This window comes from Nelumbo lutea, chromosome 1 (assembly GCF_056320005.1).
Source record: "Nelumbo lutea isolate HS-2025 chromosome 1, American lotus-T2T, whole genome shotgun sequence".
In the NCBI taxonomy this organism is placed as follows: Eukaryota; Viridiplantae; Streptophyta; class Magnoliopsida; order Proteales; family Nelumbonaceae; genus Nelumbo; species Nelumbo lutea.
The window spans coordinates 127,129,542-127,201,630 of NC_142684.1; the positions used below are offsets into that span (position 1 = coordinate 127,129,542).

General features: G+C 37.0%; 1 protein-coding gene and 2 pseudogenes across 3 annotated transcripts; 2 read left to right on the forward strand and 1 right to left on the reverse strand.

Moving 5' to 3' along the window:
- Nucleotides 1-18,849: 18,849 nt before the first annotated feature.
- Nucleotides 18,850-27,462, reverse strand: LOC148877429 (uncharacterized; annotated as a pseudogene).
- LOC148877430 (heptahelical transmembrane protein 4-like) lies at nucleotides 27,229-30,581 on the forward strand. Of its 2 annotated transcripts, none has more exons than XM_088941085.1 (4): nucleotides 27,229-27,759; nucleotides 27,835-28,114; nucleotides 29,155-29,464; nucleotides 29,819-30,581. In XM_088941085.1, the coding sequence occupies exons 2-4, from the start codon at nucleotides 27,837-27,839 to the stop codon at nucleotides 30,470-30,472; spliced, it is 1,242 nt and encodes a 413-aa protein (XP_088797211.1). In that variant the 5' UTR covers nucleotides 27,229-27,759; nucleotides 27,835-27,836; the 3' UTR covers nucleotides 30,473-30,581. The 2 variants fall into 2 exon arrangements, with proteins under 2 accessions (XP_088797211.1, XP_088797204.1); XM_088941078.1 differs by having other exon boundaries at nucleotides 27,249-27,726.
- Nucleotides 30,582-36,337: 5,756 nt separating this feature from the next.
- Nucleotides 36,338-38,528, forward strand: LOC148877431 (galactomannan galactosyltransferase 1 pseudogene; annotated as a pseudogene). Its single transcript, XR_016105170.1, has one exon. The product of XR_016105170.1 is annotated as a galactomannan galactosyltransferase 1 pseudogene (transcript).
- The last annotated feature ends 33,561 nt before the right edge of the window (nucleotides 38,529-72,089 follow it).

A 72,089-nucleotide genomic window follows, 5' to 3' on the forward strand; every position in this document is an offset into this window, starting at 1 on the left:
GGGCCCGAGTGTTTTTAGGAATTTTGGAAGAAATTAGGGCATAACACTCCAATAATTTTTTCTTTCCAAGTAGCATTTACGCTAGTGCATTATTATACAACAAAATACTCGTAATTCAATAGGAAAAAGAGGCATTGTTTGATTTCAAGTAGTCGAGCTGAGCCGAGCTGAATACTTGGCAATTTGAGCTCAACTCATTGACACTGTATTAGGCTCGAGCTCGACCTTGGGTAGGTTCAAAACTCGCAAAATTGAGCTTGACTCGGCTCGAGCTCGATTTTAAGCCGTCATTTCTAAAACATAAAAATTATACGTATAAAAATATTTTTTATTTTACATACAAAAAATTAAGAATAATAAAATTATTTATTATTATACATATAAGAAATAAAAAATATACATAAAAATGTTTTTATTTTAGATAAAAATAAGAATTATAAAAATTATTTATTATATATATTTATATGTATATATATTCATGTATGTAAATAATAAAAAATTATTTATTTATTATATTAGGCTCATGAGCCTCATGAACCAAGTTTCATTTGGCTTGAACTTGGCTCGATTAGTAAACAAGTTCATATATCACATTTGAGCTCAGCTTGAAGCTTGATTTAAACCAAACCAAACTGAATTTTTCACAAACCAAACTAGAATAACTCGTGAAAAACTCGACTCATGACCACCCATAGAAAAAGTGTGAATCAGAGAAATATTTCAATTAAAAAACCAGCCGGTTCCAAGTGCTAGACGGACAGAACCGGGCTGGAGGCTGGAGGCTGGAGGCTCCCTTGATGTCGACCACACACAGGTAAAGACGCTGATGGACCAGAAGGGTGTCAATGTCCATAGAAGTTGAACCGACAGATGGATCCCTTATCCCTTAGCTTTCAGGCTTCAGCCAACTAATTACCATTTCAATCGCATCTCCAGGGAGTCTAATGCTTTCTTTTTGCTATAAGTACAGTAGGAAATAATTTGGTGCGCAAGGGTAGGAGCGGCAACCGGGCGGTCGCGAAAATCCCCATCCCTGTCCCCGTTCCCGTCCCCTTCCCATCCCATCCCATTCCCCCTATTTTTTTATAAATATTAATAATTTTGTTTTTGTTTTTTATTTTATTTAAAAAATAAAAATAAAATAAATATAATTTCCAATCTATTAAAAAAGATTCAAACATATTCAACCATATTTTTAAAACATTAATATATAGATGTATGTATACATATATAACATATACATACATATATACATATATATTTATGGGGATTCCACTTGCGAGGATCGGGGTCTCCATGAGGCAGGGAGTGCTCTCCCCGTTCTCGTTAATGGGGATGAAATTTTTTCATCTCCGTCCCCACGAGGAAAAAATCATCCCCATCCCCGGTCCATTCGGGATGGATCCCCACAAAAATCAGGAAAATAAAAAGAATTAATATCCCTAACAAGAGGAGAGAGTTTGGCAACGTGGCATTGTTTCTAGTGGTATGAAATAGGTAACATTGTGGATCCCACGGTCACCATGCTATAGTGGTAAGAAATAGGACCCAGTTTCGTACACTCAGGTCCAAGAGAGGAAAATATTGAAAAAAATAAACGGTGGGACAGACAGAAGTGGGGGAGTCTGTGGACATGTGAAACCTGGGGTGGTGGGACAGACAGGAGGCCAGTGGCCAGAGAAATAAAGGCAAAGGCCAAGGGGTAGTAAGGACTAAGGACACCCAGAATGCAAAATGCAGAGTGAGGAGGAGGCAAGAGGGGAAGGGAACAAATCATGAGGGAGCTGGGAGCCCCTAACTCCGCTCATCCCTTCCACACCCGCAGGACAAACAAAAGGCGATCGATGTGTAGAAACAAGACATGAAATGAGACAAAACTGCATCACCATCTAAACAAACCGTCAAATCCTTACCACCTTCTCTTCTCAAATCTATATATCTGTGAAAAGTGAAAACACATGCGCCCTCTGTCCCTCACCCACCCACTTCTGCACTTCACTGACGTGCTCTTCACTTGTCTCCATCCGCACCCGTGTCCTCCTTTCCCCTTCTTTTCACCATTTGCTTTTTCATATATCATCTATTATGTATGGTTGAATTTTTCTTTTGTATTTATATAAATATAAATATGTACAGTGTATATATATATACAAAATAATAAAGAAAGAATTTAGGGTCAGTTTGATTTAAAATTGGCATCGAAATATTTCAAAATCAGAATTAGAATGGCCTATTTCCATAGTCTCTTTACTTCAGACAAGAATAGAAATGGGAATTAGAATCAGTAGAAATGGGATTTCATTCCCAAGGGAAAGGTAAGGAATGGCCATTCCCTCAAATGGGATAATACCATTCTAGCAGGAACGGGAATGAAATTCCGAACACTCAACTAAACAGTTGGAATCAGATTAGCCCATTCCTATTCCGATTCCAGACCCCTATTCCCACAAACCAAACGGGGCCTTGAGGTTTTGCACTCTAAATATTTGTGTTCTGTACTCTTTCAAAATCAAGTCTTAGGCTCAGTTTAGAAGGATATATAAAATCTTGTATTTTATATTATTTTGTATGTATTTATACTGTACATATTTATATTTGTACTCTTCTCGAACTGAGAGGGTGAAATTTGGATATTTCACTCAATCAAACTACGAATTTAGTGATCTTTTCTTTAACTTCTTTCAACAAGAGGCTGAAGGCCTTTCCAATCTCAGCTCAAAGCATATCGATTTAGGCCCATCTTATCTTTGTATGTCATGCTTAGGGGTGCAAATCGGGTAGGCTGAGCCGGGTTTAAGCTTAACCCAAGTTCAACCGTAGGAATTGTGCCTAAGAACTGAGCCTAGTTCAAGACTAAGGTTAAACCCAATCTGTCCAACTTGGGCCAGACATACTTTAAAATTTAATGCATTTAGATTGATCAACCAGCCCACACTAAAATTTAAAATAAATGTATGTATGCTTTTATGTATGAAAGTATGTATATATATAAATCAGGCAAGGTGCAAGTTTGCACTAGAGAATATTCAAATGGAGATCCCCAAGGTGGTTTCTGGTGGAGAAGATGGGGTCACTGTAACTTTGGAGGAAAAGCTCTGAGGCACATCTGAAGACACTGTCTTTAGAATGTTATTTGCCCCAACTCAGTTTTACTGAGTTTGTTGTTGGGTTACAGGCAAATTCGTTCCTAGGATACAACAGAGCCTTGGACGAGAATCTGCAACCAGCAAAGTTGAAGAGTCTCCAGAAAAACCTTCTGTGAGACTGTAGCAGATCGGACTGAGATAGAGAGAGAGAGAGTGAATTTTGACATTGTGTGTTTTGGAGTCTGATTCATGCTCCTTAAATAATTTGTGAAGAGGTATGAGGAAAAGGTGGGTGCTGGTTTAGAGAAGACACCTTGAACAGTCACAATTTCAAACATTGTGACTGTTTAAAAAGTAATTAACAATTGGTGACTGTTAACTTTGAATTGTGCCCTTGATCACACCTGATCGAATCATGACCGTTGATCTCATCAACGGTGATCAACGATCAGCAATGCACCAAACCAAAGCTACCCATTGCGAGCCACGCAGGTGCGAGCAAAGTGCGCCTCATTGCGCCGCACATACGCGTGCGCGCGCATTGCACGGTATCGAATCCCCATACTCTCCTCTACTAATTCTAAGGAGTGTAAATCAGCTCCTATTGAAATACTGAAAACAAAACTTATAATTTTCCAATGTGGGACAAGTTCAAAACTAGGTTTTTGTAAGAGAAAAACTGATTTTTCAACCAAGTGTGTAGGTGCAATTTTTCATGTATTGACCAATCAAACCCATTGGATTTAATCTCTTATAAGATTAAAATCCAACAATCCCCCACATTGATTGATCAATTATATAGTTCTCTCTCAATCCAAACTATTATGACAGTTATGCATACAAGAGGTGTTTATCAACTTAAAACTCTTGTTAGTATAGTTATCTTAGAGCCTTATCAAAGTTATTGGTAGTAAGACCTTAAACCAATTACTCTCAAGACAGACCGGAGACACCTCATGAGAAGCGGCACCACTTCTATGTTCACATAGGTAAAGTTCCACTATGTGCTCCGTTATTTGACACATTTCAGAACTTCATTAAGAGTTTATCTCAACCTCTCATCATAACCGACAACACTGTTTATGTTGTGATGGAAAATTTCTCAATGTCAGTGCTAACAGTCACATTGTTGTAACTTGTTATTACCCATTAAACCCAATACTAATGGTTTTTCAGTTTAGGTTAGGTTACCATTACAGGTGACTAAGTAAAGGGTTTTAATCCCATCTCTTTGGGATTAGTTGCCTAACAATGGTCAAGTTTTTACTTGACCTCACATATGTTATAGTGATGACTCCATCTTAAATTAGTTGCCTAACAAATTCATGTCTCAGACTTATATGTCTGGACTTACCATTGTAGGTACCACTGTAGGCCCTTGATAGAGTTGCCTCACTATCACAGTAAATGGAAATTGAAGGCATAGGACTCGGCCAAAGTTTTATATCCAATAATAAATTCCTAATCCATTCAGTCTTTTTTCCAATAGCCGCTAAGGCTATGAATTCGGATTCCATGGTCGAGTGAGATATACAAGTTTGTCTCTTGGATGCCCAAGATATTGCACCCCCACCAAGGACGAAAATCCATCCGAATGTGGACTTGTTATCTCCATTACCGGTAATCCAACTTGCATCAGTATACCCTTCTAGTATAGCTGGATAATCACAATAAAACAAGTCAAGTTCCAAGGTTTTCTTGAGATATCCAAGAACTCTCCCAATTGCCTTTTAGTGCTCTGCACCGGAATTACTTGTAAACCGACTGAGTTTACTTACTGCAAATGCAATATCAGGTCTGGTGCAAAGCATAGTATACATCAAGCTCCTTACTACACTAGCATACTCAACTTGTGAAATTGCTCTACCGGTATTTTCTACTAGCTTTATACTAGAATCATATGGCGTGCTACATTCTTTAAACCCTAAATGCTTAAATTTCTCAAGTACTTTCTCAATATAATGTGATTGGCTTAATGCATAGCCCCTACTATGCTTTTTAACTTTTATTCCCAAGATGGTATCTAATTCTCTTAAATCTTTCATCTTAAAGACAGTGGATAAGTAGTTTTTAGTTTCATTTATGCCAATCATATTTGTACCCACAATAAGCATATCATCAACGTAAAGACATACAATTACTCCATAATTTTCAGTGAATTTTGAGTAGATGCATCTATCAGCACTATTATGCTTAAAACCAAAAGCTAGGATGCAAGAATCAAATTTCTCATGCCACTGCTTAGGTGATTGTTTTAATCTATATAGTAATTTAACCAATTTACAGACTTTCTTCTAATTTCCAAGAAGAACAAATCCTTTTGGTTGTTCCATATAAACCTCTTCATTTAAATCACCATTTAAAAAAACGGTTTTAACATCCATTTGGTGAACAGATAAGTGATAAATGGATGCTAATGCTATGAGTATTCTAATGAAAGTTGTTCTAGCCACTAGTGCATAGGTGTCAAAGTAATCAATCCCTCATTTTGACTAAATCCTTTGACTATCAATCTAGCCTTAAAAGTTTGTACAGTTCCATCAGTGTTGTATTTTCTTCTAGACACCCATTTACATTTTATTGGTTTTGATTCTGGAGGCAGGTCTATTAGTGCCCATGTGTTATTTGACATTATTGAATCCATTTCATCATTTATGGCTTCCTTCCAAAAGGCAGCATCTCTAGAGGTCATGGCCTCACTATAGGTTTTTGGATCATTTTCAATGTTTAGGACACTATGTATCTTATTTAAAATATTCTCTCTATCAGTCTCAACAAAAAATATAATTGACTGAGTAGATATAAAATCTAAACCTAAGTGTTTCTCTATTTTTTGTCTTTGACTTCTTCTAAGTCCTATTGTAGGTGTTACAATTGTGTCATTTCTTCTTTCAGTCTCATTATTATCAATAGGTATTGAGATCTGACTTTCTCTGTCTTTTCCTGTAGATTCAGAGCACAACTTATTTTCAAAGAATTCAACATCTCTAGTTTCAATTATCATATTGGACTTCAAGTCTAGAAGCCTATAGGCCTTGCTATGTTATGCATATCCAACAAACATATTTTTCTTAGCTCTGAGTCCTAATTTTGTTCTTTTACGATCTGAAACTCTATAATATGCTAAGCACCACCACACTTTTAGATATGCTAAATTAGGCTTTCTTCCTGTCCATAATTCATATGGGCATTTGTTATTAACTCTAGAAACAATTCTGTTATGTAAATGGCAGGCTGTTAACAACATGCAGTTTATCATTTCTATAAGTGTTCGATTTTTCCTTTCAGCCAGGCCATTTTGTTGAGGGGTATAGGGAGCAGAACACTGAGGTATTATTCCAAATTCATCACAGAAAGAATTAAACTCATTTTTAAAGTATTCAGCACCCCTATCACTTTTAAGGATTTTAATTTTCTTTTCTAGTTGATTTTCAACTTCAGTCTTATATAGTTTAAACATGTCAAAGGCTTCATCCTTAGTTCTCATAAGGTAGACATAGGTGTACTTAAAAAAGTCATCTATAAATGTTATGAAGTATCTCTTACCTCCTCTACTTAATACACCATTGAGTTCACAGATGTTAGAATGAATTAGTTCTAGAAGTTGAGAATTTCTCTCAACACTATGGAAATGTTTATTAGCCACTTTAGATTTTACACATATTTCACATTTTTCAGTTGATTCATTACTATAAGCAATTATACCAAGTTTGCTCATGTTTTTATGGATTTAAAATTCAAGTGTGCTAATCTATCATGCCATAAAGAGAAAGAATCAACAATATAAGCAAAAAATTTTCTTTCATTAATACTTAATTTGAACATACCATTACAACCATATCCCTTTCCAACAAACATCCCATTCTTGGATATGATTAGTTTGTTGGATTCAAAGACAACTTTGAATCCCCTCTTACAAACAAGATTTATAAGACCAAGTTCTTTCTAATGTCAGGAACATGGAGAACATTCAAGAGAGTTAGTGTCTTTCCAAAGGTGAAGTTCAACTCTACGTTGCCTCTTCCAGCAACTTTGACACATGTTTGGTTTCCCATCTGTACCTCCTGGCCATCAGTCACTTCTTCATATGTCTTGAACAAGGACTTGTCCTTGCAAACATGAACTGTGGCGCCTGAATCAAACCACCATCCAGAAGACGATTCTGCCATGTTGACTTCAGTAGTCATGGCCACGAGATTGTCTTCTACCATGTTTGCAGACTTGGTTCCGCCTTTCCACTAACATAGCATGATCCTTTCTTATTGTTGCTCTTTTTGAAGTTCCCATCCTTCTTCTTTACTTGTAATGCAAGGTTAGTCTTCTTCGATTCATTTTCCACAAAATTGACCTTAGAGTTCAGCATACCGGTCAAGGTCTTATCCCTACTGTCTCTAACTCGAGACTCTTCTTCAATACAAAGGTGTGGCTGAATTTGCTCCAAGGTAAGTTCTTCAGCCTTGTGCAGAAGCTTCTTCCTGTAATCCTTCCAAGAGGGTGGAAGTTTGGCAATGATTGCTCCCACTTGGAAAGATTCAGGAATGATGATGTTAAGGGATCGAATTTTATTGACTATCACCTGTAGTTCATGAACTTGCTCTAGTATGGGTTTATGGTCGTTCATGGTGAAGTCAAAGTATTCTGAAATAAGATACTTATTCGTACCTGCTTCTTGCACCTTGTATTTGAATTCCAGGGCCTTCTAGATTTCTTTTGAAGATGTAAGTTCCTTGTAGAAGTTGTAGAGCCGGTCTGATAAAGCATTTAGTATGTGTCCTCAGCACAGAAGTGATTCATCTTCTCATTTTGCTCTTTCCTTTTTTAGTTTCTCTGAGTCTTTGTTAGTGGGTTCAGGAAGTGATTGCAGATTTGGGTCCAGCAGATAGTATAGCTTCAGTATGGTCAGAAAGAAGATCATCTTGTCTTGCCATCGGCTGAAATTTGCTCCATCGAACTGGTCTAGTCGAACAAGATATTGGTTCATCATCTTGATTGAAGTCATGCTTGCTCCCGTCTCCATTGCAGAATAACGTTCTAAAATTGTTGGAGAAGATGGGGTCACTATAACTTTGGAGGAGAAGCTCTGAGGCACGTCTGAAGATACTGTCTTTAGAACGTTATTTGCCTCCACTCAGTTTTACTGAGTTTGCTGTTGGGTTACAAGCAAATTCATTCCCAAGATACAACAAAGCCTTGGGCGAGAATCTGCAACTAGCAAAGTTGAAGAGTCTCTAGAGAAACCTTCTGTGAAACTGTAGCAGGCCGGACTAAAGAGAGAGAGAGAGTGAATTTCAAAATTGTGTGTTTTGGAGTCTGATTCATGCTCCTTAAATAATTTGTGAAGATGTATGAGGAAAAGGTGGGTGCTAGTTTAGAGAAGGCACCTTGAACAGTCACAATTTCAAACATTGTGACTATTTAAAAAGTAGTTAACAGTTAGTGACTGTTAACTTTGAATTGTGCCTCTTGATCACACCCGATCGAATCGTGTCATTGATCTCATCAACGGTGATCAACGGTCAGCAACGCACCAAACCAAAGTTGCCCATCGCGAGCCACGCGGGTGCGAGTAAAGTACGAGCAAAGTGCGCCTCATTGCACCGTGTGCATGCGTTGCGCGGTATTGAATCCCCATACTCTCCTCTACTAATTATAAGGAGTGTAAATCAGCTCCTATTGAAATACTGAAAACAAAACTTATAATTTTCCAATATGAGACAAGTTCAAAATTGGGTTTTTGTAAGAGAAAAACTGATTTTTCAACCAAGTGTGCAGGTGCAATTTCTCATGTAATTGACCAATCAAATGTTAGACAGTTTTGTATGCCTTTAGCTTCAATCAAAATGATATACTTTATGAATTTATTGTAAATGAATAAAAGTGCATATTTGGTTCATGTTCCCTTGGTATGTTTCTATGTAATACCCTTAAACTAGACACTTAATGAGACTCGTGTTAGTTTAGAATGTTCACAGCCAGTGGTTGGTCTGGGGAGACCTATCCTGACAAGGCTGACACTGTGGTGCCACCAAGTCGGTTGGGGTGGCCTGTCTCAGCTGCCAGGGTGAGACCCTAGGCACATACAGTGTAGGATTAATTGAATCTTTGAACTGGACTAGATTTCCAGTATTGCCCTGGACCTTGGAGATTGATGGGTAAAACTGGAAAGTTACACCTGACCCCTAGACTCGATTATGATACTGCACTGGGTGTCGGATTAGGCTGTCTTTGATGTACCAATCAGTGAGATCCTTAGCGGAGGTCAAAACCTAGGTATGTTGGGATAGTTTGAGAATTCATCTGAGTGGGTGATCATAGTGACAGGATCAGCCCCTTTGTTGGACAAAGGTAATGATCGGGGATGCATTCTCACTAATGGAAACCAAGACTGTCGGCAGCCGATTTCAATCGTTGAGATTTGTTTTGCAAAATATATTTTATATGAGAAATAAAAGTATATACATTATGGTTTCAAAATGATTTGCAAAAGGTTTTAATTCCTGGGATCCATACAAGAGAGAGTGCAACACTGTTCCTTGCAGCCGAGGGAGAGGTCCTCTCTTGTCGGGCAATGTATGATCATCATGGGCTGAGAGGTTAAGTGTAAGACCATTGAGGATAATACCTGATGGGTTAATCTTGCATCTGCCCATAGTCCCTGGGTGTTACAAGGTGGCTTGGCCCATGAACCACTTAGGGTAAGTGATGGGCCCATAGAGTCCAGTTGATGGGTTTTAGGGGGTGCATTGTCCATAACAGTGTATTCGGCCAAGCCTTATAACAAAGGCTGGGCTGAACCCATGTGGATGATGTGTAGATCAATGTTTGGGTCCCACGCCATACAAGGAAGCCCAACTGGGCAGCAGTTTGGAAGGCTAAATGAATACATAACCCTAAATGGGCCTTAAGCCCATTTCAAACAGGGCTAATTTGATTAGTCACTTAAGGGGCGAATTCTGAGATAAGATCAACTAATAGGATTGGGCCCACACCCTATCCACTTAGAGAGTCCAAGATCTGAATAAGATTTAAATATGGAAACTTCCTAATTAGATTAGGAGATGGCTGATCTAATCTACAGATAAGATAAGGGTTATCCCTTATCACTTAAAGGGACTTCTAGTCCAAATATGATTTGGGTTAGCAACTCCTAATGGGATTAGGAGCTGATCCCTTTGAGATTATAAAAGGAGGGGGCGGCAGCCTTTAGACATGCAAGCTACACACTCTTGTCTTCAGAGTTGAGATTACAAGAAGAGAGAATTCTGCACCTTGCAAATACTCTCTTGCCGCCTCCTTCCTGCAGCCGCCGCATACAGCAGTTCGATCTTCAGTTCTTGGGAGAAATCAAGATTTGATCTTGATACCAATCTTTTAGATATATTCACAAGCCATCCAGTTGATTCTTGCGAAGGGTCAAGTTCTTTTGGAAGAACACTACTGATTCTGCTCCACCCTGCACTGCACCGTCTTCAGTGGGAGTAGATTTTGGATCATTCCTTGGGCGTGAACACCTCCATTGGGAGATACTGCTTCTCTATATCAAGTATTATTCCTCCCTACTCCTTTTAGTTCAGATCTGGTTCAGTTTGTGGTTCAAGAATGATCATTGAAAATATGATTTTCCAAATAGGGAATTCGATTCCTAGTTGAAGGGAGAGAAAAATTTTTGAAATTTGCCCCCTTATTCTGCAATCTTTGGGCGTCCATGTAATGGATATTCTATCCCTTCATCAAACCTATTGGATTTAATCTCTTATGAGATTAAAATCCAACAGTTTCGAGTGTTAAGGCTCAAATTGCTGAACTAAGTAGCAAAGTTAAGCTCCCATCTGTTCATCCTCCAAACTTAGTTGCTATTGGCCTTACGGTTTCTCACTGTACACGACCCCCGTGTGGTTGACTGCGTTTGGTTGCAGTGCAAATTTTTGCTTGATAGACTTAGTTTGAAAGGAGTATAAATACAAATATGTACACTATAAGTACATAAAAAATAATATAAAATACATACATAATTTTGCAAACTACAAATTCGTATTTGTGCTCCTTCTAAACTGAGCCATAATATCATTTATCATCCTTGCAAAAACAAAATTTGTTTTCTATCGATTTTTTGCATTCCGTTCGTGCTTCCTTGGCCTTTGTAAATTTGGTTGCTTGGTTGAAGAACTCTATAGAGGCCAGAGGGTTTAACTCGACCTCCTAGTGCAAGTCAGGATGCCGGACGTCGTTGACCACTATAGTGAGCTGAACGGCTGAGTTAAGGTTGGGAACTTGAAGTTGCTCCAGGTTGAATCATTTGATGTAGTCCTGGATTTTCTTGTCCGGTCATTGGGCGACATTCAACAAGAGGTCGTTGACTTCAGGCACCGCTTGTTTGTCGTGAAGTGTATAGTAAACGGGTCGGCAAACTGGTTTTAGCTTTTAATGGAGCCCGTGGCCAGCCCCGAATACCACATCCGAGTTGTGCTCCAGAAAGTGATCGAGAAGGCGATGAATAGGTTCCATCATTTTCCTCGTGTAGCTGCATCAGGGCTTGAAAGTTGTCGAGGTGGTCGACCGGATCAGTTGTCCCGTACTCTAAGCTAGGTGCCTTGAAGTCTTTCAACCGTGGGGCCATGAAGATCTCAACATCCAGTGGTGAAGTTTGGGACATTGGTTGTGCTGACGAGGTGCCAATCTGATTCACCTCCTTCTGTTCTTTCTCTTTCCTTTCCGCCTCCTTGTTGTCATTCAGAGTGAGGCGACTCCTTCCTGTGGTGCGACGTGTGCATTTACGATGCCTTCTCTGAGACCCCTCGGTCGAGTTGGTGGCCTTAGTCTCGGTCGATGTTGTGGCTTGGTTCCTTTATCAAGACCTAGTTCTGGTCATTGGAGTGACGAGGTGGGTCGAGTACTGGTTTTTTATTCTAGTTGTTGGGCTACTAGTTCTGGTTCTGACCGGTAGTCGTTTGCCACTGGCATGATCTTGCTAATGCTTCTGTTGCTGCTAGCTACTGTTGTTGTTGCAATCCTGCTAGGGCGGCAAAGTGTCCTTCCCATGTCCTCTTTTGCATGTTTATATCGCGGACGTACTGCATTAACTCGTTGAACTGGTGCCCAACAATCCTGATAGGGACTGTTGAGGGCTCAACTGGTGGGAGAGGCATGATCATGTTGGGTAGAGGGAAGTTGGGGTTCTGCATGACATGGATACCTTGTAGGGTCAAGGGCATGGTAAACTTCTCAATAGTCATAGAGGTGATCTCGGGGTTTTAGGGTTGGCTACGAGCCGAGCTCTTCATGAGTTACTCGAGCTCGGCTCAACTCGGTTTCAACCGAGCTTCGAGCTAAGCTCAAATAGCTACATATATACATAGGTGAGCTTTCATGAGCGTAGTGGTCACTGGCTCGAATAGCTACCTAGGTAAGCTGCAATGAGCCTCAGGAATCACGTCCAAGATCTCCGACCCATCTAGTTCGGAGGTGGTTTAACACTTGGAAGTGGACTCCGTGTAAGCAGGTAATGTCTATCCAATCTCACCTAAAGTGGGCGGGGTGATAACCAGCTCTTCGTATGTGGTGTCGTGATCTCAGGGAATTCGTAGGCGATAGCCCCTTTAAGGGGGAGGTCGCTTGGCACATCAGGCAGGTTGCTAACTAAAAACATGTCAGATCAGTGGAAGAAGGACGCCTCTTATGCCAACCTGAGGTCTTGCATAGTTGTTCACAGTTCGGCCTACCGGGGTGGTGTCAAGGTTGTTGATGTAGTTGTAAAGTGTTTGAAGTGCTATTGGAGTCTGCTTACGTGGTGTCGAGGTGTCATTATGCTATCTTGTAATACCACGTGTTGTCATATCATTGGAAGACCAAATTACCCCTCATTAGTGTTATCCACTCCAGATTGCTGAGTCCATCATTGGAATAATGGCTTTTAAATTCTTTATACTCTCTAATGGTAATGCTAGAGAAATAACCAAAATATTTCACTAGAAAAAAAATAGAAATAAGAACCTCCATATATTTGAAAGCAAAGAGATACAAAAAGGACACCAACGGTCTTCTAATTAAACAAACACTTGCCTATTGTATATTATTTCTATAGCATAAGTAATCTCTGTTATTGAACTTTAAGGATATGGCTCTATTTCATGTAACTACTTTTGGGTCTGTTCAGAGATTTTGGACTTGTACATGCATCTCTCTTATATTGTTAGGCAAAAAAATAAAAAAATCTTTTATAAACCAATTATTCATATGACTTGAATCTTGTAATTGTACATACACGTATACATTAAACATCCAACATTAAGAGCAGATTTTAGGAACCTCCTTGCCTACACAAAGTGTTAGAATTCTGCACTCAATCACATAAAAACATCAAAGTCATACCCCCAGCTGAACTAGATATTTCCCAAAATCCTTCTCTCATATAAATGGGAAAGCCATCCATGCTGTAGTGCATCCTTTGCACTTAGCCGCCTCTCTGGATTAATCTCAAGCAAGTCTCTGATAAACTCAACAAACCCTGCATGACATAGGCAAAATTGAAAATGCAAATAGAAACTTAGTTTGTATGACCCAGGCAAAAATTTTTGTATCTCATAAGCTCCATTTAGAGGTTTCTTAGAGAACACAGTAACATGTCAAAAGAAGAATAATAAGTGTTGTAAAGAAGGGCGTGAAACCATACAGGGAGATGAATATCCCTTTTGCAATTGAAACATAGAAGAACCTGCTGGTGTTGTGACATTATTGAAATCATGTGTGTCTATTATAGAAGAAATTTGTAAGTACCAAAGCAACCTTTTGAATATGTACCATGTGTTATCTTCCTTTCAGTTGTCATATTCGGAATCATAATTTGGATTACCAGGAAATTTTGCAGGTGATGGAATTCGAATGTGATATAATGCCCTAAGATAAATGGAATTGCACTTATAGGATCATCATATCTAACAAACCCAACCCATAGCCTTTGCTCAAACCTATGGTATTGAATAAATAACAAGAGTATAACGGGCATGTGAAAATTTGAATATTGACTACAATTGGGATATGGAACTATTTCTTCCACATGGGTTGTATTTAATCATGTGCATTAATCCTTGCTTATATTCAATGAACTGCTTAAAACCTTTTATCATGACATGATTTTTTTTTTTTTAATGTTATGTTGGTCCAATCAATAACAGTCATGAGGTTGGGACACTCAATAGAAAGACGTAGGAAGCTGGTTGGGCTATCATAAGTATCCTCATGGTTGGATACCGAAAAATTTACTGATGTAGCACAAGCCTAGAGTGGAGTTCTGACAGAGGGAGGTTTTTAAAGCGCATTCTTAAAAGTGATAAGAAGAGTTTGGCGCAAATTAAGATGCAAAGATCTTTCTTTATGCTTATTGAGCATGGCGCTCTTCATCCAACGGTACACTTATTAGTTGAATAACAAGTAGTTATTTTTTGCACACTATTGGACATAATGTGTGTAATAGTATAATGCATGCACGGTTTGATCGATCCCAGGCGATTTTGCCCCTTCCTTGTTGCAACCTATTAGTCAACAAGTCCTTATTGAGATTCAAACTGATCCCTACTTTAGGAAATATTTTAAGTTATGTTCACCAACTAAGGTTATATTTCATTAGAGATGCTAAACTTAAGACTTCAGTGAGTCACCAACTATGTAATGGGGGCATAGGATTGCACTGGAGTGATTGATGGATTGTTAGACAGTAGCTCTAATCAGATTGATGTACATAAGCATTTATTTGTAAATGAATAAGGTACATAGTTGTTTCATGTTGATATTGGTATATTTTAGTGTATTACCCTTTAAACTGGACATTTAAAAGATTTGTTTTAATTTAGAATGTTTTCAGCCATTGGATAGATTTGGAGAGTTTATTTTGACAAGGCTAACACTGGTGTGTTGCCAAGGAGTTGGAATAGTTTGTTTCAGTTGCTAGGGGTTAGATCCTAAGCACAATCAGTAGGTGTTTATTAGAAGCACTGAACCTGAACCAGTTTTCAACTTTTCCCTGGACCTTAGAGATAAATGGGCAAAACTAAAAAGTTATACATAACCTCAGATTTGATTATGATACTACATTAGGTGTTCGATTGGGCTATCTTTGATATGCCAATTAGTGAGATCCATCAAGGGTAAAATAACTGAGTATGTTGGAGTATTCTAAGAATTCACCTAAGTGGGTGATCACAATGATAGTATAGGCCCCTTTGTTGGACAAAGTGAATATCGGGGTTTACACTCTCTTTGATAGAAACTTAAACTGTTGGCAGTGGATTTCACCTGTGTTTGAATTTTGATTTTGCAAAATATATTTATATGTTATATACTACTATTTTATGAAAAAGGTTTATAAAAGATTTTAATCTCAGGATTCATCCAAGTAGAGAGTGTGGCAGACCTTATAGCCAACCAAGATAGAGGTCCTTCCTTTTTAGGTAATGTTCGATCATTATAGGCGAGATGTTAAGTGTAAGAGACTATTACAAGGCTGATTATCTGATGAACTTTGTCTTACATGAGTCTTTTATCCTTGGGTCTTCATAAAGTGGTTGACTCCAATGATCATTTAGGCCCAAATTGAAGCAATGTTAAGTGTAAGAGACTATTACAAGGCTAATTATCTGATGAACTTTGTCTTACATGAGTCTTTTATCTTTGGGTCTTCATAAAGTGGTTGACTCCAATGATCATTTAGGCCCAAATTGAAGCAATGCTGATTGGGTCAGGGGTTCACTGCCTTGAGCAGTGAATTGGGCCTAGCCTCTTTGAGAGGTTGGGCTGAACCCATGTGGGCTTATGTGAGATCATTGTGGGGTCTCATGCCATACAATATCAAGCCTAAAGAGGCCATGCAACACCTTGCGTCATGAACCTTTGAAATAAATGGGCCTAAGGCCCATAACTAATAAGATTAAGTAAGTTGTCAAAGGACAATTTAAGAGGATATGGAGAATCCATCATTTTAAGAGGATAATGCTTATATCTTAATAGAGTCCAAATCCAAATTAGATTTGGATAACATTCTAATTTGATTTGGAGATTGTTCCATAAGGATATAAAAGAAGAAGATGGTGAATCGGACTAGAACACCACTCCCTCTTGTTCTCTCTTGTTCTCTTTTGTCTTACAAGAAACTTTATCATTGCACTGAAAAGTAAATTTAGCTTTAACTCTTTCAAAGGTTGGGCTGAACCCATATGGGATCATGTGAGATCATTGTGGGGTCCTACGCCATACAATATTAGCCCTAAAGTGGTCATGCAACACATTGGGTCGTGAATTTTTGAAGCAAATGGGCCTAAGGCCCTAAATAAATAAGATGAATTAAGCTAGCACATGACAGCTCATGTGCTTTGGGCCGAACTGGGTATGGAGCACCTATTCTCTTAAGAGGATAATGTTTATCTCTTAATAGAGTCCATATCTAAATCAAATTTGGATAATCTCCTAATTAAATTAGGAGAGTGCTTCATAAGGAGATAAAAGAGAAGAGGGCGAACTAGGCTACGAGACTTCACACTCTTACTCTTTATTCTTCTCTTTTGTCTTCCAAGAAACCCTAATTTGACATAGGTTTTCAATAACTGATTTTTGATAAGTTTTTTTTTTCTTGGTTTTGCAAGAAAAACGTTGAGGAATATCAAACTCGCTCACCTCATTCAATCCAAGCAAGTTGGATAGAAGTTTTGGAGAAAATAATGTTACTGAACTGGCTTCAACTATGCATTGCACTATCTTCAGTTGAGGTTGGTTTTAGGAATAATTTGGGTGTGAACTTCCACCTTAGAATATGCACTTGTGGTATACGTATTAGGTATAATTTTCCCTTTTGATGTGGTTTCAAATCCGGTTTGGTTCAATGTAAGATCAATTCGAAAAAATGCAATTTTTCAAAATACCAAGAAATCGGTTCTCAAAAGGGTTAGAAAATTTTTGAAAATTCGACTAGCCATCTAGCTTGGTTCAGTCATATTCCAACCCTTCCAACAAAGATTGTAAAGAATAGAACTTTCCAAGTGGTCATCGTTACGTGCTCAGATGGGATCTACTATGTACCAAGATTGGATGAGATTGAGGCGATTAAATTAGGGCATCCAAAAAGATACTCTATGTTTTGTTGGGGTTGAGTGTTTCTTGCATGAATGGCTTACTTTTTGTGATTAGTATATGCTGTTTATGGACTCTGTGTTTGTGTTCTTTGTGATTAGTGGATGATGTTTTTTTTTATTCTATGTGTTTGTATTCTTTGGGATTGGTGGATGTTGTTTTTTGACTTTGTGTTTGTGTTTTTTGTGCTTACTGGATCTAATATGCTGATTCTTTTGTCTATTTAGACAATTAAAACTTGTGGTATTTTGATATAAGATTATTTGTATAGAAATATATAACATGTGTTTGAATATAATATGGTTGATAGTAGATATGGTGTTTGGAAAAGATGTTGGAACTTTATCTATTGTTGGGGAAAGAAAGGCAAGCAAAAACCAAGGGTGGTCCTTTCTATGAATGACAACAAGTTTAAACCTGAGAGGATTCGACAACTTAGGTGGACAGATGCCATGGATAAAGCCTTGATTGGGCTCTTAATAGATCAAGTTGCGTTGGGAAATCATGTGAGCAAGTCATTTAAGCCCATAACTTATACATCTGTTTGCAAAGACATGCAAGACAAATTTGGAGTGAGTGGATTTGGTTGGAATGAGGCAAAAAATCATATTAAGGCAGATGTTGTGGTGTGGGAAGAATACATGGTGATTTATCTCTTATTCATGTTATTAATATTATCATTTCTTTTTCTTTTATATAGGCAAATCCAAGTGTTGTTGCTGTGAAGGGGCGAGTAATGGAAATGAATGACTTGATGCATGTGGTTCTGGGAAATGACCAAGCCACAAGCAACATGGCACAAACTGGAGTAGAAATGATTGAAGATGTTGAAGGGGATGATGATGAAGGTGGTGGAAGTTTCATGCACAAACAATCAACTACACAAGGTGGATCAGCATCAACATCCACTACTAAAAAGCGGGTTCATGGGACAAAGAAGAATGGACATGATGGCTTCATTGGTATTATTTCTGAAATGAATAAGACAATGCTGAAGATTGCTTCTACTCTAAACTTAGAACCGAAGAAGACTTTCTTAGTCGTTCATCGATTGAGGTGATGATAGTGGAAGGATTTACAAATGAGGCTCTTAATGCTGTCTTTGGATATTTGGAACAGAATGATAGAGAGGCAAAAATTTTCTTTATTAGAGACAATAAATTTAGAGCTGCAATGGTGAATGCGATCATCTCCAAACTACACATCACATTTCTATATTATTTTTCTTGTCCTTGCTGGTCTTGCATCATACTTATCCCTGTTATTTTTCTAAAATATGTATATGGTTTCTTGGATATACTTTCGGTCATACTTATCCCTGTTACTATATTTTGTGTCGGTGTTGTTTTTTTCCTTGTTTAGTTGGTGTATAGATTGATGTACATGTATGTAAGGATTAATTGTTTGTTTTATTACTGCTTTCTATTGTCCAAAATTTTTCTTATGCCAAGCTAATCAGATTTCATCAAAGGCATACCTTTCTTATAACAAGAAGAAAATTTATTAAACCAAAAACAGAATATAGAGAAAGATAGTTTTAGCAATAGCAAGAAGAAAATCATTGTGTTTGATGAAGTCATCTCCTTGTTCTTGCTCTGGATTCCTTCTGAACTTCTGTGCGATCAAATCATCTCCAAACCTCACCAACTCACTCTTGATTGATCATTCTGTTACTTCCAAAACTCTCATTATGATCATTATGATTCAGATGTAGATTATAGATGACCCTCTTGCAGTTATGAAGCAATGTTACACTACTTAAGCTCCCGCATCCGCTGTAGATGGAAGAATTAGTAGTACAGAAGCTATAACGAGATTTGTCTGATGCATGTGAACCTGTACTAAAGTATTCCCTTCCTCTGCCATGGAAGATATCTATTCACTGTGATCCAGTTGTATTGATTGAACTAGAAAATGCCCATGTATGGGATGAACAAGATGGTGATGCCACACAGAACCCATCTTTGCTAGGGCTTTGGAATTCAAGGAACCCACTAGAATTGAAGTGGAATTCCTTCCACTGGTTCTCTGCTTGGGGTTTTGAACACTTCCCAAGAAAGTTAAAAGAGGAAGAACTACTGGGGTTTCACAGAAGGTCTTGGAAACCTCTCTTTCTGTGGAGCTTTGAGCATTCTCTATATTTTCTATCCATAATAACATGCCAACGAGCTATTAAAGCCCATTTGTTGCCATGAATTCGATGAGCTGCAAGTAATCTTTCTTCTTCTTCTTCTTCTGAAAATGGCCTTCTGTTAATTCTTGGGACAAGTTGGTTAAACCATCTTAATCTACAACTCTTACCTGAAAATAGAGAGAAAGTATGATTTAGAAGATACAATTAAAACCCATTTGTAAGTGTTTGTGATCTTCATAATTTAGAATGGAAATCGATTAATAAAGGACAAAACAAAGAAATCTATTATGTTGTATCATGGTGCATGGGATTCAATTCTACCAGATTGATCTTCAGAGCACATATGAAAAGTTGAAATTATGTTCAAGTTGGCCCAAGAGAAACTATAATTTCTAATTTGGAATTTCAATTTAACATCAACGTTACAGCTTTCTGGAAATAGATTAGAGGGGGAGAGAAAGAGGGAGGGAGAGAGAAGGACCATCTGTATTCCATATCTTACTTGATCTCCCTTGAAGTTTCTCTGCAATAGGGTTCCAATTCTTGCGGCCATATTGCTCAACAAGCTGCTGGAGTTTCTCAACCTCAGCAGGTGATAGAATCTTACATGGGATAAACAAGTGGGTGTTCTCATAGACAAGAGTCTTAAATAACCCAACATAGCATGCTAGGATATTCTTGTGTGGATTGAATACTTAAAGTCTTAGGGTAAGGATGAACAAAATCTGAAGCGTTTTCTCAATTTCCTGCAATGCTTATTCTTCAAGTTGGTTTTTTTTTTTTTTTTGGTAACTTAGTGCCCTTTTTGGGACAGCTTAAGTGCATACTAGAGAATGGCCGAAAGAAGATTATACCTGTTCAACAGCTTAGGTGCCCTTTTTTGAATTGTTACTAATTTTCTTTTATTGATTCTGGCAAGAGGTTTTTGATTAGGTCCACCCAAGTTTCTTGCCAACAAGTGAGAGTTGCTAGTAGAGGATATTTGATTATTTTTCCTCTAAAGACAATAAATAAGGGGGTGGGATCATCTTTGTTCCCCCATTCAAAAATTTTGTATTTCAATCAATAATTGTATAAAATGAAATTCAGAGACATCCATCAAAATAATTGATTTTCCACACTAAAACCATGCTATCTATAAGTTCTTTGGATTTATAGGTGGAGCCCACATTGAAATGTTATTGTGACCCAATGCTTTGATGCCTATGTAAGTTCTAGACATGGTACATATGCATATGTAAGTTCTAGACAAAGTTAGGAATACAAGACTGGTTTTTATAAACTAAATAAATTTGTGTTATAAGTGGGACCTACAAGTAAAATGTTTTAATGGCTATACATTTGATGTCTATTTTGGTCCCACATGTGATACATATGCATATGTCAATCTATATCTTTGTAGAACAAAAATAAATAAATAAATAAGAATCTAAGTTTTGCATTTTATTTGCTACATTTATTTTTTACAGTTCAAACAAACAAATGCAAAATTGTTTTATTAATTATATCACATTCAATCAAACAAGACAAGTGCAAATGTTAATAAAATTAAACCAGATTTGCATGGTTCAGGTTTGCACTCCCATGCATTTGCATTAGTGCAAATATGATTTGCATAGCAACCAAACACAGCCAAGGGATTGTAAGTAATAATATGGAGGCAAAACATGTATCAGTCCTTGGCAAATAGTAGCGGTGGCAATTGGGCGGGTTGGGTTGGGTTTGGTTTAGGCTGAGTTTTAACCCAACCCATTTAACCTGCCAATCCATTAATGACCCAGTTATATAAAATTAAATTGGTTAGGTTCAACCCAAACTTGCTTTAACCCAATCTAATCCACCCAAACCCATTAATCTTATATTTATGTACTTAAAACAAAAAACTAAGTGGTGAAGGTTACTATTTACACAGTTGGTCATAGCTTGGTGGTAATAGTAGTTACTATTTACACAAGTGGTGAATGTTCAAATCACATTACATACATGTGATTTTTACACAAACGGCAAAGCCATTTGACTATGCTTGGGTTTTGGGTTTGATTGAACCACTTAGATTCAAACCAGTCAGACCAACTTGAACTATCTAATTGGATTGTCTTCGAACTAATCACATCAAGAGTGGTTGAACCATTTAGATATGGATCAATCCGGTCAAACTAGACCAGACATGAGAAGTAAATCGAACCGGTTTGGATTCGGGTTGTACGGATATGAGGCCAGACGATCCAAACTGAATAAAGCAAGTGGATTCGGGTTTGTCCAAATTGGCCTACCTTGGGTCGGGTCAAATTTGGTCTAGGCTGACTGACCCAAATGACCTGAATCGAGGTGATCGAGTCTATTCATATTTAGACTAAGTTGAGCTAGTCCAGACTCGGGTCAAGTTGATTTGGATTTATGCCGATTTAGGTGAAGTGTATTGATTGGAGACAAAACTAATTTTAGTCAATAATTAATAGAAATTAATGCATTCATTATAAATTATTTCATTCAAATGAAAAAATAAAAAAATTGCTAAGGAATTAATACTTATATCTTTAGTGGTTAATCCAATGGTTACCCACTTGTCTTAAATCTTATAGCAGTACTAAAGAGAATTCTCACCTAAGAGGTCCACCTCCACCATACTCTTAACGTGCCAAGACCCAAGAGGTGTTTTATGTTTTTTTTTTTTTCCTTCAAAACTCTCCCTCTCACATTTTCATATGATTATGTTTAAATCGATAAAATTATGTTTTTATGAAAATAAAATTTTAATCATTTTTTATATTTAAAATTATATAAAATGTGCATAATCTTTATATACATATTTTAATGTGTGTACAGGTCAGCAAAAATAAGCAAAATTTAGCTGCTCATACCACGGCCATACTCAAATCCTTTTTTTTTTTGGCTTTTATTTATTAGAGTTGAGTTTTCCCAAATGCCACCTTAGTCTAAAAAATGTGATTTTGGCAGGCCCAGATAGAATGGTTGGGGATCATCAAATCCCTCAACCCCTGTTTCCATTGGCATTTTCAAATACAATAATGCAAATGGGAATGGTTGCGTTAGGTTCGAGCCTAATCTAGGCCCGCCCAACCCTGTGAATTGGGTTTGGTGCCTGTGGTCTGGCTCTAGTCCAATACATTAAAGTCAAACCTTAACTTTCATACATAAACCCTACCCAAGGCCCAATATTTCAAATCCAACCTACTCAAGACCAGACCTCGAATCGGGTTGTAGTCCGTGAATACGATTAAAGAAGTTTGTCAATGTTAATGCGTAACTGCGTAAATGATGCTGGGCCAACATCCTACCGCTCTACATAGGTGGCTAGAATTAGGGGTGATTATTCAGTTTATTCGATTAAAAATTAAATTGAATAAATCAAAATTTAATAAACAGAAATAAAAAAACGAACATTGAATTAATACCAATTTACAAGAAAACCAAAATAACTGAAACCGAAATTTTCGGTTCGATTTTTTATTATTTTGATTAAAAATTAAATTGAATATATATATATAATATTATATTATATATTATAATATATATTATGAAATTGAATTTCATTATAATATATTATATATAATATATTAATATATAAATATATAACTTATTATATATTATGTATTATATATTTAATATTATATAATGAATTTCAATTAATTTAGTTTTTTCAGTTAACTGAATATTTAATTTTGAAAACCGAAACTGAAAACCAAAATTCATAAAAACCAAACTAACCGCACTGAATTACCTAAAAACCAAAAAGTCGAACCAAAAAAATGTAATGAAAATTTTTAATTCGACTTTTTGGTTTTAACCGAATAATGCTCTATAATGGCCCGAGTGACGGTTTGCCATCTTATTGAATATTTTGGTTCCGTCTTATCATTTGGAGTATTGGTAGTCAAGAAAAAAAAAAAAAAAAACAATTTTTGTACGTAGATACTACAATTATTTATTGTTGATTAACATCAAATTAGATGCCATTAGACATAGGTGAAATTCCCCTCTAAACAGGAAAACTTAAAATGGCATTTCTTCCAAAGATAACTTTATAGAGGTAAAGAATAGTATAAATAATTGTATTTCAATCAGTCCAACCAAAATAAATTTTGGTTTGGTAAAATTACAATGCCTATTTAGTGCAACCCCATGTGACCAAACAGCCTTTGGATTTACAGAAGTCCCATGCCATGATTGTAGGGTTGTCAAAACACTCCAAAAGCCTGAAACCCTATTTGACATATGATTGATTTATCTTGGATTTAGAATTTTAGATTATTCATTTACATAGTTGGGTTGGATTGGGATTCCACAAATTTTTTTTATTAATAATTAAATCGAATGTGGATTTAACTCCATTCGATCAGATTAAAATCCAAATTTGATTATTTTAATATATAATTGAGAGGTGAAAAAGTTGATTAATGGGATTTTGGTTCCAATTGACCAAGATACCCATGTGTTTTTTTTCACATTTATGTGGGGTCTACGAAAAATTTATTATCTCTAAGTATTATATTTTCCCAAGGTAAATAATACCTATCTTTTAGGTAAGTAAGTATAACTTTCCCATCTTGGGAGAAAGTTACAAACCCTTGGACAAGACAAAATTGTCTCTTTTAATAATGATGTTTCATAGCTAAAACAGTCATTACCTTGTTTACCTGAGAAATAAAAAGAACATGAGTAAATGCATCTATCCAGGTAAACATTACCCGGCCTGGATAAGTACATTTACTTGAATAAATAACTTCACATGGCCTAAAGGGATCGAATCGTTTCTATACATGTAGGTCGGACCTCACATATGAAAGGAAAGTTCCTTTGACCTTGGAGAAAGAATTATTGGTTATTACCAAAAAAATAAAGAATTATTGGTTAATGCTTGAAGGAGTCCAAAAAAAAAGTCTAATATGGGGTGTATTGTATCGAAATCGTATTAGGGCGATACAGGATACATTACAAATGGAAACGTATCTTGTAAATCGCGTGTATCGGACTAATACATAGCGTCTTTGATTTAAATCGCGTGTATCGGACTAATACATAGCGTCTTCGATTTAAATCGCGTGTATCGGACTAATACATAGCGTCTTTGATTTAATACATAGAGTGATTTGAACCCAAAACACCACATGTGTGGCACTAAAAGCCTTAAACTCTCTATCAAACCATTTGGATATGCCATGCATTGTGATATTTAATGAAATAACACAATTTTTATTAATGCCTATCCAAATAAATAATCAATATTTATGTTTAATAACCCCAATTAAAAATTAAAAAAAAAGGTAATATTTAAAATTAATATTTTATAAACAAATTGAATAATTAATCTATCAATTCTGTATTTACATCAAAAGGAGTACCAAAAAATATATTTACATCAAAAGATGATTTTAATCTCAAGAAATTTATACAAATAAAATATTAATAGTAGAATAATTACCTTACTGCTTAAAATTTATAAATATTTAGATGATATATATCTTACAAATTTTATATATTTTTATAATTATTAATTAGTATTTTAATTTACATTAAATGACAACATATTTATTATTTACAAAAAGTAAAAATCAGTTTGCAAAATATTCAAGAATATAATATTTAATTGAATTTATCAAATCTACTAATTTACACTTATATGAAAAATTGATTTTTAATTTCAAAAAATTTATACAAATAAAATTTTTAATAATGAAATAATTATTTTAATAATTAAAAATTATGAATTTGCATATGATATATATCTTAGAAATTTTAACCAATTTTATATATTTTAATTTAAAATTATATATTTTTATAAATTATTAAATTATAATTTAATTTATACTTGAGAATTTAATTTTTGGTTAACTTTTTTATTAATGTTAAAATGTAAAAATAATAAAATAGAAAATAATTGATATAATAGTTAAGATAAGTATAATAAGTCCATCTTGGACTCTTAATTAATGCATTGTATAATATCTGTGGATTCTACTATTAATTATAATATATTTTTTTGTACACCATTAAATATATATATATATATAATACATGATTTATGGGTATTTGATCATAAATTTAGCGATTAATATATTTATAAAATTTGTATCTAGTGTATCCAAGTTTTTCATATTTTTTGTCCATATCCATGTGTTTCCAAAATGTATCCATATAATATCCATATCCAAGATGTCCAATACGATATCTTAATCGAAATCTATTGTCATCAAAATTTCTTTCTAAGTGTATAAACTTCGTTACGTGATGATCATTAAAAAACAAAAAGAACGAATAAAGACAACTCTGCCTAGACTCTCACAACAATAAATTTGAATGATAGTGGCTGCAGGCTGGCAGCAAGAGCTAAGAGGAGGGGTCTCCTTATCCTTTCGTAATGTATGAAGTAATAGAAGTCGCTTGAAATGGTTGGGCAAGCAATGGATATGGCCAACAAAATTGGGGAAATTTTGGACATGGATTGTTTTGCCGGCAACGTTTGATTTGATTGTATACGGTGGAACGCATCTGCTAAGTGCTGACCACATGTTGCTAGACACGTTCATAACGTGCACGTCTTTTAACGAGAGGCTTAGGTTTCTTTTTCTGTGGATAAATTGCTAAAACCTTCACCGAAGTTTATAACTTTTGCTGAAACCTCTCTTAAATTTCGGTAATTGTATTTATCTCCCCTGCATTTTCTAACACAGACAGTTGCAAATAGATCCCTTTTTTCAAAATTCACTAACAAAAGGTACGAAAATATCCAAAATAACAATACAAAAGGAGAATTTGAAGTTGCATCTTTACTTTTGAAGCATTGATATGAAAGGCAAATTAGAAAAATAAATATTTTGCTAAAAAATAACATTATAAGTATTTTGCAGAAGTTGTAAAAAAAGTATTTTGTATATTTTCACATCTCTTTTTAAAGGATTTTGACAAAAGAATATATTTGCACCTATATCACAAATATCAGGGGAGGTGATTGCAATAATCAGAAACTTTAGGAGAAGTTTTAGCAATTTACCCTTTTTCTTATAGCGTATGACTCTCACAAACTTGGAAAAATTTTGTAAAATCGTCATAAAAGAGGGATTTGAGTAGGCAAAGGATATTTGTCACCGAAATGAACAAACATTTTCGTTTCCCATCAACATCATAAAAAAATGAAAAAAAAAAGATACAGATGTCTCACAAAAATGAAGGAGAAACTTTGTTATAACAAATTTCTTAAAATTAATGCCTTTCTTTTTGTTTTCTCCGAAATATTTTTGCTTTATTTCTTTTTCATTTTGAACAATATTTCTTAAACGTTTTAGCATAAAGGAAAATAAAAACGCATTTGTTACGCCAAATTTCTTTCTCAAACGTGCTTTCCCCCTTTTAAGCAAAGAAATGCATTACCCTCAAGCATTAAATAAGTTACTACAACATCATTTTTTAGGTGTTGTATTAAAATTACGATCTGTATCTTTACATCTCATAAATCGTGGGTCCCAGTATTATGGTGAAATATGCGGATACAGATCCGGTTGGGAGTTGGGGCAGTTTTTTGGGGAAAGAGATCTCGACTCAAGAAAATGAGAGAATCGTCCTTGCTTCGCTTTTCCGTGCAAAACTGGAAAAAGACAAATCCAAAGTCACACATCAGTGGATCATCCAAAATGCAATTCGGGGGTTCTTCGCGTACATCCATGTGGGGCCATGAGTACACGCATGATCCTCCTCTCAGTCAGTATATCCTATAGTTAAACGCATCCTCATTGCATATTCCCTTAACCATGGCCCCACTTGATAATCGGGGAAAGTTCAACTAATAGTCTAATACACCTCATGGTCATGGAATCTTTCGCCACTGTCAGTGTCAAGCAAGTTGACTATCATGATGATGATCATTAGATCATAATCAAGCTAAGATGTGGTGCTTTGGTGAAGCTTCATCATCAGCGATGGCGATGCTGAGTCGATGCATGGTTAAAACTTAAAACAATAAACATCAGCGATGGATGATGGATCGTCCTTTTCTCTAATTCCCTGCCTAACCGTGCACACCCCGTAACGAACCAAACTATCTTCTCGTTCTTCAGCGGAGGACGGGCATCTCCATCCTCCCCTCCGCATTTCATTTCCATTCAAACCCATCACTATGTTTCTCTCGATCCTCAACAGATAACAGATTTTGATGCCTCTTCTTCTCAGAATAAACAAGTAATAAGAATAAAAGAATTCGTCAGGGAGATTAAAAACTTTTCTGCTGTTCATCCTTCTAACAGAAATTTCCCCGTTTTCGCGCGCATTACCTTTCTCGCCTTCCATATAGTTTCGTGTCGCGGATTCTCCGATGGTTTCCGCCTGAGATATTCCAAACTGATCAAATAAGCAGAAATCACGAGAATTTGCTTCTGGGTCCGTTGCTCAACCGGTGTTCTGAAATTGCTGGTATGTTTTCTTTGGACATTATATTTTGCTTGCTTACTTATTTACTATTTTTTTCTTTTGCTTTCTGGTCTGAAGAAATGATGGCAAGCGGTCGTCAGAATTGCGATAATTTAACGTCTTTTTCCGAGAAATCTGAGCAAGGTTGTTTGGAAGGAGGGAATCAGGTTCGTTACAAGGAAGGGAAAGGGAAGAGATTGTGGAAGAAGGTGAAGTATCAGCTCGTTGAGTACCACTCATTGCCCGGGTATTTGAGGGACAATGAATTCATTTTGGGTCATTACAGATCTGAATGGCCGCTGAAGCAGACCTTCTTAAGCATATTCACTATTCACAACGAGACTCTCAATGTCTGGACGTAAGGATTATATCCCAAAAGTTCATCCTTTCTTTTCTATTTTACCTATTTATTATGTTGCCATCTCAGGTTTGATTTTCCCCCCCTACTACGTTCTATGGAGGTCCCCTGGTTTTCTTTCTGGTCTTGGTTGTACTTCTGATATTTAAATGGATTTTGTTTTGTTGAAGGAGAATTTTCTCTACGTATGGTAACTCATTAGTTTTATCTTTTTTTTTTCCTCATTTCCTAATCCCAATTTATTGGATTTGGTGGAATTGCAAATTGAAAAAAAAAAAAAAAAAACATTATGGGAGAATGCAAGCTTCAGGTTTTGAAATTATCTTGAATCTCTATAAAATGTAGGTTTATTAAATTTTTAGGTCCAATTCTTGGATCTCTCAAGCTTCAAACAGTGCTAACTTTTAAGGATTGGGTGGTAGTAGATCACCCAAAATATCATATTAGGAATCTGGATCATATAAATGTTAAACTGAACCTGTCACTCTGTATTCAAGGTGAAGCCTAAATAACAAAGGATATGACAGTTCTCTGCTGTCTTACCTAAAATCTTGTTGGTGATAGGAGAGAGATTATAACTGCATAAATCATCAAGGATTACTTATTGAAGATTGTCTCAAAGTTTTCCGACTTCTATGGCTCTTGCAGCCCGGGTTTTCTCCATTCCCTTTTAAGAGAAGCAGTTTCTTGATAGTTGAAGGCATAAAAAGGAATTTTCATGGTCCTATGTGGCTTGAGAGTTGAGATGGTAGTCACTGCCATATTGAAGAATGTTTCTGGCTTTCTTCTTTTACTTATGTAATTTATTATAGCTGCCAGGCTATTACTTTTCAAGTAATAAATGAAATTTGACTAACCAAAGGGGAAGTAGGAGCAATAAAATGAATATGTTAGAGAATTAGGAGAGCTGGCTTAGTGGGTTCTAATGACTTATGAGTTCATGGGTCTTTGGATGTGTTCTAGTAAAAGAAGTTTATATTTTTCAGCCTTTCTCAGTCTGGAAATGTTCTTGCTCTAAAACCTAGACATGTTTGTTTCAGGCACTTGATTGGTTTCTTCCTTTTCCTCTCTCTGACAATATACACAATGAAAGTTCCAGAAGTTGTGGATCTCCAGTCCCTGCATCACCTGCCTGAAGTGCTGAAAAAAACTGATCTGCACGAGCTCTTGACTTGCCTTCCATCCATGCCAAACATGCCCGATTTGCGAAGGCTGCAGGATGAGTATAAGCCATCCTTCCCTTCAATGGATGTGCTTCCATCACTGTCCAGTTGGTATATTCTAGAACTTCTCACAAATTGTTTGCCTGAGCGGTTCTCCCACAGCAATCACAGTGATGCTTGTGTTCTGGTAATGACCTCCTTCCTTTGTTTGTCTGTTATTGATGCTTATTTCTATAGTTTTGATCCCAACATCCTTAAAGGAAACTGTGTGTTAATTTGTTATTGTACTATGAGAAGTAATGTCATAGCCAACTTTTCTATGTTTGAATTGATTGAAGAAAAATTAATTCTTCAATTTGGGAATATGACACTGATCGAATTAGGGAAACAAATCTCCTTGACACAATCCAGTTTTACTGACTGAGGTTCCATGAGAAGATACAAAAGAATTTAGTTTACCATTCCTATTTTCTGTTTTTAAGATTTGACAATTTCTCCTTGACACAATCCAGTTAATTCATGATGGTTTGATTAAATGCAGCGTAGCATGAAAGAGGATATGGTGAACATGATAGCACCATTGATGTTTAGACCAATCACAAGATGGCCATTCTTTGCCTTCCTGGGGGGAGCAATGTTCTGTCTATTAGCCAGCAGCACATGTCATCTGCTGTCGTGCCATTCTGAGCGCCTGTCTTACATAATGCTGAGGCTTGACTACACAGGCATTGCAGCCCTCATCTCAACCTCCTTCTACCCTCCTGTGTACTACTCCTTCATGTGCAAACCCTTCTTCTGCAACCTCTACTTGGGCTTCATCACAGTCCTGGGGATCGCCACAGCAATGGTGTCGCTTCTCCCGGTGTTCCAAACCCCGGGGTTCCGCAGCATTCGTGCCTCCCTTTTCTTTGGCATGGGAATGTCAGGGGTAGCTCCCATTCTGCACAAGCTAATACTGTTCGGGAACCAACCCGAGGCCCTCCACACCACAGGTTACGAGATACTGATGGGTGTGTTTTATGGGATAGGGGCGCTGGTCTATGTAACTAGGATTCCTGAGCGGTGGAACCCTGGTAAATTCGACATTGCTGGTCACAGTCATCAGTTGTTTCATATTTTGGTTGTGGCTGGTGCTTACACGCATTATCAAGCTGGCCTAATCTATCTCAGGTGGCGGGACCTGGTTGGATGTTAGACAATTGAGTCGGCCAGGGCGAGTTGTATGCGTGTATGTTTTATATAAATCATAATATCTCTCTCTCTGTCTCTAATTTGATTTCAATAAATTCAAGGATTTAGTGAAACGAGTAAACTCACCACCATTTGTAAATTGTAGGGTCTGCAACTTGTGTGAGGTAAGTTCGAACCTAACCTTAATCCAACCCAACCCAAGAATGTAGGGTTAGGGTTGACCCCCTTGGCCTTGGGCAATCGAACTCATTCTGAACCCGATTCTACTATTAATATTACTAATGTACATATGTATTGTAGTCCTGTCATATACTATCATAATCCATTTTCGTCTCAATTCCTAAGCCCGCCCTTATCCTAAAGAGTAAAGACCTTTGTGTCGTTGGCAATTTTCATTTTATATTTGTATGTTTTATTATTGTTGATTTTATGATTTTAGACTTTTAATAGGAGATCTATCAAAATTCATACTAGACTCTAATCTGTGGAGCATTCCTTTATTGATTTTTTTTTAATAAAAAACCAATCTAAACAGCAAACAAGCAAATATTGATAAAAAAGGATACGGTAAAAAATGGTTATAAAGGTTGAAGATTTAGAACCTGGGGTTGGATTAGGTTGACCTTGACCTCAACCCAGCCAACTTGCACCCCTAGCCATTTGGTCAGTTAGGCCGTGTTTGGTTGCAGTGTAAATTTATTTGTACTGATATAAAATTATAGCAGTGCAAATATTTTGGGTGTAAATTATTTATTTATTTTTGTTTCAAATTTTACCTTATTTGGTTGCAGTATAAATGAAAATAAAATAAGACCTAAAGAAGATTAAAGTAAAATCTAAAACAAAATTAAACCAAAATTTACAATTTTTTCATTTGCACTCTCATACATTTGTACTAGTGTAAATAAAATTGCACGGCAACAAAACACGGCCTTGGGATTTCATGCCATCACATTTGCCACCTCTGTTGTACAATGCACTTTCTATAATTCTAATGTTTTTTAAAAAAGATTCGACTATGATAAAGGAAAAGACATGATACCGAAAATGATACCAACCAAACAACTGGTATCGTAAAAGAGGTGACCAATGATGTAGTTTTTTCATCAGAAAGAATTCAGAGGGTGTTTTGATTGGTCAAAACTCTTCCGAGTACCAGTACCGTGTCTTTCTGGTATCATATATTTTTCCACTTAAAAATCTTGATAATATTCTTTCAAAAAATAAAAATAAAAATTGATACTATTCAATTCAAACCTGTGATTAGACATACCTTTCCCCTTTGTCTTCGTATTTTATGTTTTTCAGTTTTACTCCATCTTTCTATCTTCACATGATTGATGACTACATGACTTACTTTCAATTTCCTAACTCCTACTTTTGCCCTTCTTCAAAAGCCAAATGACTACTTTCACTTTCTCTCTTACATGGTTCTCTTTATCAAAATTATATTTCTGATTTATTTAGAAGGCCCTTCGGGGAAAATCCATTCATGAACAAAGTACAATGGTGTCAAGAATGCCATTAAACTTCTAGTAGGTCTGAATGTACAATCCATTCATGAACAAACTTCTCAGTCATGTCTGAAATGAAAGTGGGTAGCCTTGCCTAAAACTTCTAGTAGGTCTGAATGCTTAACCAAGAATGCCATTAACTAACACTACCAAGCTATGGGTGGAGATTCAGGGTCGGGGTGAAATTAGATTACAAAGTGAATCCCCAAAACCCAAAGACTACAAAATGTTCAAGAGGAAAGGCCACTCAACCCTGTGATATGCCTTAGATAAATCCACTTTCAACATAAAATAACCGGTTTTACTTTTCTAATTTTTCATTGAATGGACAAGATGATATGAGGTCAAATATTTTTGAGTCTCAGAGAAATAATTTTGGCAATTATATTGTAGGTTACATTATTGAGCCCAATGGGCCTAAAATCCTTGGCTTCTTCCACACTGTCATATTTGGGAATTAAGCAAATTAATGTTTGGTTTAGGGCCAATGCAATACAAGTAGGGTCTCAACTCTCAAATACAATCTTTAATCAATTGAGTTAATTTAGGGCCAATGAGGTACCACTAACAACGATGGAAAACCATGTGGAACCAATGCTAAAGACAACTTCCTTAACTTGTTTTCTTGTGAGGTGATCATTAGATTGAGACCATGGAAATCAGGAAAACAAAATAATTGTTTGAAACTGTTTCATAGTTGAAGGAGAGGATCCATCTTCATCCTTTAGCCAATGGATAGCAGTTCTCCTCTTGTTTCTAGTACTCTTCTTCTCTATCCAGCCCAGCCAACGTTCAAGTTCAAATCTCACCTTTTGCTCCTCTCCACACATACCACATGCAACACCTGGACTTTATAGATAATAAAGCTGGTTCTCCTATCTTCGAATATGGTGGTGAATGCAGCTATATTTGTGTTTAGCCCAAGGAATCATTTCTCTCTTAATAATTTTGTATTTGTGATTAAACAAGCCAGCTGCAAAGTTTCACTTTTCATTAAAAGTATCATAGAACTCTCTATCTTTGAGCAAAAAGGATTCAGAACGGGCTGCTTGAACCCCTGCTTCTCTGCTTAAGAAAAAACTTGTCCACAAAATAAGAGTGGACAATGTTTTTCTCTATTTGCTCTTTTTCCCTTTTATCACACCATAAACTATCCTCTCCTCTCGTATTGGGATGGCAATGATCCCATTTGAAATCAGAAATATTTTGCCGCCTCTGTAATAGAAGTGAGATTCGGCAGATACAGATATGTTGCATTTAAATAAAAACTAGCAGGGTAGGGGTGAAATAGAAAAATGCCATTCGAAGATACGAGAGTCAGTTTATGTATTATATATATATATATATATATAGGCAGTTTAGGCAAGGCTGTTTGGGTCTGCCATGAGGTGTGCATATGGCTCATTATCCCTGCCCCTATTCCTTTGTAGGGGTGCTTACAATTTAGCTAACCAAAATGTGGGTTATTTTTTGACATTGAACCGATACTATTGGCCAACCAGTTAACTGGTTGACCGGTTTTGATGTTTGACCAGTTCGATTCTTTGGTTTGACCAGTTCAGTTAACTTTTAGGTTAATAAAATATTGAGCCAGTAGTCCTTCAGCTTTTCAAAAATATCGAATTGAAATTGAACTGGTTGATTTGGTTAATTGGATTTTTCAGTTTGATTTTCTCGGTTTGGTTTAGTTTTCAGGTTTTTTTTTATGATCACCATGCGTCCCTACATATTTGGCCCTTAACCTAACCCAGTCCATCTATAATTTACAGCTTACTTTATTAGAGAGAGAAAAAAGGGTTAAAAGAGATTTAAGAGAAAAAGGACTTAAAATGGATGAGGGGAGATGTGTTGCAAACATTGACTATTAAGGTTGAGAGAGAGTACTTATATATTTTATGAATGAGGACCCATGATGATTTTAATTTTGCCTTATTATATTTTTAATAATATTTATAATAATTTAATTTAAAGATAAATAACCACATGAGTGAGAAAGAAGAGGTATGATGAGAGGACTCCTTACCTCTCCACTGTCCTCTTTCTATTATTTTAGTGCAAGGGCACCTGCATGCTATATGCAAGTAAAAGGCGAAGATATAATTTGACATTACATAATTAAATTTAACTTGTATGATTTACACAAAAACCAAAACAAATATATAAATGACTTGGTACCCTAGTTGATCAAAGCCCTTATTTTGAAAGAGTGGTTCTGGACCTTCCAGTAGAAAGGCACAGTCGGTAGGCACACAGTCAAGTGTCCCTTCTAAAGGTCTGATGTTGTTTCTGATTAATACAAAACTGTAATCTTGTAAACTTCATATTAATCCAGATCTTGGAAAGCCCCTATGATTTGAAATGTTTCTTTAGAGAGGGCAAATATAATGTCAAAATATGCATGCGTATTCTACAGGAATTTGCCATGTTTGAGAAACTCTAGCCGATTGCGGGTCCATTTCCTTACTCCCAATATATGTGATATGGCTTCTTTTTGTTGATTTTCTACTAATTCTTGCCTCCTCCAAAATCCAACTATCTTTCCAAAAAGAAGAAGAAAGAAATCAATCTGGGTACGCATTGGTGAAGTGTAGGGCGAATTTCAAATCAACCTTCCACTCAAATGTAAGATGGTTGTTGTGGAAAAGAAATCAAGTGAAGTGAGCCATAATATCGTCTTATACCCTTTGCTTCCTTATTGCTCCTATCACTCTAATATCAGCCTCTTCCACACCTTTCACCATTTTGGGCAAAGGTGTAGGGGTAGATGACTAGTTGGGTAATGTCATTGTAAATCTTCCTAAAATTAATAGACACATGGGTGGGACCCACTAAGAAGTTATCCAATGGCTGTTTGAGATTTGAGAATATGGGTTTGCCATCCGCAGGGGGTGCCTCTGCTGCACTATAACAAGTGGAGTAGTAAACTAATAGCAATTTGTAACCCCCCAACTAACTTGGTAGGTACATGATACACATCGATTTGGATGACTTATATATATATATATATATATTAGTAAATTACAAGTAAGTTGCTTCTGCTTGTAATCATGTCCAGTTCATTTCTACTGATGGTTAAATTATTTATTCATTACAACTAATCTCTTATTTCCACCATTTTCATTTTTCAGCTAGCATACCATACTTTTGAATTCAGAGTTGTGGATTTCAGGTGACACCAAAAGTGGGTGCTAATTCTAATTTCAGTGGAATTGAAATTCAGTTTCTTTTATTTATTTATTTATTTTTTGTTTGGTAAAAGAAATTCAGTTTCACTCCTCAACAATCCACAATTTCAGTGGAATTGACAAAATTATAATTCAATTAATGTAGAGTCTCCTGTAGGCAAAGAAAGCATTCAGGATTTTCTATTCACTTTTTCTACCCTTGCCGTGAATTGGAGTCACACATCTCTATTATATATTGAGAGAGTGGGTAGGAAAAGTGAATAGGAAATCTGGCTCCAAAGAAAGCCTTATAGACACATTATATTTTGGAGTGAATGGCGATTAATTACAATGGAGATTGGAGATCTCCCTCCACAAGAAACTCAAGCACAAATTCAGGAAAGGTCGTGCTACCTCATTCATTTATTAATACTTGCTTAATTAATATATGAATGTCCATAATATTCATATAGTTACTATTGAGGTTAATTTCTACAGAAAAATAATACAAACTTTATGAAAATAAAAAAACAAAAAGAATTTAAAGTTATAACCTTACCTTTGAATGATTGATATGAAGGTCAATTTTGAAAAATAAATCAATTTCAGAAAGAGATAGGAAGGATTTGGAGTAGCAATTCATATGTAGAGAATTTAGAAAATAAATAATTTGATCAAAATAAATATATGAATATTTCGAACATTTGAATATCTAACAAAAAAGGTAAGGATTAGCAATTTACCGAAATGAAATTGAAAGGAGAGCCTCTGCTGTATACATTTATGTCCTCAGTTTTCATGATATTTGAAGCGTTATATTATACTTGTAATGATTCAGTAGGCCCATTTTGGACTGGCTCCTGATAAAGCTGAAACACCGAACACGGGAGATGCGAATAGCAAGCGATTCGGCCCCCAGTCTCTAGTCCAGGTTGCGAAGCACGACCCTCAGCCTCCTGAGCCAACTGAAATGCCAAAAGGCCCAAACCTTTGATTGGTCACGCGGGAACCCCAACGAAAAACCGCAAATGTCGGTAGACTTTGACACTGTCCACGTGTCAATCACATAAAACAAGAAGACCATTGCCGTGGGTCACGTGTCAATCATATTTGAAGCTTTATTCTATATTATACATGCACTGGTGACATATTTGGAGGTTAGGTCATAGGTGCCGTTGGATAGGAACCTTTACAGAATACCTTCTTGTTTTTTTTATTTATTCTTGCACGGTTACAAAATACAAATGTTTGGTCAAGAATATCTGCCCAAGATTTCAATCTAACGGTTTTAATGTAGTAAAGTAAAAATCGAGGAGAGGGGAGTACCAGTACTGGTACGGACTATATTGCCATTGTTTAACTCAGGGGTGACTGACTCACTGGTGAGAGGTCAGAACTATATTAGGCAGGCGAGGTATGAGAGAGAGAACAAACGTAAACAGGGGCTGGTTTTAATGTCGCCAACGTATGTTCCAGTAATCATAAATCCACTCCACTAGCTCTCGGGCCTCAGCCAATAGAAAGAGTAGAGTGCCACTCTGCCACTCTTTCCTCTTTCTGCTGCTACCCTTCAACTAAACCCTCCTTTTTGAAATGCTGGCTCCCGATCAATCTTCATTCCATGCAACGAACACAATCGGCATGGCAAAACACTCATATCGCTGCAAAATTTCCTCCTCGCTCACCGACGCTATTCTCTTCGTCGGAGGAGTCATGGTGGCCCTGCTACTCTTCTGCGCTCTCTGGTCCTCCATCATGCCTGTTCCCAACCCTACCCCTACTTTCTCTTCTGCTGTCACCCGGCCAAAGCCCTCTGTCTCGGAGGTATTCGCCTCAGATGATTGCGCCCAAGCTGTTGTGTCAATGAGGGTAAACCGAAGCCACGACCCCTCTTCTCCCACATTCTATGACGACCCCAACCTCAGCTACTACGTCGACAAAGACAAACCCATCAAGAACTGGGACAAGAAACGGCGTGAATGGCTGAAGCACCACCCATATTTTTCCCCCGGAATACAGGAGCGAATTCTCCTCGTGTCTGGATCGCAGCCATCGCCGTGCCAGAACCCCATCGGCGATCACCTCCTCCTGAGATTCTTCAAGAACAAAGTGGATTATTGCCGAATCCATGGCTACGATATCTTCTACAACAATGTCCTTTTGCACCCCGAGATGAAAACATTTTGGGCGAAGATTCCAGTGCTGCGAGCCGCGATGATTGCTCACCCGGAGGCGGAATGGATATGGTGGATGGACTCGGACGCGGCGTTCACGGACATGGATTTCAAGCTGCCTCTGGAGAGGTACAGGGAGCACAACATGGTGGTTCACGGGTGGGAGAAATTGATATACGAGAAGAAAAGTTGGGTGAGCCTGAATGCGGGTGTGTTCCTCATTCGAAACTGCCAGTGGTCAATGGACCTTATGGACGTGTGGGCGAGCATGGGACCCCAGACACCCGATTACGACAAGTGGGGGAAGACCCAGAAATCAGTACTCAAGGACAAGGTATACGCAGAGTCGGACGACCAGTCCGGGCTGGTTTACTTACTGTTGGAGCAGAAGGAGAAATGGGCGGATAAGATTTATGTGGAGAGCCAGTACTACTTCGAAGGGTATTGGTTGGAGATCGTGGAGAGGTTGGAAAACATTAGCGACAGGTACGTAGGGATTGAGACAAGTGCGGGAGAGCTGAGAAGGCGACATGCCGAGAAGGTGAACGGCTACTATGCGCAGCTGAGGGAGCCGTATCTGAAGGAGGCTGGGTTCGGGTGGGGGAGCTGGAGACGCCCCTTCGTCACCCATTTTACTGGCTGTCAGCCCTGCAATGGAAATCACAACCGCATATATTCGGGGGAGAGCTGCTGGAAGGGAATGGAGAAAGCGCTGAATTTTGCAGATAATCAGATATTGCGTAGCTTCGGCTTCGTGCACGGTGACATGCTCGACTCTTCCTCCGTTTCTCCTCTGCCCTTTGATTATCCTTCTTCTGCCTAATTACTTGCTATTAATTAACTAGTAGCTAAAAACAGAAGAAGAAGAAGAAGAAGCGGACAAATTTAAGCTACGTTGTGTTGCGTTACTTGTCTAATCCCTGCTTGTTTTAACTTACTGGATTGCTGAGAGATCGAACCGAGGTTTTGCTTAATAAATTAAATGAAACTGTATGTGGTCATTGGTCAGACCAAGTTGATCGAGAGGGTTAGAATGTGGAGACTAAAAGTAAAAAAAAAAAAAAAATTACTTTTTTATGCTCGAAGAAGTAGTACGAAATTATTTAGTAGTTGATGAATTGTACTTTTTTTTTATGTACTATATATTGGAACATTAAACAATTGGCACGGTTATTTATAAGCTCTATAGCTATGCTTCCTCATAAAAAGGAATTGGGTTTGAATTTCTATTGTCAGGGTTGATTAATTAGAATTCATGCATGACCAGTGTTGGCGATTATCTAACAAGTAAATCAAAGTTCACAATGGACCGGGTTAACAGTAATTTCAATCAGTTTGAAGCAGGTCCAATCCAACAATAAGAAAATTTCGTTTAGTTCAATTGAATTATTCTATGTTATAGGAATTAATTTCATGCATAATCCCTTTGTAGATAAGACTATAAGAGTAGACAACCCCGCTGAAGAAAATTTTTTCCAATAAATTGAAACAAATCAGAACTTCTTTGTCACTACCACCCATGCATATTTCTAGTTCCGTTAGAATCGTCAGGTCTCTTATGTTGCATAATTAAACAGAAAAAATTACGACCAAGGTTCAGAAACAGAAAGTATCACAACGTATGTATATCGTATGATACATATATATCAGTTTTCAGGGTCACAAATATGTTGAATACTTAGAGTTAGGCCTATTTAATAGATTCAAATGTTAATATTCATCTTAACGCATATGTCTAAAAAGTGATCAGACTAAAAGAAATGAAAAAGTAAAATATGTGGTTAAACACAATTAATTATATGGTCTGTATAATCTTGATTTTCAGTTTTCTCAGGCAGTCTGATTCCCATCTGGTCTAGTTAGGTTTTGGAAAATTGCCTAAAAATCTAAGGCTATGTTTGGATTCAAGGAAAAGGTAGGGAAAGGAAGAGAAAAGTATGAAAACTTATACAAAGTTTGTAAAGATTTTTCTACCTTTCCCTTCTTTTCCCTACTTTTTATTTCAAACCAAACATAGCCTAAAAGTATTCAATGTAAATTAAGGAGGGGCCTTTAGGTCTTCTTTGGAAGAGGATGTATCTCAACTACATTATACACTGGAGCCTATCCTTTTTATGATAACTGCCTTATTTGAAGACTCCATGTGGAGAACCATTTTAATCAGAAAAAATCTCAATTTAGTCTAGTGATAATCAATAGATAATAGATTAGCGTGCTTTTTTTTTTTTTTTTGAAGGCAGATTAGCATGTTTCTCTCACGCCCTAAATAGCTTTTTACATTTTAACATCTCCTTTTCAATGTTTCTTTTTTCCTTTTATGTTAATAATGGATCACCTTGGTACTTTGACACTTCATAATTAAAGAAACAACTGGCTTTGTGTTAGGTTCATGGAATGAAGTTAAATTTTGGTGAAAACCTTCTAGATGGGACACTTTGTTATTTTTTGTATGTAGTTTGTACTGATTAGGTAGATTTAGCCACACAAATAGCCAACCTGAGCATGCAGAAAATACTAAGGGTGAGCAAATGGGTAGGTTTTATTCAAAACCAAATAGAATTGACCTTGAACTAGTCTTGAATTGACCCTACCCAATCTGTTACAGGGTAGGGTCGCTCCAAATTCTTGGAACTGACCCCACTCAAGTCGGTTCCAAGATTTAGGGGTTTATCCTATCTGAACCAACTTGATGAAGCAGCCTTGGTTGACTTTCTTAATACCGGCCTTGGAACCGAACTTGCCTTGAAATAAACTCCAAAACATTTTTAAGAATGTAAAGATTTGAATCCAAGCATTCATGATTACAAGAGCCATTGTCTCACTTAATCATTGGGTTACTTAAATGATTTGGTCATTTGTTTTCATTTTAATATTTGATTGTGTATAATAAATAATATAAAAGGTAATATTTACAAAATTTAAATTATAATGATAAATTTTAAATCATATATTAATATATTATGGTAATCTTCATATTAAATTATTTAATTTAATCAATAAGGATTATATAAGTTTTAAACTATATATTATCATTATTGAAAATCAAGTTTGTAAAGGACACGTTTCGTGGTTTTCTTTTTCTTTTTTTTTTTTTTTTTGGAAATGTAAGAGTAAAGAAAGAACAAGTTCCACAGGTAAACCCTAAAACTAACTTCAAAACCACCAAGGCCAGAACTGACCTTCATAGAATAGGTTTCAATTCCAGAAACATGAAACCAATTCCTGTAAGTAGATTCCTGATTATTCCATGGAATTGAACCAAACCGACCCGTTCACACTCTGAAAAAAGGCACATGAAGAGAGACCGTTCAGTTAATTATGAACACAGAAAGTCCCCGAGTCTGGATTTGGACCATTAAGTTAGTTGTCAATACAAGTTCCTTGAGTCTGGATTTGCACCTCACACCAACCTCGGAGCACTTGGAACTGCACAGGCAGAACATCTCCCTATTTATAAGTTAACATCATAGAGATATGGCTCTCTGTCTCTGTGAGAAGCAAATCAAAATTCAGAGACCTCTTTTCTACCTTGGTCATGTACGGTTGTACATTACTATGTCAATACTCCGTCTGAGAAAGACTTGAGACAATGCGAGTCTCGATCTGCTCCTCACAAAGCACTATCCTATTTCTTCCACGTACCGAGAAAATGTGACTAATGGGCTTATGGGCTTAAAACTTTGGGTACCCCAGCAACATTTGGCCCTATACTTCAATTGCATCTGCCTTGCATTTGATTTGGACCTCTTTGGTATTCCATAATTACTCAACCTTGGTCCTTTAGTTCTAACACTAAAATCGAAACTGTACTTCATATGAAGGATCTACTGGATCAGATATGTGTTTACGTTTCTGAATCTCCACTTGCCCAGGGCTTTATGCTATGTTTGGTTGGATGGAATTGGAGAATATGAGAGAAACTGGACCTTAAGGACATGTTAATAAAATTTGTGAAATTCCTAGAAACCTTTCTCTAAATATTTTTCTTCCTTGTTTTTCTTACAAACCAAACACAGCTAGTGCCCACTTGGGAGGATTGAATGGAGGAGCCTTTGGCTTCCAATGTGGACCCTACATGGACAGCTTATAAGCTATATATGTAATATGGTAAAAAATCTAAAGAACCTAAATCGGCTATCGTCAGCCTCTTTAAATAGGTTATGGCGAGCACTTCAAAGCAGCTGAATAGCCTTATAATTCATGAATGGGCACAAAAGTGGCTTCTAGCTTTATGAGGTGAGCCCCATCCAAATAATTCATAAGCTATGTCCTATGGTGAAATAACAGGGAAGCCCAATCAAAGCTTTAGCCCCTCAAATAGGAGGCAGGCTTTAGTAAGTGCAACTCCATGCTTACACCGTTCGAAGAGCCTTTTCCAACTATGCATTGAGAATATTTTCCCATGAAAGAAAGCACATAAGTATGGAGATATTGAGACTGAATCAGCCCCCCACAGGACTACCCCCACAACATCCCACAGCACATCTCCGCCGTGTATTGGAAACATCTTCCAATGATGATATCATCATTCCCGGTATTATCATCGGGAGATGTTCTCAATACACCGTGGGGATGTGCTGTGGGACGTTGTGGGGGACAGTCTTGTGGGGCTGATTTGAATTCGGAGATATTCCTAATGTAAGGCTGTCAAGGTTGTTCGAACGGTCATTGCACTGATCGAAGCTGAACTCCTAAAATAGGTTCTTATTTTAAACCTTAGATTCTCCAAGTGAAAGCATCAAAGCAATGGCTTAAGATTAACGTTTACATTTTTACTATTATCTAAAACTCACCATGACCTTTTAGGTATATTATCTAAATTCATCATAACTTAAATCCGAGAACGGGTCGTATCCATAGGGAAGCGAGGGAAAAATCAACTCTTCGTTTACCCTTGAACTTTTCAAGATCAGCCTTCCGTCCTACCTAGGGGCAGAATCCAATCCCTTCTCAAAAGCCCTTGGGTTCTTTTTATAGAGAATGATGGACACAATTGGGATTAGAGAGAAAGAGGGGGCGGCAGGTGGGTTTTAGCAAAGATATGGGCGCCCTAGGGTTTCTAATGAAGGGTTAGGATGGTTCTGGGTTGATCCTAAGGCTAAGAGAAAGAGAGGGTGCCCAATATTATGTAGGGCTGAGATTTGAGCACCTAGAAATGGAGGTTGGAGATTAAGGCACCTAGGGTTGAAAGGTGGAGATTAAAAGGAGTGGGTGACACCTTAGAGTAGATGGCTGAGATAGAAAATGGAATGGAGGGCTGAGATCTAATGACTTGGGGCTGAATGGTGAGGATCAGAAGTTAGGTGGCGTCCTAGGGTTAAAAAGATAAAAAGAGAGTGCCCTAAAATGAATGGTGAAGATTACAAGGGATGGAAGGTGGAGATTGAGCAATTAGGGGCGGCTAGGGTTTGCTAAAGATGAAAAGAATGAGCTAGAAGGCGCCCTAGGGTTTTGCTAATGGGAGGGGAGCATGCTAATACAGTAGGAGGGGCGCCATTTTGGGTTTAGCAGATAGGAGGCGCCATCCTGTTATCAATTTTTCACAAAAACACCCTTCTCTCAACTGGACTTCACACCAGCTTCCCAAAAACTGCATTTCAGCCATGTAACTGCCCCAATTTTCCACAGAAGTTGCACAGAGACCCTCAGAGGTCACAACATTGAATTTAATTGGGAAAATGGCACACTTTAGCTATTCTAAGGCTGAAAATACCCCTGAAATGATGCCCTTAAGGCATCAAAATACAGAGTTTTCAAACAATCAATTAATTGTTGCAATTTTCATGCCATGTTGGATTGTTTGTGTTTGCTAATAAATTTGTATATCTCCTCTTTTGCAAATCCAATTTTACTTAAATAATTTTTTATGATGTCATAATATGCCAATTTTTTTTGTTAAAAAAAAGCTTTTTATTCTAAGTTTGTGATTCTTGACCAAGATTCATCCAGATTTATCTTCCTCTTTTTGGGGATTTGAGTAGGAGCATACCCATGAATTTTTACGGTGCTTGTTGGATAGGCTTGACGGTTGTTGTTTGGATACCTTGCAAAACCAAAATTTATCTTCACAAGATAATACTTTTGTTAAGCAGATTTTTGTCGGTCCCCAAAGTCTATTTTAGATGTTGAGAGGTTGTGTATTCCACTTCCCCTCAAGGAAAATAATTGTGGAGAGGCCGATGGAAATGATTTTCACAAATTATTGTTGAATAACAAAAATGGTTTGTGATGAGGGCAGATTTGGCCCTCCAGTGAAATTATGACACCTGGCACCTCATGCCAACTAAGTGCAGCTTCTTGACAACTAGACAGCTCGAGCTAGCTACAGGAAACTCGTCACCTACAGGTAGTTCGCCACTCACAGGCAGCTCGCCACTTACAGGTAGCTCGGCATAGGTAGCTCGCCACTTAGGGGCAGCTCAGCACTTATAGGCAGCTCGCCACAGGTAGCTCGCCACTTACAGATAGATCGGCACTTACAAGCAGCTCGGCATAGACAGCTCGCCACAAGTAGCTCGCCACTTATAGGCAGCTTGCCACAGGCAGCTGGCCACTTACAGGCAGCTCGCCTCCTATTAGGCCACGAAGACCTGCCTCGGGTAGAAGCACCTCGGCACATTACCGGCAGCTCGGTGAAAAGTAGCTCGGTAAAAAGTAGCTCGGTGCAAGGTAACTCATTGTAGAGTAGCTTGGCGTATCGCAGGAAGATTTCCTACATAACAACCGTACCTTTCAAATCTGGAGATTGCACCCACGTCTCTGGCCAGGCGGCATTGTGCCTGCCAACTCTGACAACGCCTCATGTCTGACAGGGCCGTACCCTGCAATGATTACCTGCGCCCATCAGCTCAGCCCTGGCAAGTAACGGCTACGGCAAAGAATCAGAGGCGGTTATGCCTGATCTGTCAGAACACCGCTATATAAGAGATCCGACCCCTCAGAAGGGAGGAGGATAAAAAATGGAGGTAACCCCTGCTCTCTAGCTCTCTCATTTCTCTAATATCATCTTCAAGCTCTCTACTATCAGATGCAGAGTGCTAACTTAGCCATCGGAGTGGCCCCGCCGGGTAAACACCCCCGGGTCCTCTGATTCAGTTCTCGCAGATCCCTCAGTTCCCGCTGTCCACAAAGATGAGCAGATCATCTCTCGTAGGGAGAATGGGGCCTTCAGCTCCCGTCGTCCACAAAGAGGAGCAGATCATCTCATGCAGAGGTAGTCAGGTTGCACTACACTAGGAGGCTCGCCACCAAGGCAGTGCACCCAGCAGCTCATCAAAGTAGCTCACCACCAGGGAGCTCGTCACCAAGTAGCTCACCACCAGGGAGCTCGTCACCAAGTAGCTCACCACCAGGGTGCTCGTCACCAAGTAGCTCACCACCAGGGAGCTCGTCTCCAAGTAGCTCACCACTAGGGAGCTCGTCACCAAGTAGCTCACCACCAGGGAGCTCGTCTCCAAGTAGCTCACCACTAGGGAGCTTGTCACCAAGTAGCTCACCACTAGGGAGCTCGTCACCAGGTAGCTCACCACCAGGGAGCTCGTCACCAAGTAGCTCACCATCAGGCAGTTCGCCACCAGGGAGCTCCATCATCCTCTGAGTCACAAGCCACCTGGGAGCAGGTCAAATGACGAAGTACTTAGCCAATAATTGGTACATCACAAAAAAAAATTGGTACGTGACCAAAAACGGTTACATCAATTGGTGCCATCTGTGGGAATCCCTACAAAAAGCTAAGTCCTCTTCTCCCAGAAAGCTAAGTCCTCACTTTTTAGAAACTGAAGCTCTTGCTTTATAGTTTCCATTTTTTATGAACTCAAAGACTATGCAGGGAGCTAACAGGCTAAGTAGCTCCACCAGCTTTACTTTCAATTCAGATAAAACCTCATCAGTCCTCTTCATGAGGTCCCCTCTACTAAGATGAGCTCTTCGTGGCTTTCGCGGGAGTTGGTGGCCAACAGACTGCATGGGTGCCCTTGCTGGTCGAGCCTTCCAAGGCTCCTGCGTGAGTTAGTGACCTAAAGTTTGTAGTGCTGCCCCCGAAGGTCGAGCTCCTAGTAGTTTCTTGTAGGAGTGGGTGACCGGCATTACGAGGCTGATGCAGCGCAATCATAGCTCTAAGACACCTCACAGGTAGCTCGGCACCTGGTCGGCCCGGCACCTCACAGGTAGCTCGACATCTGGTCAGCCCGGCACCTCACAGGTAGCTCGACACCTCACAGGTAGCTTGGCACTTGGTCAGTTCGGCACCTCACAGGTAGCTCGGCAGCCGGTCTACTCGACACCTCACAGGCAGCTCGACACCCGGTCAGCCTGACACCTCAAAGGTAGCTCGGCACCTGGTCAGCCCGACACCACCTAAGTCTCAGTCACCTCTTCGGCATGGACAAAGTGAAGAAGAGTGTACTACGATTCGCTCCCAAAGCCTACAGGCAACATTACTGCTGAAAAACCCAGTCGCCTCTACGGCATGGGTAACACAACTGCTTAAGACCCAGTCGCCTCTTCGGCATGGGCAAAGTCAAGAAGAGTGGACTACGAGTCGCTCCCAAAGCCTACGAGTCACATTACTGCTTAAGACCCAGTCGCTTCTTCAGCATGGGAAAAATCAGCAAAAGTGGACTATAAGTTGGCCCTAGAGCCTAAGGGCTACAGTACTTAACTAGCGAAGACCTCCTCACCTTATAGGCAGTTCCTAGAGCCTAAGAAATTGAATCAGCACTTACTAGCTCGTCGACTTACGGGCCAAAAGGAGAAACCTACTCCCTTCGCCGAGTTACTCTGAGCTTGTGAGTGGGGGGCGAATGATGAGGGCAGATTGGCCCTCCAGTGAAATTATGACACCTGGCACCTCATGCCAACTAAGTGCAGCCTCTTGACAACTAGACAGCTCGAGCTAGCTACAGGCAGCTCGTCACCTACGTGCAGCTCGCCACTCACAGGCAGCTCGCCACTTACAGGTAGCTCGGTATATGCAGCTCGGCAATGGTATCTCGCCACTTAGGGGCAGCTCGACACTTATAGGCAGCTCGCCACAGGTAGCTCGCCACTTACAAACAGCTCGGCACTTACAGGCAGCTCGGCATAGGCAACTCGCCACAGGTAGTTTGCCACTTACAGGCAGCTCGCCACAGGCAACTGCCACTTACAGGCAGCTCGCCTCCTATTAGGCCATGAAGACCTGCCTCGGGTAGAAGCACCTCGGCACATTACCGGCAGCTCGGTGAAAAGTAGCTCGGTAAAAAGTAGCTTGGTGCAAGGTAGCTCATTGCAGAGCAGCTCGGCGTATCGCTGGAAGATTTCCTACCTGACAACCGTACTTGCCAGATCTGGAGACTGGACCCACGTCTCTGGCCAAGCGGCGTCGTGCCTGCCAACTCTGACAACGCCTCATGTCTGACAGGGTCGTACCCTACAACGGTTACCTGCGCCCACCAGCTCAGCCTTGGCAAGTAACGGTTGCGACAGAGAATCAGAGGCGGTTACGCCAGGTCTGTCAGAACACCGCTATATAAGAGCTCCGACCCCCAAAGGGGAGGAGGATAAAAAATGGAGGTAACCCCTGCTCTCTAGCTCTCTCATTTCTCTAATATCATCTTCAAGCTCTCTACTATCAGAGTGCAGAGTGCTAACTTAGATATCGGAGTGGCCCCGCCGGATAAACACCCCCGGGTCCTCTGATTCAGTTCTCGCAGGTCCCTCAGTTCCCGCCGTCCACAAAGATGAGTAGATCATCTCTCACAGGGAGGATAGGACCTTCAGCTCCCGCCGTCCGCAAAGAGGAGCAAATCATCTCATGCAGAGGGCAGTCGGGTTGCACTACACTAGGATGCTCGCCACCAAGGCAGCGCACCTAGCAGCTCATCAAAGTAGCTCACCACTAGGGAGCTCGTCACCAAGTAGCTCACCACCCGGGAGCTCGTCACCAGGTAGCTCACCACCCGGGAGCTCGTCACCAGGTAGCTCACCACCAGGGAGCTCGTCACCAAGTAGCTCACCACTACCAAGTAGCTCACCACTAGGCAGTTCGCCACCAGGGAGCTCCATCATCCTCTGAGTCACAGGCCACCTGGGAGTAGGTCAAATGACGAAGTACTTAGCCAATAATTGGTACATCACAAAAAAAAAAATAGTACATGACTAGAAACGGTTACATCAGTTTGCATAAATTATTGTAGAGAGGCCAATGAAAATGATATGCAGAAATGGTCCTATTCCACTTCCTCTCAACGAAAACAGTGAAAATGATTTGCACAAATTATTAGAACCATGGTGGTAACTGAGGGCATTTCTTAGAGTGTTGCATGATTAAGTAGTTGAAACTATGAGAAAGAAGATACGATATTGATCTACCCCGATTAATTAACAAAGGGGTTATTTAAAAGCTCCAAATTTCTTTAAGGAAGTCTATGTTGATGACCGCATTTGCAAGTCTGCAACATAACATTATGAATTCTAGGTCGTTTCTGTTGTGTGCAATCTCATCTAGTAATTCACAAAGCAAAACAAGTTTAGAGCAAATTGACGAGAATGAGAAGTTGGGATCTGATTCCCGAGCTTTTGGCTTACAAAGTAAAAATGCACACTGAAATACTCCCATAAAATACTAAAAGAACATTGTATCATTATTCCTAATACCCTTTATCAGTTATAAATTTAGAATTATCAAAACACATCCACCACAAAGACAATATAGGAAATTTGAATGAACTTGATCCATATAAAGGTAATACATGTCAGGAAATTTGAAGTGAGCTTCGTCTTTGTCTTTTCAAGTCTATCTAGTTGACACCTGGGAAAGAAGAATAGGAAAATATTAAGCCAAAATAAGCATGGTTTTAGAATCAAAGTAACTTAAGAAAATAAAAGAATAACATCATGATTTTCTTGAGACATAACTACATTCTCGTTATCAGAGTGAATCCAAGTTGGAGAGCAAAACCTCTTGTTCATCAGCAAGAAGAAAACACGAGCTGGACAGAGAACCTGTTAACTTTTTTTCCTTCTGAATGGTTCATTTTATAACTGACCGTACAATGAACTCCAAATTGGAAGGGGCTTGTGAAACGATTGAATCGTTTAAACTCCAAATCCAAATCGGCAGTACCCTATCACGTTCCTTTTGTAGGGAAGAGATCTTGAAGGAAATGACACAGAAGAAAAACTGAGTTTGTAGGGAAGAAGAAGAAGAATGAATGAATGAACTTACTATTAGTCGTGAGTTGATGTTGGTTGTCGAATAGGCTGGGGTTCAGATGAGAGAGGGTGGGAATAGAGATCAAATGTGAGATGGGAAGGATAAATTGTGTTTGAGAAGCTTCAAGAAAAGGTATTGCCTTTTTTTGTCTGTTAATGGCCGATTCAACCAGCCAAATGAATGTTAACAACAAAGCCCTATTAGTTTGTTGTTAATACCAATGAGGCGACGTGTACGCCTCTTACTGGCATGAGTTTACAGAATGCGAGCTCAATTTTCCCATCCTTGCTGATTATCTGGCTTCCCTGACCAGGCAGGGATGGGGATGGGGATGGGATTAATAAGAGTACTCGAGTCAGGATAGGGATGGGGAGTGAAGTTCACACTTCGTCTTAATATTATTTATGTTATATATCAACATAATGAAATATATTTAAAATATTATTAATATTTTTCTATTTTAAATAAATATCTTTTTAAAAACAACTTTTAATTAAAAAAATCAGGAATTCAGGTCTTCGATGAGGAACCCGTCTCCTTCGGGGTGGGTGTAGACTAAATTTTTTTGCCAACGAGGATTAAGGTCAAAGACAGAGATTAATTTAAAACTCAGGGTTGGGACAAGGAGTATTATCCCTGCCCCAAATCCGCCCAGTGCTAGTCCTACCGGGGGGAAATTACTAAAATGAAGTATCCAATACTTAAGGAAATTACCAAAATTTTCCAATTATTTATTTGAATAATTGAAAGTTTATAGTTTAGCTTTCAATAAATTAAATTACCAAAATCAGTAATTTTTAGTAATTAAATTACCAAAATTACTAATTATTGCTAAAAGATATAGTAAATATCAAAATTACTAAAATTAAGGAAAATATCAATAACTACTTATTGCTAAAAAATACTGACAATATGAAAATTACTAAAATTGTAAAAGAAAAGTAATTTTATATTTATTGAAATAAATTTCCCAATGAAACATTATTGATAATTATGTATTTATTAATATTTTAATTAATTATTAATTTTTTAATAATTATTGATTTCAATAATTAATATTTAAAGTTTTTTAAATTAAATTACCAAAATTACTAATTTATAGTAATTAAATTTTCCAATTTACCAAGATTACAAAACAATATATTGTTTAGGTGTTGATATTTACTAATCAAAAATATTTGACAAATTAATTTAACCACGTTTTTGTTATTTTATGGTTTATTGGACATGTAATATAGTTTAGGAGAAAGTTTAGGAGGGGGTTGGCTAAGTGATTGGGAACATGAGAGAGAGAGAGAGAGAGAGAGAGTTGGAATGGGACTCTAGTGAAGAAGAGAGGGCCACCACGTGACTACATGGAAGGGCTGAGAAGGGGTAAGGAAGAAAAGAGAGAGCTTTATGGAGAAATAAGAGAAGTAGAAGACTGCTTGCATGGCCTATGTGCTATATAATATAGTATAGACACCATATATATAAAGCAAGGTTGTCCACGTCACATAGACTCTCATTTCTCCAAAACCCCCTTCATTCTCCTTAATTCTCTCGATAGTCATATTCCCACCACTCCCAATCTGCCAAGTCATCATCATTCTCTCTTCTTATTCCTATTCTTTTCCATTCCAATTATTTAAAAGTACTCATAAAATCTCTCTCTCTCTCTCTCTCTCTCTCTTTCGTCGTTCATCTTACTCCACTTCTCATATTCCTAAGATCTCATAAAATATCTCCTTTTATGCCGCATTCATTGGTTTGCTAAAAATTAGGCTCCACTTTCTCGTACAAAACTTTATCTACCATCTAAATGTAGTTTCCTCTTTTAAAATCCCTTGAATGTAGGCATCTTTCTCTCTCCCTCTCTCTCTTTCTCTCAACCAATAAAGATGCATACTTCCCTTTTTTCTACTAATTATGTTATGAGTTGATATTTACTCCTACTCAAAAAAAAAATTATGGAGTTGATCTTTACTATTTGCCTTTAATACATGTGCAATAATATGTCAAGTTACTTTATTATCTTAAACCAAATTATTATATTTTAGTGGAAAATAATTTAAAGAGGCTTAAAAAAAGAAAATGAACTTAAAATAACACAGTTATTTAATTGGCTTAAAAAAATCATGTAATATAATTATCCCATAATTAACTTAAAGTAACTTAATTATTATCTAATGATTAGCTAACTAAATTATTAAAAATTTATTATCACATAATTAAATTATCAAAAACAAATTTCATTCAGATAAATTAATTAATTAATCAAAATAAATCTTTACTAACCTAATCATTTAGTTAACATTAATTTATTATGAACTTAATTACTTTATTCAATAAATTGATTAACTCATTTACTAACCAAATAAAGCACGGGGTGCAACTCCGGTGGGTTGTGTTGGGTTATAGGCCAACCCAGGCCGAATCTTAAAGGTTCAAGCCTAAGCCAACTTGAGGTTAAGCCCAAATTTATCAACTTAGGCCCAACCTGAACTTAACTCAACACAACTCGAATTGGGCTTAGGCTGAGTTGGGTTAATTGGGCTTGGGTGGATTCGTTGAGTTAAAAAAATATTATGCATATATTTTTATATACTCATCTTTTATTATTTTTATTGGGCTATATGGCCAAATTAAAAGTAAAATTCATTGAGAATACGTATATATTCTCATTTACAAAATGTACATATACATTGAAAAGATATTTTTACATAAACATAATACACATATGTATGTATTTGCTAAGGCAAGCTTGGGTTGGATTAGGCATAGGTTGGGCTCAAGCTACCGGAGATCTCAACCCAAGCCCATCTAAAGTTTATGTCGGGCCTGAGTTTTTTGGCCCAAGCCCAACTTACAGCAATTAAACTCAGGTCCACCTTGAGCAAAAATTAAGGCCCAAGCCCAATCTAAGGATCGAAAATTCTAGTCCAACCTATGTAATTTTGTAGGTTGGGTCAGTCTGGACTCGTGCTGGGTTCACTCAAGTTGCACCCCTAGATATAGGTCCTTTTTTAGTTTAGACCTGTACTACATATATTATACAATAGGGTTCAACTTAATAGTAACGCAACCCGTCCAGTAGTTTTTCAGTTGTATTTTTGTGATACTTTTTAAACTCTAGAACCATTAATTTAAGTTGGAAATTGGTTTATGGGTTTCAAGATTTTACTTCTCCAAAGTGAAAGAAAAAAAACACAAAAGCAAATAGTGAAAATATCATATAAGTTAAAGTTAGGGTGTTAGAAGTTAGATTAAATTACAAGAATACCCTTTATATGTATAGAGGTATTATGACGGGATGGCTGGGATTAGCCAAACCTGAACCCAATTTGGGTTCAATAAGCAAAACTCTAACCTAACCCTACACCCGATTTTAGTTAAACAAACACTAAAAGAAATCCAAACTTTAAGGTTGGGGATTTTAAGTCGAACCAAATTATAAGAATACCCTTTATATGTGAAGGAATATTATGACACGATGGGCCAGGTCAGCCAAACTTGCACCCGATTTGGATTAAATAATCAAAACTCTAACTCACCCCTACACCCTAATAAGCCTGACCCTACAATGACCATGTAGGGGTGAGTCAAGTCGAATTTACCAATTATCTTGACTCATTGACATCCCTAGATTAATAACCCTAATGCTTCAATTTTGTGTAACAAGGTCAGCCAATTAATCATATGGCCTCTAATTTTTCTCTTATCCCAACCATGCAGTTCTAGAGAGTCTCTATTATTCCCTTTCCAAGTCTATCTAGTTGATACCTCGGTGGCACTTTCTCCCTTTTTCCACTCAAGAAATTAGAAACAAATTCATTCACAATTGTGAATGGTGATATATAACAGTAAAACAATGTCAATCATGCTTCTCTGTACCCAAGTTTCTTTCTATCCCTTGACATTGATGATATTGTTATGTTTCTTACCGTCGTCCCCCATCGAAACAGGGGCGACGAAGCTCACTTTTAACGAATATACTTATTTTAACGAAAATCTTACATCGAAACAGGGTCGGAGTACCTAACTTCTTCCACATCGCCTATTCTGCATAGTTTTCTTTTCTAGATATGTTAACTTCGCTCTCCTCACAAATATTGTTCTTGATTTTAGGATTTTTATTTTTTTTCAGTTTCCTGAATTTAGGATCAGTTTGATTCATAGTCAGAATCGGAATTTAGACTGGAATTAAAATAGGAATTGAATTGAGCTGGAATGGGATTTCATTCCCAAGCGAGGGGGAGGGAATGGTCATTCCAAACGGGGGAATGTCATCCAACCAAGAATTGGAATGTGATTCCAATTTGGCCCAACCAAACAGTTGAAATCCGAATGGCCCATATTGATTCCAATTCCAAACCCTTATTCCTGCGAACCAAACGGGACCTTAGGTCCCTAGTTCATCCTGCACCTATTTTGGAATGGCTCCCAATCCCACAAAAGATGTGCTCGTCCATCTTTGAAAGTTCATCCCCCCTCTATGTTTTTTATCAGTTTCATTGAATAAAACATGTTTTACAATGAGTCATAGATTACCCATTATCAAAAATGATGGAGCAAATTGTGGCAAGAAGAGCCATGAGATCTGATGTTAAGCGATCTGGTGCTCCCTGCTAGAAGACAGCTCGGATGCCGGGCTGGTGAGATCACTTGGTCGAGCTACAAGAAAACAATATCAGAGCACTTGGATTGCTTTACCCAGGGTGGGCACTCTAATGCTTAAGTCAACAAAGAGTTTTGAGAGAGATAGAAACCGAAAGAGCTAGAAAGTTGTGTATGCTAAATTATTCATACCTTCTCTGATCAATGGAACGCCATTATATAGGCCTAGGTGTCGTGGGTTTTACATATCACGTTCGAGATACTGGCCCATCTTGTTTAGAGGCGGTTTCATGCTCGGAGATGGACTCTGCATAAAGCAATAAAGCTTATCTGGTTACCTCTGAAGTGGGTGGGATGGAAGTTAGTTCTGTCAATGTGGTCTTGGAGGATCAGAAACGATAACCCACTCGTGAAGGAGGGAGGCCACCCGTCATGTTGTGCACGTCGCCAGATGGGCCCCAATCAAGTCAGTGGAAGCAGGTCACTTCTTATGCCGACCTAACCCTTTTCGGGGCGTTCGTAGGTCAGCCTACTGAGGTGAGGTCAAGGAGGTTAAGGCGGGTGCAATGTGTTTGAAGTGCTTCTGAAGTCACTGCCTACATGGTGCTAAGGGGTCAAATGATGGTTCCTAGGTGCCATGTGTTGCGATGTCACTATAGGGCCAAGTCCTTGGGTTGGGGGCCGCAAGGATCTCGGCTACCTGTGGGGATGTGTGGGACACGTGCGGTGCAAACGACGTGGCGATCTGGCTTGCCTTTTCTTTTCTTGCTTCCACCTTCTTTGCCTCTTCCTCATCCTTCAGGACGAAGCAGATTTTTCATGCAATGCGACGAGTGCATCTATAACGCCTTCTTCGAGACCACTTAGTGGAACCAATGGTGACGGTCCTAATCGAGGTAGTTGCTTCATTGGTTTCTTTGAATAGGATATAGGTAGAGTCTTGGGCTTTCAAAGTGTGGGTTCCCTCCTAATTTTGATTTTGGTGGCAAGGGGGTCTGACACTTCATTCTAGTTCCAGTTTAGGTCAATGGGCTACTAGTTTTGGTTCACTTATAGTGTGGGGACCTGGTCGATGACTTGCTGCTACTACTACTGCTACTGTTACTGTTGTTGCTGCTGGAGAGGTGCCTATGGCATTTGCATGCCAGGCACAAAGTATGGTTGCATTTTGGCCATTGTTGCGAAACGACCCTCCAAGTTTTGTATCCATAAGTCTATGCCATGAATATACTGCACTAACTCGTAAAACTAGTAGCTGTCAATCCTAGCAAGAACCACCGAGGGCTCAATTGCAGGGAGAGGTGCAGTCAAAGTGGGCAGAGTAGAATGGTTTAGTCCCTTGGTAGCTAGAATGCCAGGTAGCGTTAGAGGGACGGTAATATGCTTGATTGTGACAGATGAAATCTCAACGTTTTGCACGAGCTGGTTCCCCCATTATTAGTGTTGTCAACTTGCATGTTGTCGTTATTGTTGACGTTAGCATTGATTGAGGATGCCATTGGTAATTGCTTAGAGGATGGGTGAGAACATTAGCTTTGTTGTAGCGAGTTCCCTCAGACGGTGCAATTGATGTTGTGCAATCTGGTGCTCCCTATTGGAGGAAAACTCGAATGCCGATAGGGGTGGATTCGAGTCGAGCCAAGCCAAATACTTAGCTATTCAAGCTTGGCTTGCTGAAATAGTGTTAGGCTCGAGCTCGAACTCGATTCCAGCTAGAGACTTGAGCTTGAGCTTGACTCGGTTTAAAAGCTTGCAAGTTTGAGCTTAGCTCGACTCAAGCTCGACTACAAGCCAATCTTTTTCTAAAAAGTAAAAATTATACATATAAAAATAATTATTATTTTACATACAAAAAATAAGAATTATAAAAATTATCTACTGTTATACATAAAAATAAAAATATTATTATATATAATAAAAATTATTTATTATATATATATATATATATATGTATATTTATATTTATATGCATATGTATATGTATGTACGTATGTATGTATATAAAATAAAAAAATATTTATTTATTATACTAGGCTCAATTAGGCTCGCTAGCCTTATGAGCCGAGCTTTACTGTGCTCAAGCTCAAGTCAATTAGCAAACGAGCCTATATATCAAGGTCGAGCTCAACTCAAAACTCGGTTTAAACCAAACTTAGCTGAGCTTTTCATGAGCCAAGCTCGAATAACTCATGAAAAGCTTTGCTCATGGCCACCCTAGATGTTAAACTAGTGAGGTCGCCTGGTCGAGCTGTAAGGAGACAATATCAGAGTACCTGGGTTGCTTTACTTGAGGTGGGCACTTTGATACTTAATTCTGCAAACAATATCACATGAAACAAAACCCTTAAACAACCAATCACACAAAATTTCAACCCTAAATCCCTGGGTTAGCCAATCATCCACCATAAATTCCATTTCAACGCATATAACACTATGACACTCCTTGAACCTAAAACCCGTGATTTGAACGTACCTAACATGATCAAACCCTTCCAACACCCTCATAAGCCCAATCCATACCTACCCACCAAATTTTATCCCAAAATTCCCTTGTTTGACCCAACATCAAGCTTTGATTTCGTTTTGACAAATCTTATTGATCAAAAGCTCACTTATCATGAATCTCCATCATCCAAGCCTTATTTGACCAACCAGACCCCACCACTGTGTTCAGTGACCCCAAAAACCACAACACGTCAAATTTCACATCTTAATTCACCTGTTTGACCGTTAAACTAGGAAAAATCTATTTTGACACACTAGATTGAATCGCCACATTAGCTATCCTGGGATTTCAATAGGGTGGGGACTGATGTCATTTCTTTACTTGACCCATTAAAACACTTGGACTAATGAATTTGAGCCTAGTAGGTTTAAAAAGTTCAAAATACCAAAGAAACCCCCACTTGAAATTAAGAAAGGACAAAACCCCCATTTAAAAGTTCATCAAATTTATGTTTTTTTGCCACTGTCAGCCCCAAATACGGGGCTAAAACGTCTGGCATGCCCCAACCCCTCATTGGATGCAAGAAATTCATAAGAAGCCTTCCAAACTTGGGAAAATTTATTGAACAAAGAAGGAATGGTCAACTACAGGCCCTTCACTCTCAAAATCTTTACCTATTTTAGTGAAAGAGCACTGCTGAATCACAAACACTATAGTTGGACAAATTTTAGACCCATCTCCCTCCCTTTTCCTCTATAAATAAAGGCCCAGCTCGAGTTTGAGTAGGAAGAAAAGTAGTTTCCCAACTTCTGTGATACACCAATTCTTCTTGAAATCCTGAAATCCCTAAATCCAAGCTCAAGCCTCATCCCTTGTTTTCCAAACATAACACTAGAAACGCTCAGCCCAGCCCCATGCCTTGCTCAAGTTTCGCTTGAAGGCCTTTTAGCTGCAAGAAAGTTTGTTTTAAGGTTGTACACAAGAGGTAAGCCTCTCATTCCACCATCTCTCTGCTTTTAGTTTAGTTTCAAATTACTTAAAGTCCTAAAATCCTGAGAAACTTGCATTGCCACCTTTCTCTAGATTGAGGAAAAGAGGTAGAGAGGCGAGGGTCTTAGGGAAACCAGTACCTAAGACCCGATAACATCACCTCAACTCAATTATAGGTGAAGCTGGGAATGTTTTCGCCAGACTTCAGGAGTTTTGAGCAATCATATTAATTTGTGCTTTATTGGAATTTGAGCCTAAATTACTCTTGTAGTGGGATACTATAGCAGCTTGGAAAAAGGGCTTCCTAACACTTTCCCTCTCCCAATATTTGAAACCCAAAACCTTTCGGTTCAATACCTGTCCCATAGAGGACGAAGTCACTATCAATGAGCTAAAGTTAAACTTTCAAGTCTGAAAATGAGGGCCCATTTCCTCTAAAAAAATGGGTGGCAACTCCATATCTTTGAGCTGGCCATGAGCTTCCTGGAGCTCACAGTTATCGAGAAGTTTAAGGCGGGTGTGATGTGTTCAAAGTACTTCTAAAGTCACTGCCTACATGGCACTGAGATGTTGTATAGCAGTTCTTGGGTGCTACGTGTTGCGATGTCATTGGAGGGCCAAATCATTCATCATCAAGATCCACATATGAAGAGATGGTTCATGTCTACATGAAATAAGAACTCAACCTTCATCATATGAAAATGATCTCTAAACTTTTTTTTTTTAACTAAAAGATAATTTCCCTTTCAAAGGAGAGACATTTGGGTTGTGTTTGGTTTGAAAGAAAAAGTAAGGAAGAGAAGGGAAAAGTAGGGAGACATTTACAAATCTTGTATAGGTTTCCTTACCTTTCCCTACCTTTTCCTTCAAACCAAACATAGCTTTGGTTTTCATGTTTTCCACAATGTCTTTTCATTTTCCAGTGGCAACTTCTCTTTCCTCACTTTGTTTCTCCTTTTTATTGACTCTAACTCTCCTTTTTTTTTCTCTTGCAGGTGAACGGTGGAACTTGCATCCCTGTCAAGCTCTATTGCAAACCCTAATTCCAATGATGGAATTAACACATGGAGTCTCTCTCCAATCCCTATCCCCATTAACACTCAAAATCTGGCCAGGATTAGTGAATATCATTCTCCTGGGATTAGTGAATATCCCTGTCCAATCACTTTTTTTGTTCTCTATTCATTAACAGGTCATTCTATCTATTCTCCAATCCCTATCCCCAACAACATCCAAGCATTTTTTTTGGTTGAACTCTATTCTGCTAAATGGTTGATGCAATCCTAGGGAACTCTGTTATGCTATATGGTTGCATTTTGTGCTAGAGAAACTATCGTGCAAAATGAAAACAATCCTTCCATAGCATATGCATAGGTATGTTGTACCCGAAAGTAAATGTTTTAATCAATTGGTAATTTTCAACACAAATGATATGAACTAGGAACCTTATACTTTAGTTTTGTTTCCTTAATGTTGAGAAGCGTTAATAAAGCGTTAATAGTAGTCAACAATACCTTTTTTGGAGTTGAGTATGAACAAAATTAAGGGGGCGTTTGATAACTCTTTCCAAAGGTCTGACGTCTGAAATATTTACTTTTTAGACGCCAGGCTCATTTGGTATTGCATTTGAAATATTATCTGAAATGCTTTTTCATATATAAAATTGTAAGACGGAGGCCCATTCCCACTACCACCACTACAACTCCCAGCAGCAGTAACTCTAATCCTCTTCCCTCTGATTTCTCTTCATTTCCATCATCACTATCTCACATTCTCCTCTCTTCCTTTCATTCTTCCACTCTCCCTCGTCATTGCTCCCTCTCTGTAATTTCTCTCCCTCGAATCAGTCATTGTGAACAGAGCATCGCGGACTCATATAAATTATATTTGTATTAATTATTAATTATTTTAAAATTTTATTAATTATTAAATATTTTAATAGTTTTAAGATATTAATTTGATAATTATGAAATATTTTTATCATTGCTTCATGAACTTTATTATTATTTTCATTATTATTTTAATTGTTAATAATTTATTTTTAATTTATAAATTTATATGTATTTTTCAATTTTGTTCTTATTTTAACAAATTATTTTTTATTTTTTATAATTTACTCATATTTTTCAATATTATTTTAAATTTAATAAATTATCTGTTATGAAGTAATGCAAATTGAACTCAAAATTACCAAATAGTCTGTTTTATGGGTAAAATAGTAAAATCAATGAATTTCAAATGCTGAAGATTTGTTCCAACACAAACAACCTTCTTTATCAAACGCCACCTAAAAAATGTCCAAACAAGAAAAAACAAGAAGAAGAAAAGAAGTGGTGACAATAAAATAAAATAAAAAATTAATTTTTTGAATGTTAAGGAAATTCTGAAACACTTAAGCTCATTTGTAACATAAAGATACAATTTTCTATAGGCTATCAACTTTATGGAAATTTGAATAAAAGAATAAAAGATATTCCTAGAGCCAATTTTATATTTCAAATGTGTATTTGTTTCATGGAATTATAGCTCAGTTTAGAAAGAATAGAAACACAAATATGTAAGATAATATAAAAGACAAGGTTTTGCACTCTACAAATTTGTATTTGTACTCCTTCCAAACTAAGCCGACCAACATCTCAAACTACAGTACTTAAACCACAAAAAGTCAAACTATCAGATTTATTTGTTATTTGCTAGCTGCTTATATCCTCATGATATCGAAATTTTTATTCTTTTTACTGTACTAGTAATTAAGCACATGTGTTGCACGTGAGAAAAATTTCTTCATATCAATTACTTGAATTTTATATAGATCATAGCTAAGATATAATTGAAAATTAACAAAAGTAACAATATGATTAAAAATAAACTTAAATATTTGTTATTCAATTATGACACCATGGGTTTCTTGGAAAAGTTGGATCATTGACCCACCATCTAGATAAGAAAATAGCATTGCTTTTGGATTAGTTTTAAATTAGGGAAATTATAGTCAAAGCCGGTTGTACATTTAAAATTAGGCTAGCTACAAGTTGGTTCATAAACCAACATAACTTTGACAACCGGCTTTACATTTTAAATTATAAAAACCCTTGCCATGTCATCGGAAGCTTATGTGGCTATTGCCAACATGGAACTCTTAATTTATGTTGGACACAACAAAAAGCTTGTAATGAAATTGCCCTTTAATGTTGGGTGATTGGAAAATTAAAAAAAAAAAAAAAAGGTTTTTACCTCTCTCTCTCTCTCTCTCTCTCTCTCTCCCTCACACCATCTCACCCACAATCATCTCTATCTACTCAATGACTATGTGATTTGAAAATAAATAAAAATGGTTTTTGGTTTCTGTATTTACGTTCTCTATATCAATTTCTCTCATTCTCTCTACCTATCGTTCTCCCTCAATCTCTCTCATTCTCTTTCTTGGTCAATCTCTCTGTCTCCCTTAATTTCTATCTTTTGTCCTTCATTTTCTCTCCCGCTCCCTCTCTCATTTGTTTTATTTTCTTACACACTTATATGGTATTAATCAGATCGTATAAAAGAACATGAGACCAACTTTGTATGGTTCAAAAATTATTACACCAATTTGATAAAAATTTATGAGAAACTCTTGGCTGTGAAATTTACACCAACTAGAGAACGATAGAGATTGAGGGAGAAGGAGATATTGATCGAGAGGGAGAGTGAGGGAGAAGAATGAGAAAGATTGACGGAGAACAATAGAGAGAGAGAGAGAGGGAGAGAGAGAAGTTTTGATTTGGCTAGTTACAGATCGAATCTGAGAGAATGGGATAGACAAAGAGAGTGGAAGATCAAGAGATGACTGTGAGAGTGAAAGAGAAGGGAGATCGAGAGACAAAGGGAGTGGGAGAGAAACTGAAAACATATTTTCGATATAGGTTTTTTGTTGTGTCCAACATGGACTAAAAGTCCCATGTTGGCAACAGCCACATAAGCCTCCAATGACATGGTGGGTGTTTTTATAATTTGAAATGTAAAGCCAATTATCAGAGTTTTATTGGTTTCTAAACCAACCTACAACCTAATTTTAAATGTACAACCGACTTTGGCTATAATTTTCCCTTCAAATTATATATTTCATTTACATTATATAAAATATTTTTTACTTTTCACACTTAATTTTTGTTTGTCTATGATATCATTTAACTCAAACCACTAATCCATCTAAAAATAAAACTTGTTTTATTTCTAGGTTGACATTAAATTTTGTATTGCATTTCCATCATTGATAAAATTATTTCTTATGTATAAAACTTATTTTTGTTTAATATAATGAATGCACAATAATAGAGATGTACCCAATATTTTATTTTTTTATAAATATATAACATTAGATATGTGCCCAAAACTTTCTCTATCTTTTTCTTTTAGTTTTGTGATTCTTTGTATTTACTATAATTAAAAAATTTATTATTTTACTATGACATCATTTAATTTCTAGGTAGATTTTGAATTTGGAATTCCATTTTTGTCATTAATAAAAATACTTCTTATGTTTCATAGTTATTTATTTTAAATTTTTATTATCTAATTATGGCATTATTTATTAATCCATTTGACCCCAAATGGTCGAATTGCTTGCCCACCACCAGGAGGGAAGAAAATCATTTTGTTTTCAAATTAGTTTTCAAAATATTTATTTTTATACTATTAAAATTAATATTGTGGGTTTAATTACAATTTAATGACGAGAAAAATATATCTTATATATAGGATTTAATGAGAGAGAATAGGAAAATATTTTTATTTCCAATTGATTTTAAATTTTACAGCCATTTCCATCATTAATAAAAACATTTCTTATTTATCATACTTACTATTGTTTAATATGTATGTTAAAAATGTTCCCAGTTTGAGAGAGAATAGGAAAATATTTTTATTTCCAATTGGTTTTATATTTTACATCTATTTCCATCATTAATAAAAACACTAGCGAGGACCTGTGTGATGCACGGGATTTATTAAGCAAAATTTTAATAATAGAAAGGGTCATTTACTAAAATACCTCTTATAGTTTCATGGATTTACTAAAATTTACCCTATAGTTAGCATTTTACTAAAACACCACTTATAATTTGCAATGGATTTAATCAATCTTCCAATAGATAATAGCAGAAAATGATAGTGTTGACCCTAATGCTCATTTAAATAAATTTAATCAAAAGGAAAAAATAAAAAATACTATTTTTGCCCTTAATAAGACACGAGCAACCACTCTATTGGCTATATTTGGTCAATTTTGTTTTATATACAAAAAAAAAAGTGTTAAGGGAATTTTTGAAAGAAAAAATCATGGGTCTAATTGAAAAACAAACACTCATTAATGAAAGGTTGATTAAGTAAATAAGTTGTAAAATATATGGGATGTTTTAGTAAAATGAAAACTATAAGGTAGGTTTAAGTAAATATGTAAAGCCATAAGGTGTGTAGGAATGGCAATGGGGCGGGTTTGGGGCAGGGATCATATTCCTTCTCCTTGACCCTGATTTTGAAATTAACCCTCATCCCCGATCCCCGACGGGGATGGGTTCCCTATGGGGACCCGAATCTCCAAAATGTTTTTAGATAATAGTATTTTTTTTAGATAAATTTTTTTAAAAATAAATAAAATTTTTAAATTATAAATAATGTTTTAAATATGTTTTGATATATATATAATTTAAATAATATAATAGTATATTATTTATTAATCCCCAGGGCGGGGCGGGGACCTCAATCCCCATCCTCGACCTTGATTGGGGATTCCTATTAATCCCCGTTCCCGTCCCACTCCGCCAAAACAATCCCCATCCCCGGCCCCATCGGGTCGAGGAAATCGGGTCCCTGTTAGGGATGGGGAAAATTGCTATCCCTAAAGGTGTGTTCTAGTAAATGACCCTAATAGAAACACATAAGAGTATACAATTGTTTTATATTTTTAACTTTTTAAATAATTAATAATTATTCATATTTTATATACTACTTTTAATAATTTTTTATAATACAAAATAACAATAATTAATTTCAGTTAGGTTTATTCATCAAACTGATGAAACCAACCAACCTGATCAACTCGACCTGAGTTGCTCAGTTTTCTAGTACTTTAGGTTAGCTTTGGTTAAAAAATTTCTCAATTCGACCAAGTTGAATCAGTTTCACTTTGGCCATTTGTAAATTGACCAAAATCGAACAACCTAACCATGAATATATATTTATTAATATTTTATATTTTAAATATAATTTTTAATATGGAAAAGTGGGAAATTTCCCATATTTCTTAGTCTAAAATGTTTTATATCATAAATATAATTTTTAAAAATTGCACTATAATTTTTAAAATTAAATTAAATTTTTAAGTTTAAATCTTTTGAACTTACTAACCAAAGCAAAAATCGACCTAAACTGATACAACTTGAGTGGGTTGGATTTCACAAAAGGTCAATCGGTTTTAGTTGACAAACTCCCCAACCTAACCAAGTCCATTTAGTTGGCCAAATAGCCTATGACCGAACAGAACCGAACCGAACCCAACCACGAACACTCATAATTTCAGCTAAATTAATAGTCTCATCTCTGATAAATAATTAAGAATAGTTTAATCTCCAATAATTATTGAAAATTTATAGCAAAAATATACAATTATTGAAAATATATTGATAATTAAAAAATACAATAATTACAATAATTACAAAAATACAATAAGTACTAAAAATATAGTAACTTAGTCAATAAATAGTATAATCTCAAATAATAATTTAATATCTAATAAAAATCAATCAATAAGTTATAACAAAAATATAATAAATACAATAAGTATAATAAATTAAACTTAAAATTTTCAATAATAGTAGTTTAATCTCCAATAATTATTAAAAGTTTCGTTAAATAGAAAAACAAAATAAATTTATACATAATCATTGAAAATACATTTATCACAAAAAACAATAAATAGTTACTGAAATACAATAAATATTAATTTTAGTATATACATTTTGAAAGTTATTTTCTTGAATTATTACTTGACATAATTGAAATTAGCTATTTATAATATTATGTAAAAGTATTAAATTATTATTTATTTCAATATTATGTTATAATTATTTTTATAATTTTTAGGTTTTTTTTTTAAATTTATTACATAATTTCTTTATTTTAACTTTTTAAAATCTGGTATATTAAATATTTTTTATTTAATATATTTATTTATTTATATACTTAAATAATATGTAAATTATTTAAATTTTAAAATATTAATTATTTATTGAATTTAGTTATCCATAAATTCATAATTTTTAATATTATTACATAATTTCAATATTAATTTTGTAATATATTAAATTATTATTAATTTCAATATTATGTTATAAATATTTTTCTACTTTGAAGAACTTTTTTAATTTATTACATAATTTTGTTATTTTAACTATTTAAAATCCATAAAAACATAATTTAAATTGTTAGTGATGTAACCGTTGCTGGTCACGTACCAATTTTTTTGTGATGTACCAATTTTTTGGCTAAGTACCTCATCATTTGACCTGCTCCCAAGTGGCCTGTGTCTCAGAGGATGATGGAGCTCCCTGGTGGCGAACTGCCTGGTGATGACTACTTGGTGGCGAACTCCCTAGTGGTGAGCTACTTGGTGATGAGCTCCATGGTGGAGAGCTACCTGGTGACGAGCTACCTGGTGACGAGCTCCCTGGTGGAGAGCTACCTGGTGACGAGCTTCCTAGTGGAGAGCTACTTGGTGACGAGCTCCCTAGTGGAGAGCTACCTGGTGACGAGCTCCCTGGTGGAGAGCTACCTGATGACGAGCTCCTTGGTGGAGAGCTACCTGGTGATGAGCTCCCTGGTGGAGAGCTACCTGGTGACGAGCTCCCTGGTGGAGAGCTACCTGATGACGAGCTCCTTGGTGGAGAGCTACCTGGTGACGAGCTCCCTGGTGGAGAGCTACCTTGGTGGACTCGTCATTTGACCTGCTCCTAGGCGGCCTGTAACTCAGAGGATGGTGGAGCTCTCTGGTGTAGCGCAACCCAACTGCCCTCTGTATGAGGTGATCTCCTCTCCTTTCTAGGCGGCGGGAGCTGAGGGACCTGTGAGAACTCCAACTTTTCCTCATCTTTTTAGGCGGCGAGAGCTGAGGAACCTGCGAGAACTGAACCAGGGGGCCCGGGGGAATTTACCCGGCGGGGGCTCTCCGATGCCTAAGTTAGCACTCTGATTTCGAGAGCTTGAAGATGATATTAGAGGAATGGGAGAGCTAGAGAGCAGGGATTACCTCCATTTTTTCATTCTCTCCCCCTTGTCTTTGGGGGTCGGAGTCCTTATATAGTGGTGTCCTGTCAAATTAGGCGTAACAGCCTCTGTCAAGTCAGGTGTAACTGCCTCTGTCTCTCTACCGCAACCGTTACTGCCAGAGCTGAGGTGGCAGGTGCAGGCGACTGCTGCAGAGTACGGCTCTACCAGTCAAGGGACAACTCTCAGGACTGACAGGCACGGCGCCGCTTAGCGAGAGATGTGGGTGCAGGCCTCCGGATCTGTTAGGTATGGTTGTCAGGTAAGAGATCTTCCTGCGATACGCCGAGCTGCCCCTAAGTGTCGAACTACTTATGCCGAGCTACCTGTAAGTGCCGAGCTACCCCTAAGTGGCGAGCTCTTCGTAAGACGCCAGGCTGCCTGCAGAGTGGCCAGCTGCCTGTGGCGAGCTGCCTATGCCGAGCTGCCCCTAGCTATACCGAGCTCCCCGAGCTATGTTGAGCTGCCCGAGTTGTGCCGAATTGCCCGAGCTACTCAGTTGTCAAGAGGCTGCACTTGGTTTGCATGAGGTGCCAGGTGTCACAATTTCACTGGAGGGCCAAATCTGCCCTCATCAGTTAGCACATAATTTTGTGATATATTATGTAAAAATATAAAATTATTTTTTGTGTTTTTAATAAATATTTTAAAGTTATTATATAATTTTGTTAGAATGTTTAAATAATTTTTAATTTTTTTAATCTAAACTTTCTTTAGATAGATATTGATAAAAAGTAGGGGAGAGGATAAATAGGAATTAGAGATAATTTAGGAGAGAAACTCTCTACCAAATTAGAGATAACTTTGGAGAAAGTAGGGGATAGTGAGGAAGGTTGTTTAGGAGAAATTTTAAGAGAAGAGATTATTTAGGTTATTTGGAAAGTGCATCTCATTTGTTGTATTGAAAATGACATGGAATAAAAAAAATAAAAAATTCAAAAAAAATGAGAAAATTTCTTGAACGCTTTGTTTTAATATATATATATATATATATATATATATATATATATATATATGTATGTTAAACGTTTTGTTTATCTATGTATTGAAAATGACATGGAATAAAAAAAATAAAAAATTCAAAAAAAAAATGAGAAAAATTCTTGAACGCTTTGTTTAATATGTATGTTAAAAATGTTCCCAATTTTTTTAATTTTTATTTTATCTATTTTTAAATTTTATTATTAGTCATGGCAACATGGATTAACCCATTTGACCCAAAATGATTTAATTTCTTACCACCACCTAGATGAAAACACTATTTTTGCTAGGTAGATTTTAAAAGTATAACCTTTTATGTTATTGAAATTATTAATTTATTAAGTATGGGTTTAATTAATAGAACTTAATGATGAGAAAAAACAAAAATGACTTAAATATATGATTCAATGAACATGAATGCAAGTTAATTACTTAAATGTTGGATTTAATGAGAGAGAATTGAATGAATTGAATATTTTTAAATTACCTCTTTTCAACTCATTTAATATCAAGAACCAATTACCCTATTTGCCCTCATTTTTTATCAATAAATTTAAATATAGAGGAGTAAATTTTGTCCTTAGAAAATTCTAAAAATATTCTTGAGGCCATTCATGCTTTTTAAAGTAGTATAGATTCTTTGTTTGGTTTTAGAATAGTATTGGAAAATATTATTATTAATTAAAAAGCCCTAATTGAATTTAAATTAGGGGTTAGCCTCTTTTGTGTGAATTTTTCCTTTATCAATGATAAACCCTCTTTCAGATTTAGAACAAATAGCCTTGATATCATCATGGAACAAAGCTTGTTGGTTAAATTTAAACTTTGGTTAAAATCAAATGAGGTTGTACCAAGTACTCCTCTTCACCAATTTCAATATACTGTTCACATGAATTAAGGGTCAGTTTGGTTCACGGAAATAGGGGTTTAGAATGAAAATTGAAATGTTCCATTCCAACTGATTAGTTGGGTGGAATTGGAATCTGATTCCCATTAATTCTAGGTGGAATGAAATTTCCCACTTGAGGGAGTGGCCATTCCCCCCGCCCTCTCCCTTATTCATTCCATCTAATTCTGATTCTGATTCCAACTGTGACCCAAACGGACCCTACAATAGTGGGGTGAAGATGAAGTATACTGGAATTTGTAGGGATTGACTACTCTTGCAAGAGGAAATTGCAGTAGACGTTGTTTCAGTACTGGAATTTGTTTATTAAGAAATTGTGGCAAGAGGCTTATGATAATATCAATTGGGCCAAATGGTACCAAGTCCAACCCAAATTATTTCAGTTTTGTATTATTAGATAAAATCATTTTAATTTTTGTTATTTATCTTAATTTTTACTATTTATATTACATCTTATTAATTTTATTACTTTTAAATATGATTGACAAGCTTTGTTAAGTGGCATTTAGACAAGTCTTAGGACATTTCTAATTGGGTCAAGTTGAACTTTATCCATTTTAGGGTTATGTATTGTCAATAAATTAAAAGAAAAACAAAAATGTAGAAGGGGTTAGGGAGAAGGAGAGTTACTTTTTTATTAAATTAAATTAAAAAATAAATTTTTATTGGTCTTAATTAAATTATGTTTTTATTAATTTGTATCAGTTTTAACTAATAAAATAATTTTTGCTAAAACTACTAACACTTTTTATTTTTATGCTATTTTTATTAATTATTTAACTTTGAATATTCTATAAAATTTATAAAACTAATTTTACTAATATTAGAATAAGTTAATAAAACTAATTTATGTAGCAATCTACGAAGTAGTTTCAGTGGACTTGATATCACTTGGCCTAATTGCAATAGGCTGTTTTGGTGGAATATGTTTCTTGGGTTGAAAAGTAGCGGGCTATGATTTAGTTTTGCTTTTGTATTGTTGGAATATTTTTTCTTGAGAGCTTCTTTTTTTTTTCTTTATTTTTTTCATTTGAATTTATAATTTTTTTCTAGGTTTTAACACAATTACATATATACATACATACACATATACATCGCACAGGGTCCATCTTTTTTTAACACAAGTATCAATTATTATATTCATCTTTGTTTTTTTATTTAAAGTCTTTTATCTCATTTTCCAGGCATCACACAAGGCCCACTAAATATTTATTAAAGGGCAAATTTCTTAAACTACCCTTATTGTTTAGCTAATTGACTAACTGTACCCTTGCTGTTTAATTATTGTCTTCAACTATCCCTACTATATCTGACAATCGAGTAACTCTACCCTTGACGTTAACATATGTTAATGTTCTATCAATATCCATACACATGTGACACCATGTGACATAATTTTTTTTAAATCCAATATTACCCTCAATCCCTCTTTCTTTCTCTCTCTCCCTCTCCCTCTCCCTCACTTATCCCTTCGACTTTCTCACGAAGAGATGGAACAACCGGCTCCGGGAACAATATCTGGAGGTGTCTTCAACAACGGCTGAGCCAGTGGCTTCAGATCTGTTATCTATGCATACATTCAAACTAACAATAGGTGGCCAAATGTTTTCGTCAAATGACAATTGTCTTCTCCATCTTCTTACTGATCATCCAATTTCATCCCAAATTTCTTGTTCGCCGAATGTTTTCATCAAATGACAACAGTCTTCAACCTACTCTGAGATGGGTTCATAAACTCTTTACTTGTTTGAAGAAGCCTTTGCCCATAGGAATGTGGTTGCAGGCCTCAAACGGTGGAATTTAGTGGCTCTATTTCTTCACGGCCATGAAATTCTTGCCATGAGCAAGTCATCTTTTTCCATTTTTTATAGTTACAGGCATGTAAAAGAAAGTATAAACATACTAGAGTGGAAATTGCAAAAACTATTAATATTGAATTCTCTAAGATATACAAGCTGGGATTGAAGAATTGTTTGCCTATAGGATTAAATCCCATTTCCACCGGGATGGGGGGTAAGCGAAGTCAAGGCGAAGAGTCCAAGGCATCCACAACCCTGCGCTCCACTCCGGTCTATGAGATGAAAACTGAGTGCATCTTTAATAGGGTTCAACAGCTACAACAGCTCCTTGACCGTTTTCTAGCATGTTAACCAATGGGTGCGGCCAGGACCAACTGGATAGTGATCGTTGCACTGTATCCAGTTGTAAAAGACCAATAGAGATCTTCCAGATATACTATGACATAGCAGAGGTAGTGAACATCTTGGTAGACTGGTTTATGGAGCTTAAAGTCCCTTGCAAGCTGACTTTAAGTTTTCTGTATGAAGGAAGGTCTTAAGACGTCAACTTTGGAACATGAGCAGGGGTTGTAGCTGTAGTGTTAGCCACACGAGCAGCACCTATGTTGTGTCTCCTGCTCATCCGAACTTGCATTGTAGCTACACTTGCAAGTTTGACCACCAGGGCAAGGTGGAGCGAATTTGCACCTGTCGTTACAGGTAAAAACTCCAAAATCAGTATGAATGGGTTTGCTTGTTCTGTTGATTCAGAGGATTTAAAGTGTTTTGATAGCTGGGTGAAGATCTCATGCACCTTCATGTAGTTCGGGATTTCAAGCTCAACAAACCAGTCTACCAAAGATGGACGCTAGCCAGGTGAAGATTTTGTTTCTCGATGCCCCTCCGACAGCTACATCAACACAAATCTCCGGTGCCTTCTTTGTTGTCGACCGAGACTTGCCATTGATTTTGATGGACTTCGCTCTAATGAAGTGTGACTAGAACAAAGGAGTGTACTACAATGTCTCCAACAAGTCAATGCCTGGAACCAACCCCTAGATTGAAAAAATGGTGTGGCTCATTGTGTTACTAGAACAGAGAATAGCTCTGTGATACAAAAAAACTGAAAGTGAGCTTGTAGCTATTAGATTCTGGACGACCCATGTGAACACTAGATTGCTCCTAGGTCAGGTTAAGATCCTTTAGAAAAATCCAAGTTGTTGAAGTTCTCTTTCAATAATCACATTCTCCATCTACATAGGGTTCCATGCCATAACCCAATCAGCGACCAACTGCTTCTGGGGAAGTTTTGACTGTTTGGATGTGTTGTGAAAGCTTTATTGCTCTCTAATATACACAGAAGACTAATGAAGCATTGTGAAAATTTGAAGAAAAATAATGGGTAAAGTAGTCTTATTCATCTTTCCATTAACTAGGTTAATGGCATGAAGGTTTTAGACAATTGTCAAAAAACTTGGGGGTATTCTAAGACAATATGTAAACAATAAGGATAAAGTTAGTCAATTAACTAAACCATAAGGGTAGTTTAAGAAAATTGCCCTCTATTAAAACATAAAAACCTACCTCTATAGTTTGCAACTGATTTTTGAAAATAATAGCTTTGACTCAAGTATCGGTTTGAATATATTTAATCATATGAAAGTAAAAGGGAAATGTTGCTGTTGTCCTTGATAAAACATGTATAACCATTCCCTTCAGTTAGCTTTCTGCTCTGTTCCACTTTGAACACCTTCTCAGCCTTAAAGCAAAAAACCAAGGGTTTGTAATGGGTGGCCATTTTGGAAAGGTCATAGGAGTTAATTTCTATCTCATCATTTATATAACAATGTCTGTATCCTTTAGACAGCAAAGTCTGTATCTTATCACACTTCAAGCAACCAATGTTTTAGTATTAACCATCCAAACTCTTTTACCACATAAAGTCACGACAACACAATACATGATGAGGTTAATTATGGTTCTTGATGGAATGAAAGTGACGTCTAGTAAAATTAAGACACGTGGCAACTTTGCTCGGTACATCCTCACCTTGGGCAACCAGCACTCACCTAAGACGAGCTGCCCAGTCAGTAGTGGAGAAGGAAAGTTCGGCTTATGAGCTGAACTATTATTAGTGTATGTTATCTACACTCTAAGCTATTATTAGAGGAAGAGGTTGTTTGATAATGTGGTTCATTTTCAAAATAGCATGGATTGTTTAGTTACAATCCACGCCATGGTGTAAAGAGTGTTGTTCTAAGGCATGGCTCTCAGTTCATAGTATAAGATGGATTGAATTGAATCACAGCCTATAATAATCTGTGGACCATCCTATGCCACAGTGTATGCAATAATTTTTTTTATATAGTTTTGCAATGAATTTTATTCAAAGTTTTGTATGGCAAAGTACGTACCGACAATGTCAACTTGTATGACAAGTTGACAAGGTGTGGTGTATTTTCAATAACCATGCCATAATGGGGTCCAATGGATTGAAATGATTTTCATTTGATTGATCCACATTACCAAACACCAAAAGATGGAGCTCAGAAAATGACACCTACCCATCTGAAACATGAAACCTTTATCACACAAAATTGTGAAACTTAAACCATGGCCCCATGCCCTTAAACAAGTCTATCATTTAAGCAAGTCTACCATGACTTATCAACAATTTTTTTAAATTCATCACAACTTTTCAAAACGTCTAAACCTTATGTCATTGCTTTTTTATTTTTCAAAATTCACCATTCATTAGAGCATTGTCAGTGTTTATTGACAGAAGTTGTCATGTCAGCTTAAATGCAATTTTATGACCAAACTATTCCTGAACGGCATATTATCTTTATTAATTAAACATATTTTTATATCAGCCTAATTATTATTCAATACACCTTTGTTATAATTGACATCTAATAAAAGTGGATGTTGGGTCTTAGAGAGCCATGTGTCATCTTCTTGACCATAGATCTTTTCTTAATCCTGATTCTTGTTGCATTTGAAATTAATAAGGATAAAGTAACAATTGTGCTGTGCAAATAGATACGAGACATCAGATGGGTTTGATTTGAATCACAGGTGTTCTGCTCCCTTTTTACTTAAGTATGTAAAATGGATAGAAAATTTTTTGACTAAAATACTTGAGATATATTTTTATTGTTTCTTATCAAAGTTTTGCTTCATTTTACATTTACAATAGAACAAAGGCTAAAATAATAATCTGCCAACGTCCTTTTGTCTATTTAACATCAACTTCCGTCTCAAAAGTTAGTCATGATGAGTTTTAGAAAATTTTCCTTAACCTTTTTTTTTTAGTTGTTTTCTCCATCAACTTCTCTTACTTTTAATTTTTTATTTTTTTTTTCATTACGAATTTGTTAATATTGATGACAGGGTGCGCATGACACCTACTGGTCAAGGTGGAATCTTCTTAGAGTATGGTCACAGCACGCCCTTTCCAGTGATATGTTAGAAAATAACAGATAGAGATGATAAAACTATATCTGTTTGTAAATGAAGGAATTTTTATTAACTTGAAACATGTATTTCTTAGTTTCACGAATTGACAAAATCAGGTAC

Bases quoted from the DNA above. Each gene is read 5' to 3' on its own strand.
- LOC148877430 (XM_088941085.1), top strand. From the start codon at position 27,837: ATGATGGCAAGCGGTCGTCAGAATTGCGATAATTTAACGTCTTTTTCC. The intron at 28,115-29,154 runs GTAAGGATTATA...TGTTTGTTTCAG, and splicing joins GAGACTCTCAATGTCTGGAC to GCACTTGATTGGTTTCTTCC. The intron at 29,465-29,818 runs GTAATGACCTCC...GATTAAATGCAG, and splicing joins ACAGTGATGCTTGTGTTCTG to CGTAGCATGAAAGAGGATAT.